The following is a 72089-nucleotide window of genomic DNA, read 5'->3' on the forward strand; positions in this document are numbered from 1 at the left end:
GCGACTTGTTTCGTCCGCACGCATTGTACCCACCGCAGAAAGTCCGCCGCAAGCGCATCCGCCGCCCACGACGACCGGGATTTGTTCCGCGCACCAATTGGTAGACCTCCGCTTCTCGCCTCCCCCGCCCCCTAATCGATTCGGTTCCCGTAATTTATTGGAGTTTGCAGGTACGAAATAGTCCTCAATGTCTCGTCGTAGCGGGTACACCGGCGAGGGTGGGGATTCGATCATGTCGTGGCCACGTTCTACTTCTCCTACCTCGTCGGAAGTGCAGTATATAGCTTCAGCTCTCCGTACTACCGTTGAATTTGAAGTTCCGCCATGGCCTCGTTGGGGTGATTTCAGCTTGTTCTTTTTTCCATTATTGTTACAGCTAGCTAGGCAAGCCGATGATCCATGGTACATTGCATACCAAGATGAATCAACCCATGGTGTAGCCGCAGGATGGATTTGGAGGAGAAGGTGGCCAATTTAGGTGATGAATTGGCCCGTAAAAACCTCGATGATATTCGAGCCGAAGCGTATTGTGGATGAAGAAAAGAAGAATTCGCAGCTTATTCGCAAGGAGAAGTTGAGAGTTGAGACAGATCTTGCCGTATTTGATCAAGTGGTAGAAAATCTAGAACATGAACTTAAAGTGATGGGAGAGGAGAAAAGTAGATTCATCTCGTGCGCTTTTATTAGGTGTCATCCCCGTCCTAGCGCTTATGTGGTTCTGGTAGACGATTTAGTATAGAATTGTTATTCAAGAGATGGCTCTAACCACCGTATTTTGTTGTGGCTCTAAGCACCGTATTTCGGTGTACAATTTCCTACTTGTGCTAAGTAATGTGCACGATAATTTTAGCAAGGGATCCCAAAAGTGAAAGCATGTACCAGCCTCCGGATCAAATACATATCAATATCTTCCCAATCAAGTTGGGATAGAATTCAAATCATACATACGGATGTACATGGACACATCAAGAACGTGAAGAAGCTTTTTTTGAGACGGAGGTAGTAGTTCGAACAATTTTATCCCATTTGGAAATTGAAAAATACAAATTTATAATAATTTATCCCAATTTGCGGCGTCGAACACGGCCGCGCAGCCGATGGGCAAGAAAGGCCGGGACGACGGGCGGCCGAGGGGTGGTCATCTCGCGCCATCAAACGTTGAAGCGATGTTATCGGCGATGGCTTCAATGTTCGTGGCATCGATGACCGAAGGTCGGAACCGCCGCCGTCTTGGTGTACTTCATCGCCGACGGATCCGCGGAGGGCTGGATCGGCGGCTTTGCAGCCGCGGTTGTAGACGATGGCTTCAATCGTCTTGGCATCGATTCGCACTCTCGGCACCGGAAGTGAGACATCAACAGTGCTCCGACATTGAAGGCCGGGTCCGCGCCGTCGAAGCGATGTTGTAGGCGATGGCTTCAATGTTCGTGGCATCGATGACCACCGCCGCGCACGGCCGCCGTCTTGGTGTTCTTCATCATTCAACAGATCTGAGAATAGAATCGAAAGTGAGACAGAGAGAGACATTTCAACTATTTCTCGACGGCTAGATCCTCACCGGCACTCTTAGATCCACGGCGCACGCACGGCTAGATGCACGCCGCCGCACGCACGGTTAGATCCGCGCCGCCGCACGCCGACGCACGCACGGTTAGATCCGCGCCGCCGCACGCCGCCGCACGCACGGTTAGATCCGCGCCGCCGCACGCCGCCGCACGCACGGCTAGATCTGCGCCGCCGCACGCCGCCGCACGCACGGTTAGATCCGCGCCGCCGCGACCGCCGTAGTAAGAGAGGAAATACGAGAGAGGAGGATGCGACCGGAATATGCGACCGCCGTGGTTGGTAGGTATGTGCTCTGCTCTTGTCTCCGTATGCGTCCATCGTGGTAGAGAGAGAGATACAGGCCGTCCGATCATAAATGATCGAACGGTGCAAGCGTTCGTTGAGCTTTCAACTAACCAAGATCCGTGTGACATACATCTCGACCAATCGCAGATCAGCCGTTGAGTACAAGTTAGGAAAACCGAGTAGAACTAAGAGGGGGAAAAGTGAGGAAATGTTTATCTGAAGGGCAAAACCGAGTATGACCGAGTAAAACAAGTGGGCCCGGAGGGGGAAAACCGAGTAACACTAAGTAAAACAAAGGCACCCAAATAATAAACGGACTAAGGGAAATTGAAGCTTTTGGCATAAAAATTGTAAAATTGTGTTATTTGAACAATATATTACATTTTGGCCGACTAGATATTGTTTGCAACTCAAAGATACACAAGTGTGACGAATTTGGACTCATTTGGACAAAGTTTGTAAGCATAGTGGGTATTTGGGAGGTGTATTGAGCAGTAAAAGCCCCGCATCTTCATATCTAGTAGCTCATGGACTAGGAAGTGGTTTTGAAGCTTTTGGCATAAAAACTTCATATCTCTATATTTCCTTTTCCATTATTATTTCTCTAGGTTGTAGGTAACATAACAAGGCTCCATGGGAAGGTTCCACCATGTTTTGAATTATTTTGAATTGAACCCTAAAACCCTAAAACCCTAAAACCCTAAAACCCTAAAACCCTAAAATGATAAATGTGGCTTAAATGTGGCATACAAATTGTTCATACAAATTCAAATTGTTCAACACAAAGGGATCCCCAATACAAAGGGAACCACAATACAAATTGTTCATACAAATTCAAATTGTTCAACACAAAGGCATCCCCAATACAAATTGTTCAACACAAAGGGATCGCCAATACAAAGGGAACCCCAATACAAATTGTTCATACAAATTCAAATTAGTTGTTCGTAATAAAATCTTTCTCTTGCTCCCGGTGTGACTCGCCGGGGCCACCACCTTACTCCGGTAACCCTAACAGTGGATATTACCGGTGTCTACCTTCCTTTTGCCCTCTTTCTTGTTCTTCTTCTTCTCGCAAAGCTTGTGCTTTTTCTTCTCGCCATGTACTCTTCGAAGTTAGCTTGTATCATGGCCTTACCACTTTCGTGGCATTCTCGACTATACCGTTCCCTCTCCTCTAGACTCATCGGTTGAAGCCATTCTATATCCATCTTTTCCCTCTCGCTCTCCATCCAATGGTTCAAGCAGCTCTACATCCATCTCGTTCCCCCGCTCTCGATCCATCGGCTCAATCTCCTCATGTTGAACTCGCCGCTTCAATCTCCTCTCGCATTTGCCGCTTCAATCTCCTCATGTTGAACCGCCGCTTCAATCTCCTCTCGCATTTGCCGCTTCAATCACATCATGTTGAACTCGCCGCTTCAATCTCAAGTTGAATTGCCGCTTCATTCTCCTCTCGCATTTTCTCGCTCCCGCCCGATCTTCCATTCCAAAAGCTGGGTCAACTCCATTTTTACAAAGCCTAGCAATGTGTCCAGGGATTCCACAACGTTTGCACTTACGTTTTCGAATCGGTGCACCACCCTCTCGCACTAGCTCGATCCTATTCTTCCTCGGCCTACCCGCCGGTCTAGTCAATACCGGAGAGTACAGCTTGAAGCCCGGATCGACTTTCATCCATTGGTCTTTTCCCAACAAGGTAGGAACATTCATAGCATATGCAGCCCTAAATTTGGCAACAAGAGAAGTACTCTGACACATACTGATCAACTTCACCATCTTCACCCCCTATAACACTCATGAAAAACAATGCGTGTATGCAGGGTATCCCACCGGATCCGCCATCCCCTACAATGGCATGTCCTATCAACCAAACTCACCGGATACCTCCACCGCCCGTTTTCTTTGTCGCTGTAGGTTACCTCAGCCTCCATTCCTTTTCTCGACGCACCGCATCCTCAATTGTTTTGCCCCGGCATGCAAAGACTTAATCAAAGACGGGAGCATGAGATGGCCAACATAATTTGTGGATGCAATTTTTTGACGCAGATCGATCTTTATCATGATCATCTCGCCTAATCTTATCAAATATTTGCCACAAGATAAGCCCTTTCAATGACTTGACCTTTGAATTGAAACTCTCCGCAAGGTTACTTGTTACATAGTCTACCTTGCAAATTTCATTGAATTGGCTTCTTGACCACACCCTACCATGATGTTCATCCAAGTACTCCTTCACCCCAGTGTTTTTGTTTATACAACACATCCAAATGAAACAGATGCTTCCTAGAGCTGCATGTGTATGAAGCTGGCCATAGGTTGTCAAGAAAACTTTACCCTTGAATTTCTTTGTAAAATTCTGTACCAAGTGTCGCATACATTCCCTATGCTCCACTCCGTGGAATACCGCTTCTACCGCAGCCTCCAAACCTTTGCAAGCGTCTCGTGTGGATAACAAGTCCCGTTGGATGACCTATAAGGTCGCGCAAATTCTGCAGAAACCAAGTCCAACTTTCCTGTGACTCAACCTCCAAAACCCCATAAGCAACAGGGAACATCCAATTATGTCCATCAACTCGCAGTAGCAGCAACTAGCTGTCCTTTAAACCTCGCCATGAAGAGCTGATGCATCCACGGCCAAATAAGGCCCGCAACCGTCCAAAAAGCCTTTCCAAGCAAGCTTTGAAACAAACAAAAGCCCTTCTGAAACATTCCTTGTGCATTACCTTCCCGCTTTTCAATTTGTAGGGAACCGTATGCTTGTCTATCGCTACAACACCGCTCGGACTAGCCATCTCCACTTCAGCTTTGAAAGTGTAAAGCAACTGAAAGCTTTCATTCCATGGACCATTGATCTTGTCAAGAGCCATTTCCTTTGCATAGAACATTCTCATGTAAGGTACTTTCATTTTATACTTCTCAACCACCTTTTTTACGAGTGCTGTTGGACCAAGTGAAGGATCTTCTCTCAGCCAATCTAGGATTACATCTGCCAACCACCTAGTCTTCGCTAGCTTTGTTTTCAGCTCTGGCTCTCCCCTAGAGGTGGACACCTATGGATCTCATTATTCTTCTTTATCTGAAACATAATGATAAGGGATGTCGTAATAGATAACAAATTTTACACCGTGATCTAAATACACAACCGGTTGGCGTAGTACCCGAACCAAGCCGCTTCGCGCATTGTGGATGCATGCAGCCTAAACCTACACCTTGGGTATGGGCATTTAATTGTGAACCTACCTCGGCTCACTTTTAATAACCTCGAAATTATTCTTAGTGAGAATGTGATATGTAGTAATTGCATTACGGCAGTCCATCATCGTTTGAAACACGGTGCCTTCTACAAGCCGGGGTTTCTCCCTCGTTCCACTCAATTGTTGGCAAGTCTTCACCTTCGTAATCGGCTAAAACGAGGCTCGTCATCATTCTCATTCTTCTCTTCATCATCGTTGTCATCAAATCCGGCACCAAAAGCCATATCTTCCATGTATTGATCCTCCATTGCCTCGCTATCGCATCGATCTACCAATTCAGAAACATCAACTCATCCTCATCATCTTGAGGAGGCTGATCCTCAATGTCCGCATCGTCCTCCACATCGACCGTACGAACGATCCGGCTACCACTAGCACCGGGGACAGATGGTGCCGCCGTGGACCTACAAGGAGCGCCACGGCGCACACTATTAGCAGAGGCAAGCAGCAGAGAGAGACATGATGCCCGACCACCCGATGATGCCCCAAACACCCGCATGATGCCTCGGCCCCCGTCCACATGGATACGAATTTTACCGAACCGGCAAGAAGCATTCAAAGCAAAAAGAAATCCCGCATCGTCTTCGGAAATTAGTGGAACAAATCTTCCCTCCGAGCCGTTGAAATATTCGAAATGAACCGCATCGAGAGAGCTCCAGTGTAGTTATCGTAGATGTTAGCTTTGAAATCCGTTAACGAGATGGTGGTTGCAACCACCGCAGTGGAAGTTAAACCCAGCCTTACAGTCGCTTAGAATCACGCGTAAAGCTAGAATCCAGCCTAACCACCAGCCGAAAAGCCGCCGCCGGATCCATCCTATTCGAAAAGCAACGCAGCTTAGTTGAGCAACAACGATTGGCGCTCAAAACTCGCCTACCGTTAATTCACATGGGATAGGCGTACGATGCTTACCCGTATGGAATCCATGCGTTAGATCCCTCCGATTCCCAATCTTCTCCACGGCTGGCGGGAATAGTCCGCACACCGTACGGAATTACAAAGAGGACAGGGGTAGATCCAGTATCCGGTGGAGGCGGAGCCCGGGGTGGTGGTGGGGGCGGGGCCGGCTCGGCGGCGACGACGCCATAAGGTAGGTGGGCAGGATGGCGTGGCGGCGGAGGGGCGGTGTGTGAGCTCCTCCGGGCCTCGGACGGAGGGGAAAGCTTTGGGTCAGCTCTTCCACTAATAGTCAACACATTTCGAAAGCAACGGTCAAGTCAAAACCACCGCGGCTCCCTAGCCGTCACCGGTAACGGAAGGCCTCTCGAACGTACGGCAACCCTCCCGTCCGAGCCTCCGGAAGGGGTTTCAAACTAGAGGGAGGGGAAAACTGAGGAAAAGTTAAGAGGCTGGGGAAAACTGAGTACAACTAACGAACCAGGGGCACGAAACTAGAAATCCCTTCTTTTAATACTGAAATACAAATCTGCTGCAATACTTGTTTTACTATTTTCTCTGCAAACAATCATCTTCCACACAATTCGGTTAATCCTTTGTTACAGCAAGCCGGTGAGATTGACAACCTCACTCGTTTCGTTGGGGCAAAGTACTTTGGTTGTGTTGTGCAGGTTCCACGTTGGCGCCTGCATCTTCCGGTGTTGCGCCGCACTACATCCCGCCGCCATCAACCTTCAACGTGCTTCTTGACTCCTACTGGTTCGATTAAACCTTGGTTTCTTACTGAGGGAAACTTGCCGCTGTGCGCATCACACCTTCCTCTTGGGGTTCCCAACGGACGTGTCAACTACACGCATCAGACACCACAAGGCGGCGCGGCCAAGGAGGGGCCCGCGCCGCCCAATGGTGTGGGCCCCTCGTGCGCCCCCCGACTCTGCCCTTCCGCCAATTATACTCTCCGTCGCGAAAACCCTATTACCGAGAGCCACGATACGGAAAAAGTTCCAGAGACGCCACCACCGCCAATCCCATCTCGGGGGATTCAGAGACTTCCGCACTCCCGGCACCGGAGAGGGAAATCATCTCCCGGAGGACTCTACATCACCATGATCGCCTCCGGACTGATGTGTGAGTAGTTCATCTTTGGACTATGGTTCCATAGCAGTAGCTAGATGGTTGTCTTCTCCTCATTGTGCTATCATGTTAGATCTTGTGAGCTGCCTATCATGATCAAGATCGTCTATTTGAATATGGAATACAATGTCAAGTTGATTATTGATCTATCATATATGTGTTGTTTATGTTCTTGCATGCTCTCCGTTGCTAGTAGAGGCTCTGGCCAAGTTGATACTTGTGACTCCAAGAGGGAGTATTTATGCTCGATAGTGGGTCTCATGCCTCCATTGAATCTGGGACAAAGGACGAAAGTTCTAAGGTTGTGGATGTGCCGTTGCCACTAGGGATAAAACATCAATGCTTTCTCTAAGGATATTTGTGTTGATTACATTACGCACCATACATAATGCAACTGTCCATAGGTTTGCAAATTAATACTCGAAGGGGTGCGATGCTAACCTGAAGGTGGACTTTTTAGGCATAGATGCATGCCGATAGCGGTCTATGTACTTTGTCGTAATGCCCCGATTAAATCTCATATTAGTCATCATGATATGTATGTGCATTGTTATGCCCTTCTATTTGTCATTGCCCAACGTATTTGTTCACCCAACATGCTATTTATCGGAGAGACGCAACTAGTGAATCTGGACCCCGGTCCATTCTTTTACATCTGAAATAGAATCTACCGCAAACTTCGTTCTCTCGTTGTTCTTCGCAAACAAACATCATTTTCCACACCATACGCTTAATCCTTCGTTTAGCAAGAGCCGGTGAGATTGACAACCTCATCGTTAGGTTGGGGCAAAGTATTTTGATTGTGCTGTGTAGACTCACGCTAGCGGAATCCTCGGTGTTGCGCTCGCACTACACTCCTCCGCCAACAACCTTCACGTGGCCTCATCTTCTACTCGGTTCGACAACCTTGGTTTTCATCGAGGGAAACTTGCTGCCGCGACGCATCACACCTTCCTCTTGGGGTTCCCAACAGACGTGTGTCTCACGCGCCATCAAGCAATTTTTCCGGCGCTCGTTGCCGGGGAGATCAATACACGCCGCAAGGGCCCATAAATGGTGAAGTGTCGTGTAGTCGACGTTCACACGACACTGATGCGTGTAGTTGACACGTCCGTTGGGAACCCCAAGAGGAAGGTGTGATGCGCACAGCGGCAAGTTTCCCTCAGTAAGAAACCAAGGTTTAATCGAACCAGGAGGAGTCAAGAAGCACGTTGAAGGTTGATGGCGGCGGGATGTAGTGCGGCGCAACACCGGAGATTCCGGCGCCAACGTGGAACCTGCACAACACAACCAAAGTACTTTGCCCCAACGAAACAAAGTGAGGTTGTCAATCTCACCGGCTTGCCGTAACAAAGGATTAACCGTATTGTGTGGAAGATGATTGTTTGCAGAGAAAACAAGAAAACAAGTATTGCAGACAGATTTGTATTTCAAGTATTAAAAGAATGGACCGGGGTCCACAGCTCACTAGAGGTGTCTCTCCCATAAGATAAAAGCATGTTGGGTGAACAAATTACAGTCGGGCAATTGACAAATAGAGAGGGCATAACAATGCACATACATGACATGATAAGTATAGTGAGATTTAATTGGGCATTACGACAAAGTACATAGACCGCCATCCAACCGCATCTATGCCTAAAAAGTCCACCTTCAGGTTATCGTCCGAACCCTTCCAAGCATTAAGTTGCTAAAGCAACAGACAATTGCATTAAGTATGGTGCGTAATGTAATCAACAACTACATCCTCGGACATAGCGCCAATGTTTTATCCCTAGTGGCAACAAGCACAACACAACCTTAGAACTTTCTCGTCATCGTCCCGGTGTCAATGCGTGCATGAACCCACTATCGAGCATAAATACTCCCTCTTGGAGTTAAGAGCAAAACTTGGCCAGAGCCTCTACTAGTAACGGAGAGCATGCAAGATCATAAACAACACATATGTAATAACTTGATAATTAACATAACATGGTATTCTCTATCCATCGGATCCCGACAAACACAACATAGAGTATTACGGATAGATGATCTTGATCATGTTAGGCAGCTCACAAGATCCAACAATGAAGCACAATGAGGAGAAGACAACCATCTAGCTACCGCTATGGACCCATAGTCCAGGGGTGAACTACTCACTCATCACTCCGGAGGCGACCATGGCGGTGTAGAGTCCTCCCGGAGATGAATCCCCTCTCCGGCAGGTGCCGGAGGAGATCTCCGGAATCCCCCGAGATGGGATCGGCGGCGGCGGCGTCTCAGTAAGGTTTTCCGTATCGTGGTTTTTTCGCATCAGGGGTTTCGCGACGGAGGCTTTAAGTAGGCGGAAGGGCAGAGTCGGGGGGCTAACGAGGGGCCCACACCACAGGGCGGCGCGGGCCCCTCCTTGGCTGCGCCGCCATGTGGTGTCGCCACCACGTGGCCCCACTTCGTATGCTCTTCGGTCTTCTGGAAGGTTCGTGGCAAAATAGGCCCCTGGGTCTTCGTTTCGTCCAATTCCGAGAATATTTCGTTACTAGGATTTCTAAACCAAAAACAGCAGAAAACAGTGAACCGGCACTTCGGCATCTTGTTAATAGGTTAGTTCCGTAAAATGCACGAATATGACATAAAGTGCGCATAAAACATGTAGGTATCATCAATAATATGGCATAGAACATAAGAAATTATCGATACGTCGGAGACGTATCAAGCATCCCCAAGCTTAGTTCTCGCTCGTCCCGAGCAGGTAAAACGATAACAAAGATAATTTCTGAAGTGACATGCCATCATAACCTTGATCATACTATTTGTAAACATATGTAGTGGATGCAGCGATCAAAACAATGGTAATGACATGAGTAAACAAGTGAATCATAAAGCAAAGACTTTTCATGAATAGTACTTCAAGACAAGTATTAATAAGTCTTGCATAAGAGTTAACTCATAAAGCAATAAATCAAAGTAAAGGTATTGAAGCAACACAAAGGAAGATTAAGTTTCAGCGGTTGCTTTCAACTTGTAACATGTATATCTCATGGATAATTGTCAACATAGAGTAATATAACAAGTACAATATGCAAGTATGTAGGAATCAATGCACAGTTCACACAAGTGTTTGCTTCTTGAGGTGGAGAGAGATAGGTGAACCGACTCAACATAAAAGTAAAGAGAATGGTCCTTCAAAGAGGAAAGCATCGATTGCTATATTTGTGCTAGAGCTTTTATTTTGAAAACATGAAACAATTTTGTCAACGGTAGTAATAAAGCATATGAGTTATGTAAATTATATCTTACAAGTTGCAAGCCTCATGCATAGTATACTAATAGTGCCCGCACCTTGTCCTAATTAACTTGGACTACCGGATCTTTGCAATGCACATGTTTTAACCAAGTGTCACAATGGGGTACCTCCATGCCGCCTCGTACAAAGGTCTAAGGAGAAAGCTCGCATTTTGGATTTCTCGCTTTTGATTATTCTCAACTTAGACATCCATACCGGGACAACATGGACAACGGATAATGGACTCCTCTTTAATGCATAAGCATGTGGCAACAATTATTATTCTCATATGAGATTGAGGATATGTGTCCAAAACTCGAAACTTCCACCATGAATCATGGCTTTAGTTAGCGGCCCAAAGTTCTTCTCTAACAATATGCATGCTCCAACCATAAAGGTGGTAGATCTCTCTTACTTCGGACAAGACGGACATGCATAGCAACTCACATGATATTCAACAAAGAATAGTTGATGGCGTCCCTGAAACATGGTTATCGCACAACAAGCAACTTAATAAGAGATAAAGTGCATAAGTACATATTCAATACCACAATAGTTTTTAAGCTATTTGTCCCATGAGCTATATATTGCAAAGGTGAATGATGGAATTTTAAAGGTAGCACTCAAGCAATTTACTTTGGAATGGCGGATAAATACCATGTAGTAGGTAGGTATGGTGGACACAAATGGCATAGTGGTTGGCTCAAGTATTTTGGATGCATGAGAAGTATTCCCTCTCGATACAAGGTTTAGGCTAGCAAGGTTATTTGAAACAAACACAAGGATGAACGGTACAGCAAAAACTCACATAAAATACATATTGTAAACATTATAAGACTCCATACCGTCTTCCTTGTTGTTCAAAACTCAATACTAGATGTTATCTAGACTCTAGAGAAACCAAATATGCAAACCAAATTAGCAAGCTCTAAGTGTTTCTTCATTAATGGGTGCAAAGTATATGATGCAAGAGCTTAAACATGAGCACAACAATTGCCAAGTATCAAATTATCCAAGACATTTTAGAGTTACTACATGTAGCATTTTCCAATTCCAACCATATAACAATTTAACGAAGAAGAAACTTCGCCATGAATACTATGAGTAGAGCCTAAGGACATATTTGTCCATATGCTACAGCGGAGCGTGTCTCTCTCCCATAAAGTGAATGCTAGGATCCATTTTATTCAAACAAAACAAAAAACAAAAACAAACCGACGCTCCAAGCAAAGTACATAAGATGTGACGGAATAAAAATATAGTTTCAGGGGAGGAACCCGATAATGTTGTCGATGAAGAAGGGGATGCCTTGGGCATCCCCAAGCTTAGACGCTTGAGTCTTCTTAGAATATGCAGGGGTGAACCACCGGGGCATCCCCAAGCTTAGAGCTTTCACTCTCCTTGATCATATTGCATCATACTCCTCTCTTGATCCTTGAAAACTTCCTCCACACCAAACTCGAAACAACTCATTAGAGGGTTAGTGCATAATAAAAATTAACATGTTCAGAGGTGACACAATCATTCTTAACACTTCTGGACATTGCATAAAGCTACTGGACATTAATGGATCAAAGAAATTCATCCAACATAGCGAAAGAGGCAATGCAAAATAAAAGGCAGAATCTGTCAACACAGAACAGTCCGTAAAGATGGATTTTATTAGGCCACCAGACTTGCTCAAAAGAAAATGCTCAAATTGTATGAAAGTTGCGTACATATCTGAGGATCATGCACGTAAATTGGCTTAATTTTCTGAGCTTCCTACAGGGAGGTAGACCCAGATTCGTGACAGCAAAGAAATCTGGAACTGCGCAGTAATCCAAATCTAGTACTTACTTTACTATCAAAGACTTTACTTGGCACAACAAAACTCACAACTAAGATAAGGAGAGGTTGCTACAGTAATAAACAACTTCCAAGACACAAATTTAAAACAAAAATACTGTAGTAAAAACAGGGGTTGTCTCCCATAAGCGCTTTTCTTTAACGCCTTTCAGCTAGGCGCAGAAAGTGTATCTCAAGTGACATCGAGAGATGAAGCATCAACATCATAATTTGTTCTAATAATAGAATCGTAAGGTACCTTCATTCTCTTTCTAGGGAAGTGTTCCATACCTTTCTTGAGAGGAAATTGATATTTAATATTACCTTCCTTCATATCAATAGTAGCACCAACGGTTCGAAGAAAAGGTCTTCCCAATATAATGGGGCAAGATGCATTGCATTCAATATCCAAGACAACAAAATCAACGGGGACAAGGTTATTGTTAACCATAATATGAACATTATCAACTTTCCCCAAAGGTTTCTTTTTAGCATTATCAGCGAGATTAACATCCAAATAACAATTCTTCAATGGTGGCAAGTCAAGCATATCATAGACTTTCTTAGGCATAACAGAAATACTTGCACCAAGATCACATAAAGCATTACAATCAAAATCTTTGACTCTCGTTTTAATGATGGGCTCCCAACCATCCTCTAGCTTTCTAGGAATAGAAGTTTCAAGTTTTATTTTCTCTTCTCTAGCTTTTATGAGAGCATTTGTAATATGTTTTGTGAAAGCCAAGTTTATAGCGCTAGCATTGGGACTCTTAGAAAGTTTTTGCAAGAACTTTATAACTTCAGAGATGTGGCAATCATCAAAATCTAAATCATTACAATCTAAAGCAATGGGATTATCATCCCCAAGGTTGAAAAAAATTTCAGCAGTTTTATCACAAGCAGTTTCAGCAGTTTTAGCAGTTTCAGTAATTTTGCGCGCTTTGCACTAGGAGTAGAAACATTGCCAACACCAATTATTTTACCATTGGTAGTAGGAGGTGCAGCAACATATGAATCATTAGCATTGCTAGTGGTGGTAATAGTCCAAACTTTAGCTACATTTTCCCTTTTAGCTAGTTTTTCATTTTCTTCTCTATCCCACCTAGCACGCAGTTCAGCCATTAATCTTATATTCTCATTAATTCTAACTTGGATGGCATTTGCTGTAGTAACAATTTTATTTTCAATATCCTCAGGTTTAGCAGCCATTTTATTAATTAAAGAAGATTGTGACGCAGACATGTATGAGATTCGGTCTTCAGCATTTGCAAGTTTAGTTTGCAACCCAGAAATCTCCATATTCAAATTTTCAAGTTGATTTCCTATTTAGTAAACAATTTATTTTTCTCATACTGTGATTGCATAAAGCTCTTGGTGGACCTTTCAATTTCTAACATCTTTTCCTCATTAGGTGAAACATATCTACCATAAGAATTACCATTAGCAGGATGTGGTCTAGAATTTTGAGCAACCAATGAAGCTAACGGAACATTATTAGGATCAACATTAGTCCTACCATTAACAAGCATAGACATAATAGCATCAATCTTATCACTCAAGGAAGAGGATTCTTCAACATGAATTTACCTTCTTACCTTGTGGAGCTCTTTCCGTGTGCCATTCGAGTAATTAATCATCATATTATCAAGAAGCTTTGTTGCTTCACCAAGAGTGATGGACATAAAGGTACCTCCAGCAGCTGAATCCAATAAATTCCGCGAAGAAAAATTTAGTCCCGCATAGAAGGTTTGGATGATCATCCAAGTAGTCAGTCCATGGGTTGGGCAATTTTTAACCAAAGATTTCATTCTTTCCCAAGCTTGAGCAACATGTTCATTATCCAATTGTTTAAAATTCATTATGCTACTCCTCAAAGATATAATTTTAGCAGGGGGATAATATCTACCAATAAAAGCATCCTTGCATTTAGTCCATGAATCAATACTATTCTTAGGCAGAGATAGCAACCAATCTTTAGCTCTTCCTCTTAATGAGAAAGGAAACAATTTTAATTTTATAATGTCACCATCTACATCTTTATACTTTTGCATTTCACATAGTTCAACAAAATTATTGAGATGGGCAGCAAGATCATCGTAACTAACACCGTAAAATTGCTCTCTCATGACAAGATTAAGTAAAGCGTGTTTAATTTCAAAGAATTCTGCTGTAGTAGCAGGTGGAGCAATAGGTGTGCATAGGAAATCATTATTATTTGTGCTAGTGAAGTCACACAACTTAGTATTTTCAGGGTTGGCCATTTTAGAAGTAGTAAATAAAACAAACTAGATAAAGTAAATGCAAGTAACTAATTTTTTTGTGTTTTTGATATAGAGTGCAAGACAGTAAATAAAGTAAAACTAGCAACCAATTTTTTTGTGTTTTGATATAATGCAGCAAACAAAGTAGTAAATAAAATAAAGCAAGACAAAAACAAAGTAAAGAGGTTGGGAAGTGGAGACTCCCCTTGCAGCGTGTCTTGATCTCCCCGCAACGGCGCCGTAAATTTGCTTGATGCGTGTAGTTGGCAGGTCCGTTGGGAACCCCAAGAGGAAGGTGTGATGCCCACAGCGGCAAGTTTCCCTCAGTAAGAAACCAAGGTTTAATCGAACCAGTAGGAGTCTAGAAGCACGTTGAAGGTTGATGGCGGCGGGATGTAGTGCGGCGCAACACCGTAGATTCCGGCGCCAACGTGGAACCCGCACAACACAACCAAAGTACTTTGCCCCAACGAAACAGATGAGGTTGTCAATCTCACCGGCTTGCTGTAACAAAGGGTTAACCGTATTGTGTGGAAGATGATTGTTTGCAGAGAAAACAAGTAAAACAAGTATTGCAGCAGATTTGTATTTCAAGTATTAAAAGAATGGACCGGGGTCCACAGCTCACTAGAGGTGTCTCTCCCATAAGATAAAAGCATGTTGGGTGAACAAATTACAGTCGGGCAATTGACAAATAGAGAGGGCATAACAATGCACATACATGACATGATAAGTATAGTGAGATTTAATTGGGCATTACGACAAAGTACATAGACCGCCATCCAACCGCATCTATGCCTAAAAAGTCCACCTTCAGAGTTATCGTCCGAACCCCTTCCAAGTATTAAGTTGCAAAGCAACAGACAATTGCATTAAGTATGGTGCGTAATGTAATCAACAACTACATCCTTGGACATAGCGCCAATGTTTTATCCCTAGTGGCAACAAGCACAACACAACCTTAGAACTTTCTGTCACTCTGTCCCGTGTGTCAATGCGGGCATGAACCCACTATCGAGCATAAATACTCCCTCTTGGAGTTAAAAGCAAAAAACTTGGCCGAGCCTCTACTAGTAACAGAGAGCATGCAAGATCATAAACAACACATATGTAATAACTTGATAATTAACATAACATGGTATTCTCTATCCATCGGATCCCGACAAACACAACATAGAGTATTACGGATAGATGATCTTGATCATGTTAGGCAGCTCACAAGATCCAACAATGAAGCACAATGAGGAGAAGACAACCATCTAGCTACTGCTATGGACTCATAGTCCAGGGGTGAACTACTCACTCATCACTCCGGAGGCGACCATGGCGGTGTAGAGTCCTCCGGGAGATGAATCCCTCTCCGGCAGGGTGCCGGAGGAGATCTCCGTAATCCCCCGAGATGGGATCGGCGGCGGCGGCGTCTCGCAAGGTTTTCCGTATCGTGGTTTTTTCGCATCGTGGGTTTCGCGACGGAGGCTTTAAGTAGGCGGAAGGGCAGAGTCGGGGCTAACGAGGGGCCCACACCACGAGGCGGCGCGGGCCCCTCCTTGGCCGCGCCGCCATGTGGTGTCGCCACCTCGTGGCCCCACTTCGTATGCTCTTCGGTCTTCCGGAAGGTTCGTGGCAAAATAGGCCCCCGGGTCTTCGTTTCGTCCAATTCCGAGAATATTTCGTTACTAGGATTTCGAAACCAAAAACAGCAGTAAAACATGAACTGGCACTTCGGCATCTTGTTAATAGGTTAGTTCCAGAAAATGCACGAATATGACATAAAGTGCGCATAAAACATGTAGGTATCATCAATAATATGGCATAGAACATAAGAAATTATCGATACGTCGGAGACGTATCAGACACCACTAGAAGAATAACACCACAACTTAAATATCATAACATTGAATATTACTCAACCATAGTTCACTACTAACAATTAGACTTCACCCATGTCCTCAAGAACTAAACGAACTACTCACGAGACATCATATGGAACATGATCAGAGGTGATATGATGATGAATAACAATCTGAACATAGACCTTGGTTCAATGGTTTCACTCAATAGCATAAACAACAAGTAGAAATCAGTATCGGGAGAGTTTCCCCTATCAAACAATCAAGATGAAACCCAAATTGCTACAGCGGTGACGATGTCCAGCGGTGGAGATGGCGGTGATGATGGTGGAGATGATGATGATGGTGATGGAGATGATGTCCAGCTCGATGGCGGTGACGATGGCGTCGATTTCCCCTCCGGGAGGGAATTTCCCCGGAGGATTCCTCGCCCGCCGGAGAGCTCTTTTCTCTCTCGGTGTTCTCCGCCCCGCAGAGGCGGCCGTAACCCTTCGTGAGGATTCCTCTCGTGGCTTAGGTCTTCGGGACGAAGGGTTTCGCGAAGAAAAGGAGGCGAAAGAGGCCGAGGGGGCCCCACACCACATGGTGGCGCGGCCGGTGCCATGGGCCGCGCCACCCTATGGTGTGGGCCCACCCCGGGTCCAGCTGGCTCCCCCTTCCGGCTTCCTCCGTCATATGGAAAAATAGGATTTTTGGTAAAACTTCCTTCCACAGCTTGATCTTCCGAAATATCGCATCCCGACGGTGCTTTTTCCAGCAGAATCCCGGCTCCGGTGCTCGATCTCCAAATAATCATGAAACATGCAAAATAGATGAAATAACATAAGTATTGTGTCCCAATATGAAATATATCAATGAATAACAGCAAATTATGATATAAAATAGTGATGCAAATTGGACGTATCATTCGCCTCCGCATACATGCCTGGAGTCCATCCGGTACAGCGGTTGGTATTCCGAACACCGTCCGGAACATAAGTCCTTCCAGGTGGGATGTAGCCTGAGTCGGACGAAGTACCGATACAGAGATCTGTCATGCCGAAATAGCTGGACAGTGACTCGTATGTATCCCCAGTAGGATACCCACCTTCCTCATTCGCCATCCATGAAGGGTTTCTATCAACTAGCCCCCTCATGTTCTTCTTCACCCAGAACTTTCACCTACCTCGTATTGAGATGTTTTTGAGATCCCCATCTCCAAATTAAGCGAAATGGAGTTGGTAGCTTTCTCTTCCTTCCCCTTGTCTTGGTTAATATCCTGGTTAACCTCGCCTCCTTCATCATCTGTATCACATGTGATGGGTTCCTCTTCATCTCCGAAGGGTGATACGTCTCAAACGTATCTATAATTTCTTATGTTCCATGCTAGTTTTATGACAATACTCACATGTTTTATACACACTTTACATCATTTATACGCATTTTCCGGCACTAACCTATTAACGAGATGCCGAAGCGCCAGCCTGTTTTGTGCTGTTTTTGGTTTCAGAAATCCTACACAGGAAATATCCTCGGAATTGGACGAAACGAACGCCCAGGGTCTTATTTTTCCACCGAGCTTCCAAAAGACCGAAGTGGGGCCACGAGGCGCCCTAACCATAGGGCGGCGCGGCCAGCATGGGGCCCATGCTGGCCTATGGTGCGGGGCCCCCGTGCCTCCTCCGACTCTGCCCTTCCGCCTACTTAAACTCTCCGTTGTGAAAACCCTATTACCGAGAGCCACAATAAGGAAAAAGTTCCAGAGACGCCGCCGCCGCCAATCCCATCTCGGGGGATTCAGGAGATCGCCTCCGGCACCCTGCCGGAGAGGGGAATCATCACCCGGAGGACTCTACATCACCATGATCGCCTCCGGACTGATGTGTGAGTAGTTCATCCTTGGACTATGGGTCCATAGCAGTAGCTAGATGGTTGTCTTCTCCTCATTGTGTTATCATGTTAGATCTTGTGAGCTGCCTATCATGATCAAGATCGTCTATTTGTAATGCTACATCTTGTGTTTGTTGGGATCCGATGAATATGGAATACTATGTCAAGTTGATTATTGATCTATCATATATGTGTTGTTTATGATCTTGCATGCTCTCCGTTGCTAGTAGGGGCTCTGGTGTGGTGACCCAGCATACCACTGCATGGTGTAGTACACAAGTCGTTGACATAACACAAGTGAAACACCGTTCCACTCATATTACATCTCTCAGAGTGATACAACAGAAACATATGCGAGTCCAAGGTATGTCTATAGAAGTACACACGAGCTGTTTACATAAGATCAACACAACCTCCTACTTTACAGTGAGGTAAAACTTCAAATAAAGCTCCAGAAGAACGACTCGTAGTATATCTTCTTCTATCACTATCTCTAAAGATACTAGGCTTGCTATAGAATTCTAGCTACTTAGGTGCTAGGATTAGGGAAAAGTTCCCTTCTATTACTAGTCTAAGCTTCCACTCTAGCTGAGTTGACTCCATTGACTTCTTTGACTGGATTCTTCATTGACTTCTTTGACTGGATTCTTCATCTTGTTGCAGTTGACTCCTTTGTCTTCGAGTTCCACGGTAGTTTCCCTTCGGTGCCTTGATCTAAGAAGGGGGTTCAAATGGGAGGGAATGAGTACGAGCGTACTCAACAAGTTCATATTAGGAAATAGGTGTATCATGCACTAACTATAGCCATAGACCAGAAAGTCATAGGCGAATGCAAGTTTTCATAAACATTTCTTCAAAAGGTTTATTTTATTCTGAAAACTATGCCCGTCAGTCTTCACAGGTTGACCAGAACTTCATGGAGTTCCTTTCCTGCCGCGTTCGCAGTTCCCTTCCCGGAACAAGGAGTGACAGCCACAATTTGATACACTCTGCAGAGGTGCGTTACTTTTCCCACAAGAGATCCCACCCTTTTTGCCATCCGCAGGGACTTGCCCCCGTTCACACTTCCTTTGGTGTGAGGCCAGGTATGAAAATCCAAGCCCACACCGCCTTCTCCGCGACCCTGCAAACCCACCCTTTTGTCCAACCGCACACCCCCGATAGACTTCTTCCGATAATACGGCTTTACTCACGGTGTACTTTGGACAATCCATCGAGACCGTAGAGCTCAACATCACACACGGATGGGGATTTAAAAGGATATCCCAACCTACGGCAGTGCCTCCAACACCCCGCAGCTCTACCAGTCCGTTGGCGTGCAGGAGGGAAAAGATACGGCTGGCTTCCCTAGAGCCATTATAGATCTCATGGTTAACGCGGTATGTACGGCGCTAGAATCACTGGACGGCATTGGTAATTAATCCTAGGTTAATATAACCCATGCAATGGAACCTCCACCATATCAACACATACCATGGTTCCATTGCCCACCACATAGTCATATTCATAATTGTAAAATAATACTTTGCTATTCAATGCATGAGTGATAAGTATAGTACTTTGCATATAGTTTGATAAAAATAATCAAATGACATGAGCAAGCGATGAACTTGCCTTTCTTGACTGCAAGATTATGCAGGCAAAAGCTTCGATACGTGAGAACTCCAAATGCTGAAATACCATCATCGTCCGATAAGGACAATGTTTAAAGAACTGACAAAGATGCTATAATGCATAATATGAGATGCAATCGTCCCGAGCGTAACCTAACCTCGATGATTTAGGATGTATGAGTTGTAAAGATTTCTTTAGGGTTGGTTGCACTTTTAGAATGATTCTCAAACAAGGTTCTTATTAGGGTTTGGTTATATTAGCATCATAACCAAATGATATAAGACATCATAACAATCATATACATAAAGAATAGTGGTGGAATAATATATAAAGAACAATTGTCAATTTTAAGTTCTACAGAACATGGTTGATGATTACTTATACTATACTTCAAAAGAATAACTTTTGAAGAACATGTTGATTGAGAAATAGTAAGTACTTCAAATAAGAAATAGGGCTTCTGTGGTTTGTTTAACATTTGTACTTTAAAAGAATAACTTTTGAAGAACATGTTAATAAGAATATGAACTACTATACATAGGAGCTATGGCTTTCTAGGGTTTACTATTGGATTCATTTAGTTCTTTAATAGGAACTAGTTGGGTTAAGTAGAATTGATCTATATGTAGCAAGTATTAGTAGGTTTATTACTATGGTTTCACATTTGCTTCACTAAGTACTAAATAATAGGTTCTATACTAGGTGGTTTATTATTTCCTAAATAGGGTTTAGTTGAATATGAGCATGTGTTGCGAATTGCTACACAAGGTTGGTATTAGGATTGATCACTAGGATTCTACTAGGGTTTAATGGTTGAGGTTGATTCTAATGGTGTGGTATATATGAGTGGTGATCAATGGCAGTACTCTAATTAACAAGCTAGGGTTTGTATCTAGGTGGCACTAGTGGATCATATAGTTTTTAATTAAGAATAGGGACATGAAATGATAATCTCATGTGACTTGTTTTAATGCTAGTAGATCATAAGCATGGATTCATTTGTTTCTTACTAGGGTTTTATATGTATAGGTGAAGCTTCTATGATCACATGGGCTAAACCCCTAGGGTTTTAGGATTGTAACTATTAAGGATGAACACATAAAATAATGGGATCAAGGTTTTACTTACATTAAAACTAGGGTTTCTAAATTATGGTATAACTCTTAAAATTATAATTTGCAATAGAGATGTGGTCACTAATTACTTTGAAACAAAATTACTAATGGTTTGATATTTTATTAATTTTCACAAGAATTAACAATTAGGGTAACTCCTATTTAGGTTTAATTAAAAACTAGGGTTTAACAATTGTTTTAGGTTTTAGAATAATTAACTTGTTAACTAAAGATGTTTAAGTAAACAAGTTTTGAATTACCAAAATAATATTAGCCTTTAGTATTTTCTTGATTTATTAACATTTAAAGAAAAATAGAAAATAGCAATTTGCAAATTATGGTTTATGAATTATCACTAATATTTAAGTGGATGCAATTATGATAAAGAAAACTAATCTTAAAATTTTATTTAGTTACTGAATAGCTATTGTTTGTTTTTGAAACTTAAATAATTATTGATTTCAAATTGTGTTTTAAATCAAATGGAATGGCATAATTAATAAGGTTAAAAATAAGTGAATTTTTATTTTGACACACATTTTTATTTTATATTTTATTTGAATAGAGTTTATTTTTGTGAGCATTTTGATATATTATTCATATTTTTCTGAGTTGAAATGAATTTTATATGATTTTACAAAGTTTCAGTGATTTTTTGGAATTTTTAAACCAGTGGAAATACTAAACCTACCGGTTCACTTTTACCCCTAGACACAGACAGGTGGGACCAAGTCCAGGTCACCTGCCTCGTTGGCAGCTGACCGAGTCAAAGCGACCAAAGGGTCCCTCTCCACGTCACCCTGCCGGTGGCTCAACGCCGGCGAGGCAGGGCACGACGGAGACGCCGATTTAAGGCCCCTCGGGATGGACTACTGGGTGTTCCCGACTCCCCTAGACTCACTGAACACTATGGTGTGGTCGCCCTACTCAGAGGATCACCGAAGCAACATCGGCGAGCATCTCTGCGGCGGCGGGTTTCGGCCAAAATGCGAGAATAGGCTACAGACGGCGAGAAGATGCAAAGTAGGGGTCTATGGATGCGCAATCTTACGCTGAAGCTCAAGGTGTGGTCGGCACCGGCGATTGTCGACGGAGACGACGGCGATTGCCGATTTCCCGGCGAACCCGAGTGAAAGGGAACGGCTTGATTCCAGCGATAGAGACCTCCCCTTGATGATGGGATCCTCCCAAATGCTCTCCTCGATGATGCGCTCCTCCTCGACCAGGCGACAGCCTCCGGGGTGACTCCAGTCGACGACACCGTGGTGGTCACCGGCGATAGCTCTCAGATGATTGGTGGATTTTAGGAAGCGAAAAGGAAATTGAAAAGGCCTCGGAGGATCAGGGTTCTTCGGCGGTCCTCCGCGTGCTTTTATAGGCTCGGAGATGGGCGGCAATGGCGACACGATGACGATGACCGGCGCAGATGGAAGATTGGTTACCGGCATGATTCGAGCGCGAATCTTAGCGCAAGTGGATAGGACGGACGCGAGAGAGGTTCGGCGAAGCTCTGGGTGTGCCTGCAGCGTCCGGGGCAAGCTTATCGTCGACGAGGTCGTGGCCTACTGGCTCTTCTCTGCGCTGTCGACGCCGTAGAAGAAGACGACGACGATGAATGACCACGCACGAGTTTTAAAGCAATCGAAGCGGTACGGTGGTTGTGGGTCGACTTAGTTCGTGGGCTGGGCTAGTTCTGGGCTGTGTTGGCCTGGCTAGGTAAGCTCCTCTCCTTTTCTTTTTTTTCTATTTTCTTTTCTATTTTTATTTCCTGGTTTCTATTTGTTATTTGGATTCAAATTTGAACTCTATTTTGCTTTACAGGTGCTAAAATATTTATTATCAATATCACTTGATTCTATTACTTACTGCCTAGTGTTGCTTTTAAAATAAATATTTAATTTATGATTAGATGGATATTGTGTGAGGTTTAATGAAAATAGACATGGTCCCATGTTTTTATTTTAGTTCCTTCTAATTTAGGGACCAAATGTATTTAGGTGATTTGAATTTTATAACCTATGCATGGAGAACATATTATATTTTGCTAGTGCTAAACAATAGTGATTATGCACATATAGATTAATTCTGGATAGGGTTTAACAAATGGTAAAGGTATGGAATTGGTTCATGATTTTATGTGTATGATTGTTTCTAAGGTTTGAGAAAATGGTTGATTAAACTCTATAATTACTAATCTTGCTTAGCAACTTCTAGCTTGGATTATACTTGTGATCCATGATACACAAGTTTGGACAATATTTTATGTGGAGTGGATCCTATGTGGAAGGGTTTAGGGTTTTGGTGATGCTTCATTATTTGAAGTAACAATAGGCATGAGGCATGGCAGGGTTCTACTTATAATCCAAAGTGATACTTGGATTGAAATGCAAAGGTGATCTAGGGTTTTAGTGGTGATCACCCATGTGATACTCAATTAGTATTTGGATAGGGGCATAAGCTAGGGTTATGCTAAATTGTCTAGGGTTACTCCTCACTTAATTAGGACTCATGCATAAAGGCAATGCTAGGTTTGTCTCTAATGTTTGGATAAACAAGGTTTAGGTTTAATGCCCTTACTCCTCCATACAAGGCATGAGGATTGGTTTGGGGTTAACTACTAGTGATATACTTATTATTTTATGTGATAGATGAGATCTAGTGATCATATGGTTTAACTTATGATATATGTCTACAAGGTATAATCATGCATTAGACAAGATCCACTCATTCCTCACTAATCCCAATTTAGTATTCCTCTCATCACACTCATCCTAGATTCTTAGGGTTTATAATTAATACTAAGTTGTGATGATTATGGAATTGGTTTTCTAAGGTATTGTTATTGGAATAGGGTTCTGATACGTACCAAACGTATCTATAATTTCTTATGTTCCATGCTACTTTTATGATGATACTCACATGTTTTATACACATTATATGCCATATTTATGCATTTTCCGGCACTAACCTACTGACGAGATGCCGAAGAGCCAGTTGCTGTTTTCTGCAGTTTTTGGTTTCAGAAATCCTAGTAAGGAAATATTCTCGGAATTGGACGAAATCAACGCCCAGGGTCCTATTTTTGCACGAAGCTTCCAGAAGTCCGAGGAGTAAACGAAGTGGGGCCACGAGGCGGCGACACGCCAGGGCGGCGCGGCCTGGCCCTTGGCCGCGCGGCCCTGTTGTGTGGGCCCCTCGTGACGCCTCCTGACCTGCCCTTCCGCCTACTTAAAGCCTTCGTCGCGAAACCCCCAGTACCGAGAGCCACGATACGGAAAACCTTCCAGAGACGCCGCCGCCGCCAATCCCATCTCGGGGGATTCAGGAGATCGCCTCCGGCACCCTGCCGGAGAAGGGAATCATCTCCCGGAGGTCTCTTCATCGCCATGATCGCCTCCGGATTGATGTGTGAGTAGTTCACCCCTGGACTATGGGTCCATAGCAGTAGCTAGATGGTCGTCTTCTCCTCATTGTGCTATCATGTTAGATCTTGTGAGCTGCCTATCATGATCAAGATCATCTATTTGTAATCCTTCATGTTGTGTTTGTTGGGATCCGATGAATATTGAATACTATGTCAAGTTGATTATCAATCTATCATATATGTTATTTATGTTCTTGCATGCTCTCCGTTGCTAGTAGAGGCTCGGCCAAGTTGATACTTGTGACTCCAAGAGGGGGTACTTATGCTCGATAGTGGGTTCATGCCTCCATTAAATCCGGGACGATGATGAGAAAGTTCTAAGGTTGTGGATGTGATGTTGCCACTAGGGATAAAACATCGATGCTTAGTCTAAGGATATTTGTGTTGATTACATTACGCACCATACTTAATGCAATTGTATGTTGTTTACAACTTAATACTGGAAGGGGTTCGGATGATAACCTGAAGGTGGACTTTTTAGGCATAGATGCATGCTGGATAGCGGTCTATGTACTTTGTCGTAATGCCCTGATTAAATCTCATAGTACTCATCATGATATATGTATGTGCATTGTTATGCCTTATTTATTTGTCAATTGCCCAACTGTAATTTGTTCACCCAACATCTCCTATCTTATGGGAGAGACACCACTAGTGAACTGTGGACCCCGGTCCTATTCTTTACATCTGAAATACAATCTACTGCAATTGTTCTTTACTCTTCTTTGCAAACAACCATCATCATCCACACTATACATCTAATCCTTTGTTTACAGCAAGCCGGTGAGATTGACAACCTCACTGTTATGTTGGGGCAAAGTTCTGTGATTGTGTTGTGCAGGTTCCACGTTGGTGCCGGAATCCCTGGTGTTGCGCCGCACTACACTCCGCCACCAACAACCTTCAACGTGGTTCTTGGCTCCTACTGGTTCGATAACATTGGTTTCTTACTGAGGGAAAACTTGCTGCTGTGCGCATCACACCTTCCTCTTGGGGTTCCCAACGGACGTGTCATCTACGCGCATCAAGACTGTTTTCTGGCGCCGTTGCCGGGGAGCTGAAGAAAAGTTACACCACAAAGATGTCTAACTCCCACGTCAACTACATGCCAGCAGGTTCTCACCTCCAAGATTAAGTATTGACTTGAACAACTAGGATTAGTTCTACTCTAGTATTCTTGTATGGGCATGGCTATGATTAGTATTATAACTTCTCTCACTTCTCAATGTATTGGAATATCCTAAGGTCATACTTAAGAGATGATGATATGATCCTCTAAATAGATGGTTTGCCTAGGAATTCTACCTTGGTCTCTTCTGTAGCTTGTTCTTCAGGAAATCTAATAAACCTGCATCTTGTGGTATGCCTCCACCTCCTAGCTTCTTCATCTTGATCCTAGATAATTCATATGGAGTGGCTCTATGTATTTGTGCCCATGTATCATGGTACTTGATGAGCAAATGGATGAAGGGTGTGGCTCTATTTATAGGCTTGGGCAAGCTCTAGTATCATGACACATAGGTGGTGACTCTTGATTTGGTTTGATGAGTAAGGTGCTTGGTTGTCATGCCCTCATCCATAGCAATCCTTTGAGCATGAGGTGGCATAGCTTGGAAAGCAAGTCATGTAGATATTTTCATCCTATGTGGCAAGATCATTATCCTCTCATATGATTTATTTTTGGATAGCCAAGTGGCATTTGCTACTAAATATCTTGTGGATGGTTTTATTATTGTTGATGAGTCATCATACCATCTTTGATTGGATTTACATTATAATATTGGTCAAAAGGTTAATGTTGAGGGTTATTTCTCAAGTTTGGATAGTTGGTTTTTGAATTCACCAAGGCATGATCATATGAGTTTCAAAATACTCATAGTTAGTTTTATTCAAATAGTTTGAACTATAATTCGTAATGTAAATGGATTTAGTTTTCTGATATTCCATATACTTAATAAGTTATGGTTTAATAGAATGTGTGGATTTTATGCACTTTATACCCTGTGGTTAACCTTATTTGGTAATGAGTTTAAAATTGAATTAAATTACACACAAAGGTAGTTGCTAATTTTTAAGTGTTAATAAGTTAGTGTTTGATTATTAAAGAATGTGTTGTTGTAAATCTAATTCCATTTGATCTAATTCATAGATCAAATCATCTCTACCCAAAATAAGGTTTTAGCAAAGATCACAGTGAAGTTTATAGCGCTTGACTTGATGATCTACTTCAATTCCAGACAAGTCAAGTGAAACTTCGGTTCATCGTGGTAAGTTTTATTTGAAAGCGCGAAAATTCCCCGGATTTTCTATGCATGAATGCAATGCACACTTTGGTGTTCTCTCATTTTGTTGCCTCTAAACCTGGGATATTACACTCCGGCCAAGTTGATACTTTTGTGACTCCAAGAGGGAGTATTTATGCTCGATAGTGGGTTCATGCCTCCATTGAATCTGGGACAGTGACAGAAAGTTCTAAGGTTGTGGATGTGCTGTTGCCACTAGGGATAAAACATCAATGCTTTGTCTAAGGATATTTGTGTTGATTACATTACGCACCATACTTAATGCAATTGTCTGTTGTTTGCAACTTAATACTGGAAGGGGTGCGGATGCTAACCCGAAGGTGGACTTTTTAGGCATAGATGCATGCTGGATAGCGGTCTATGTACTTTGCTGTAATGCCCTAAGTAAATCTCATATTAGTCACCATGATATGTATGTGCATTGGTATGCCCTCTCTATTTGTCAATTGCCCAACTGTAATTTGTTCACCCAACATGCTATTTCTTATTGGAGAGACACCACTAGTGAACTGTGGACCCCGGTCCATTCTTTTACATCTGAAATACAATCAACTGAAATCTCTGTTCTCTGTTGTTCTTCACAAGCAAACATCATTCTCCACACCATACGTTTAATCCTTTGTTTTCAGCAAGCCGGTGAGATTGACAACCTCACTGTTAAGTTGGGGCAAAGTATTTTGATTGTGTTGTGCAGGTTCCACGTTGGCGCCGGAATCCCCGGTGTTGCGCCGCACTACACTCCTTCACCAACAACCTTCATGTGGCCTTCATCTCCTACTGGTTCGATAACCTTGGTTTCTTACTGAGGGAAAACTTGCTGCTGTACGCATCACACCTTCCTCTTGGGGTTCCCAACGGACGTGTGCTTCACGCGTTATCAAGCTCTTTTTCTGGCGCCGTTGCCGGGGAGATCAAGACACGCTGCAAGGGGAGTCTCCCACATCCAATCTCTTTACTTTGTTTTTGTCTTTCTTTACTTTGCTTTATTTACTGCTTTGTTTGCTTTCTCTATATCAAAAATACAAAAAAATTAGTTACTTGATTTACTTTATTTACTGTATTGTTTGCGTTCTTTATATCAAAAACACAAAAAAAATAGTTACTTGCATTTACTCTACTTTATTTAGTTTGCTTTATTTACTATTGCTAAAAATGAGTAATCCTGAAGTTGAAGTTCGTTCGTTTAAGCAACAAGGGGGAGAATGTTTTAAAGATGCTTTTTATAGAATTAGTGATGCTCATCATAGGTGCACTAAGAAACACTCCACTATTATCCTACTTAGGAACTTTTATGTTGGTATCTCTAGCTGGAATAGGTATGTTCTTGATACTCTTAAGGGAGGTAATTTCCTAGGCACTCCTGCTTTAGAAGCTAGTTGCATTATTGAGAGTCTAGTTGGAATACCACCTGTTAATGAAGCTAAAATTGAAATCTCTCTTGAAGATGTCATGAAAAAGTTGGAGGCCATAGAGAAAAATCTTCCAAGTGTTGAGACTAAATTGGGAATATTACTTGATAACACTGATAAACTTGATAAATCTCTAAGTGGAATTAATGAGAGAATTGCCGTTTTAGAAACTTGTGCTACTCATGATAATCAAACCCAGAGGATTAGTGAACTTGAAGAAGCTATGGGAACCTTGGGTTCAACTTTTTCTTCTCTTAAGTTTAAGGAGAAAGCTTATGTGGGTAAGGAGCAAAAGTTCATGTATGTCTCTAAGGTGCCTAAGACAAAAAAAACTATTATAGGCCTAAAATTGACAAAGCCCTTAGTACCACTATGGATGATGGAGCATCTAAGATACCTATTGTGACAAATTGTGAAAATTATGATGTTGATGCTTCATCTCTTGATAATACTTGAGTTACACTTTCTGCGCCTAGCTGAAAGGCGTTAAAGAAAAGCGCTTATGGGAGACAACCCATTATTTTACTTCTGCACTTTTGTTTTATATTTGAGTCTTGGAAGTTGTTACTACTGTAGCAACCTCTCCTTATATTTATTTTATTGCATTGTTGTGCCAAGTAAAGTCTTTGATAGTAAGGTTGATACTAGATTTGGATTTCTGCGCAGAAACAGATTTCTTGCTTCACGAATTTGAGTAGGCCTCTCTGTAGGTAACTCAGAAAAATCTGCCAATTTTCGTGTGTGATCCTCAGATATGTACGCAACTTTCATTCAATTTGAGATTTTTCATCTGAGCAAGTTAAGTGCCTCTAAAAAATTCGTCTTTACGGACTGTTCTGTTTTGACAGATTCTGCCTTTTTATTTCGCATTGCCTCTTTTGCTATGATGAATGGATTTCTTTGTTCCATTAACTTTCAGTAGCTTTGTGCAATGTCCGGAAGTGTTAAGAATGATTATGTCACCTCTGAATATGTTAATTTTTGATTATGCACTAACCCTCTAATGAGTTTGTTTTGAGTTTGGTGTGGAGGAAGTTTTCAAGGATCAAGAGAGGAGGATGATACAATATGATCAAGAAGAGTGAAAAGTCTAAGCTTGGGGATGCCCCCGTGGTTCATCCCTGCATATTTCAAGAAACTCAAGCATCTAAGCTTGGGGATGTCCAAGGCATCCCCTTCTTCATCGACAACTTATCAGGTCACCTCTAGTGAAACTATATTTTTATTCCGTCACATCTTATGTGCTTTACTTGGAGCGTCTGTATGTTTTTATTTTTGTTTTTGTTTGAATAAAATCGGATCCTAGCATTCCTTGTGTGGGAGAGAGACACGCTCCGCTCGTTCATATGAACACTGGTGTTCTTAGCGTTACTTTTAATGTTCATGGCGAAGGTTGAAACTGCTTCGTTCATTGTTATTTGGTTGGAAACAGAAAATGCTTCATGTGGTAATTGGTATATTGTCTTGAATAATTTGATACTTGGCAATTGTTTTGCTCAAATAGATCATGTTTAAGCTCTTGCATCATGTACTTTGCACCTATTAATGAAGAACTACCATAGAGCTTGTTGAAATTTGGTTTGCATGATTGGTCTCTCTAAAGTCTAGATATTTTCTGGTGAAGTGTTTGAACAACAAGGAAGACAGTGTAGAGTCTTATAATGCTTGCAATATGTTCTTATGTAAGTTTTGCTGTACCGGTTCATACTTGTGTCTGCTTCAAACAACCTTGCTAGCCAAAGCCTTGTACTGAGAGGGAATTTTTCTCATGCATCCAAATCCTTGAGCCAAAACCTATGTCATTTGTGTCCACCATACCTACCTACCTACTATGTGGTATTTCTCTGCCATTCCAAAGTAAATTACTTGAGTGCTACCTTTAAATTTTCATTCTTTGTCTTTGCAATATATAGCTCATGGGAAAATAGCCTTAAAAACTATTGTGGTAAAGAATATGTAGCTTATGTATCTTATTTCTTATAAGTTGCTGGTTGAGCGGTAACCATGTTTCTGGGGACGCTATCAACTATTACACCTTTGTTGAATATCATGTGAGTTGCTATGCATGTTCGTCTTGTCTGAAGTAAGGGTGATTTATCATGATCAAATGGTTTGAGTATGCATATTGTTAGAGAAGAACATTGGGCCGCTAACTAAAGCCATGAATCATGGTGGAAGTTTCAGTTTGGACATTAATCCTCAATCTCTTATGAGAATATTATCTGTTGTTGAATGCTTATGCATTAAAGAGGAGTCCATTATCTGTTTTCTATGTTGTCCCGGTATGGATGTCCTTAGTTGAGATCTATCAAAACGAGAAATCAAATGTGATCTATCTCCTTGGACCTTTGTACAGGCGGCATAGAGGTACCCCTTTGTGACACTTGGTTGAAACATATGTAATGCAATGATAATCCATGTAAATCCAAGCTAATTAGGACAAGGTGCGAGCACTATTGGTATTCTATGCATGAGGCTTGCAACTTATAGGATGTCTTATGCATAACACATATGAATTATTACTACCGTTGACAAAATTGTTTCTATGATTCCAAAATAAAAGCTCTAGCACAAAAATAGTAATCCATGCTTCCCTCTGCGAAGGGCCTTTCTTTTACTTTATGTTGAGTCAGTTTACCTACTTCTTTCTATCTTAGAAGCAAACACTTGTGTCAACTGTGTGCATTGATTCCTACATACTTGCTTATTTGCATTCATCATATTACTTTGTGTTGACAATTATCCATGAGATATACATGTTTAAGTTGAAAGCAACTGCTGAAACTTATATCTTCCTTTGTGTTGCTTCAAAACTTTCTACTAAGAATTTATTGCTTTATGAGTTAACTCCTATGCAAGTCTTATTGATGCTTGTCTTAAAAGTACTATTCATGAAAAGTCTTTGCTATATGATTCAGTTGTTTAATCATTGTCTTTACCATTGCTTCGAATCACTTCATTCATCGCATATGCTTTACAATAGTATTGATCAAGATTATGATAGCATGTCACTTTAGAAATTATCCTTGTTATCGTTTACCTACTCGAGGGCGAGTAGGAACTAAGCTTGGGGATGTTTGATACGTCTCAAACGTATCTATAATTTCTTATGTTCCATGCTAGTTTTATGACAATACTCACATGTTTTGTACACACTTTACATCATTTATACGCATTTTCCGGCACTAACCTATTAACGAGATGCCGAAGCGCCGGTTCTCTGTTTTGTGCTTGTTTTTGGTTTCAGAAATCCTACACGAAAATATTCTCGGAATTGGACGAAACGAACGCCCAGGGTCTTATTTTTCCACGTAGCTTCCAGAAGACCGAAGAGGATACGAAGTGGGGCCACGAGGCGCCCTAACCATAGGGCGGCGCGGCCAGCATGGGGCCCGCGCCGGCCTATGGTGTGGGGCCCCTGTGCCTCCTCCGACTCTGCCCTTCCGCCTACTTAAACTCTCCGTCGCGAAAACCCTATTACCGAGAGCCACGATACGGAAAAAGTTCCGGAGACGCTGCCGCCGCCAATCCCATCTCGGGGGATTCGGGAGATCGCCTCAGGCACCCTGCCGGAGAGGGGAATCATCACCCGGAGGACTCTACATCACCATGATCGCCTCCGGACTGATGTGTGAGTAGTTAATCCTTGGACTATGGGTCCATAGCAGTAGCTATATGGTTGTCTTCTCCTCATTGTGCTATCATGTTAGATCTTGTGAGCCGCCTATCATGATCAAGATCGTCTATTTGTAATGCTACATGTTGTGTTTGTTGGGATCCGATGAATATGGAATACTATGTCAAGTTGATTATTGATCTATCATATATGTGTTGTTTATGATCTTGCATGCTCTCCGTTGCTAGTAGAGGCTCCGGCCAAGTTGATACTTGTGACTCAAAGAGGGAGTATTTATGCTCGATAGTGGGTTCATGCCTCCATTGAATGCGGGACGGTGACGAGAAAGTTCTAAGGTTGTGGATGTCTTGTTGCCACTAGGGATAAAACATCAATGCTTTGTCTAAGGATATTTGTGTTGATTACATTACGCACCATACTTAATGCAATTGTCTATTGTTTGCAACTTAATACTGGAAGGGGTGCGGATGCTAACCCGAAGGTGGACTTTTTAGGCATAGATGCATGCTGGATAGCGGTCTATGTACTTTGTCGAAATTCCCTAAGTAAATCTCATATTAGTCATCATGATATGTATGTGCATTGTTATGCCCTCTCTACTTGTCAATTGCCCAACTGTAATTTGTTCACCCAACATGCTATTTCTTATTGGAGAGAAACCACTAGTGAACTGTGGACCCCGGTCCATTCTTTTATATCTGAAATACAATCAACTGAAATCTTTGTTCTTTGTTGTTCTTCACAAGCAAACATCATTCTCCACACCATACGTTTAATCCTTTGTTTTCAGCAAGCCGGTGAGATTGACAACTTCACTGTTAAGTTGGGGCAAAGTATTTTGATTGTGTTGTGCAGGTTCCACGTTGGCGCCGGAATCCCTGGTGTTGCGCCGCACTACACTCCTTCACCAACAACCTTCACGTGGCCTTCATCTCCTACTGGTTCGATAACCTTGGTTTCTTACCGAGGGAAAACTTGCTGCTGTACGCATCACACCTTCCTCTTGGGGTTCCCAACGGACGTGTGCTTCACGAGTTATCAAAGGGTTCTCCGAAACGCCAACCAGTCGAGTTCGCGATTGGTGATTCTGAGCAAGCTAGGTTTCCCGAAGCATCTCCCCCTATATCCTGCATCATATGACATTGACACATGTGGATAATGTGGAACGAAGTTGGGTGTGAGTGGTTCTGACTTCGGCAACTGGTCACTCAAATCTACATAGTTGTGTAGGCTGAAGTAAGGTGTTGTGTGTTGAGGTTGTCTCCTAAGATCATGCATTCGAGCCTGGAATTTGTCAGGGTCCGTGAACTCAGCTAGCATATGGGTGACTTCCTCCACCATCTTCATGTGAAGTAGATACGTCGAAGTCAATAAAGACTTACAACTGTCCATGTGTTGGGCTGCTACTTCAGGATGTTTGTGTTCCATAAGTAGATGATTCAAAGAAGGATCCTCATCTTCCTCGGCATGAGGCACATGCGAATATGGTGAACACAAAAGCTCTACGGATTTGTGTTGCCTGATTTCAAGAATTGTCTTGAAAATACCCATGTGGTACGCCGTGGTGAGTGTGTTGGCTTCTCCATACGGCATAATACGACTCATCAACAGTGTCTCAGGAAGTTGTACGGAGACTCTGCACTTGGCAATGATCTCACCATCATAGTAGATGTACTTTAGAATAGGAATCCTAGTCTCACAGTGGAGTTCCTTCAGCATCCCACGCAGGAGATCTGTAAGACTACCATCATAATCGCCAAGCCAGCCTTCAACCTTCCTTAAAGTCCACTTCGGAAAAGTGTATGCCATTTTGGTTGTATACAAGAGTAGAATATTAATGGTGATGATGTAACAATAATGCATCAAATAGTTATAATAAAGAATCATCGCACTAAAAGATACGATTTTGCTATTCTCAAGTGAATAAACACCATATTTTTAGAGAATTCTTTACTATTCCTACTTGACTCCTACAGGTTTTTCCCTTTACTAGGTTTTTCCAACCTAAGGTTGCAACATTTGCTCTGATACCAGTTGCGGTGACCCAGCATACCACTGCATGTTGTAGTATACAAGTCGTTGATATGATCTTCATGAAGGGACTTCTTCACAAATATCACATCCCTTAGAGTGGTACAACAGAAACATTGCAGGTCATAACACTCGAGATTATATTACAATCACAGTCTTAACAAGTTGGTATTCTCACATGTCCGATGAGAACACCCTAAGATACTACTTAAGTTTCATTAAAACCAACATAAATAGTAAATTGAGCTCAGCAACTTATTTAGGTAAGCTTCTACGCTGCTCGGCTCTATGACACTAGGGTATGACTCTACTCTTCCGCCTCATTGTTGTCGTGCCCGTAGACTATCCTATAGTCCACTCCTTCCACTCCTCCGGACAGATCAGGTTCCTCGTAGACCAACTCGTAGTCTCCTTCCGGGTGCTCCGTCGGTGGCCACCACTTCATTGTCACAGTCTAGCAAGGGTGTCGAAAGAAAGTGAGTACAGAGGTACTCAGCAAGCTCAAAAGGGAAAATGTGTTTTATGCACTAGCTACGACCATTGATCAGAAAATCTCAGGTCAATGCATGTTTCGAAAATATTTCTTCAAAAGGTTGATTTTATTCTGGAAACTATGCCTGCCAGTCTTCACAGGTTGAACAGAACTTCACGGAGTTCCTTTCCTTCCGCGTTCGTAGTTTCCTTCCCGGAACAGGGAGTGACAGCCATAAATTTGATACACTCTGCAAAGGTGCGTTACTTTTCCCATAAGAGAACTTATCCTTGATACCAACCGAGACGTGGTTCTCGTCCACACTTCCTTGGTGTGAGGCTGATACGTCTCCGACGTATCGATAATTTCTTATGTTCCATGCCACATTATTGATGATATCTACATATTTTATACACATCATATGTCGTATTTATGCATTTTCTGGCACTAACCTATTAACAAGATGCCGAAGAGCCGATTCTTGTTTTCTGCTGTTTTTGGTTTCGAAATCCTAGTAAAGAAATATTCTCGGAATTGGACGAAATCAACGCCCGGGGTCCTATTTTGCCACGAAGCTTCCGGAAGACCGAGGGGAAAGGAAGTGGGGCCACGAGGCGCCGACACGCCAGGGCGGCGCGGCCCGGCCCCGGCCGCGCCGGCCTGGCGTGTGGGGCCCTCGTGTGGCCCCCGCGTTGCCCTTCCGCCTACTTAAAGCCTCCGTCGCGAAACCCCCGATGCGAGAGCCACGATACGGAAAACCTTGCGAGACGCCGCCGCCGCCAATCCCATCTCGGGGGATTCGGAGATCTCCTCCGGCACCCTGCCGGAGAGGGGATTCATCTCCCGGAGGACTCTTCACCGCCATGGTCGCCTCCGGAGTGATGAGTGAGTAGTTCACCCCTGGACTATGGGTCCATAGCAGTAGCTAGATGGTTGTCTTCTCCTCATTGTGCTTCATTGTTGGATCTTGTGAGCTGCCTAACATGATCAAGATCATCTATCCGTAATACTATATGTTGTGTTTGTCGGGATCCGATGGATAGAGAATACTATGTTATGTTAATTATCAAGTTATTACCTATGTGTTGTTTATGATCTTGCATGCTCTCCGTTATTAGTAGAGGCTCGGCCAAGTTTTTGCTCATAACTCCAAGAGGGAGTATTTATGCTCGATAGTGGGTTCATGCCTCCATTAAATGTGGGACGATGACGAGAAAGTTCTAAGGTTGTGGATGTGCTTGTTGCCACTAGGGATAAAACATTGATGCTATGTCCGAGGATGTAGTTATTGATTACATTACGCACCATACTTAATGCAATTGTCCGTTGTTTTGCAACTTAATACTGGAAGGGGTTCGGATGATAACCTGAAGGTGGACTTTTTAGGCATAGATGCATGCTTGGATAGCGGTCTATGTACTTTGTCGTAATGCCCAATTAAATCTCACTATATTTATCATGTCATGTATGTGCATTGTTATGCCCTCTCTATTTGTCAATTGCCCGACTGTAATTTGTTCACCCAACATGCTTTTATCTTATGGGAGAGACACCTCTAGTGAACTGTGGACCCCGGTCCTATTCTTTACATCGCATACAATCTACTTGCAATACTTGTTTACTTGTTTTCTGCAAACAATCATCTTCCACACAATACGGTTAATCCTTTGTTACAGCAAGCCGGTGAGATTGACAACCTCACTTGTTTCGTTGGGGCAAAGTACTTTGGTTGTGTTGTGCGGGTTCCACGTTGGCGCCGGAATCCCTGGTGTTGCGCCGCATTACATTCCGCCACCATCAACCTTCAACGTGCTTCTTGGCTCCTCCTGGTTCGATAAACCTTGGTTTCTTTATGAGGGAAAACTTACTACTGTGCGCATCACACCTTCCTCTTGGGGTTCCCAACGGACGTGTGTCAACTGCACGCATCAAGACTATTTTACGGCGCCGTTGCCGGGGAGATCAAGACACGCTGCAAGGGGAGTCTCCACTTCCCAATCTCTTTACTTTGTTTTTGTCTTGCTTTATTTTATTTACTACTTTGTTTGCTGCATTATATCAAAACACAAAAAAAGTAGTTGCTAGCTTTACTTTATTTACTGTCTTGCACTCTATATCAAAAACACAAAAAAATTAGTTACTTGCATTTACTTTATCTAGTTTGCTTTATTTACTACTGCTAAAATGGCCACCCCTGAAAATACTAAGTTGTGTGACTTCACAACCACAAATAATAATGATTTCTTATGCACACCTATTGCTCCACCTGCTACTACGAGCAGAATTCTTTGAAATTAAACCTGCTTTACTGAATCTTGTCATGAGAGAGCAATTTTCTGGTATTAGTTCTGATGATGATGCTGCCCATCTTAATAATTTTGTTGAACTATGTGAAATGCAAAAGTATAAGGATGTAGATGGTGATATTATTAAATTAAAATTGTTTCCTTTCTCATTAAGAGGAAGAGCTAAAGATTGGTTGCTATCTTTGCCTAAGAATAGTATTGATTCATGGACTAAATGTAAGGATGCTTTTATTGGTAGATATTATCCTCCTGCTAAAATTATATCTTTGAGAAGTAGCATAATGAATTTCAAGCAATTAGGTAATGAACATGTTGCTCAAGCTGGAAAGAATGAAATTGCCCAACCCATGGAGTGACTACTTGGATGATCATCCAAACCTTCTATGCAGGACTAATTTTTTCTTCGCGGAATTTATTGGATTCAGCTGCTGGAGGTACCTTTATGTCCATCACTTTGGGAGCGGCTACAAAGCTTCTTGATGATATGATGATAAATTACTCTGAATGGCACACGGAGAGAGCTCCACAAGGTAAGAAGGTAAATTCTGTTGAAGAATCCTCTTCCTTGAATGATAAGATTGATGCTATTATGTCTATGCTTGTGAATGATAGGACTAATGTTGATCCTAATAATGTTCCGTTAGCTTCATTGGTTGCCCAAGAAGAACATGTTGATGTAAACTTCATTAAAAATAATAATTTCAACAACAATGCTTATCGGAACAATTCTAGTAATAACTATAGGCCATATCCTTATAATAATGGTAACGGTTATGCTAATTCTTATGGGAATTCTTACAATAATAATAGGAACACACCCCCTGGACTTGAAGCTATGCTTAAAGAATTTATTAGTACACAAAGCTGCCTTTAACAAATCTGTTGAGGAAAAGCTCAATAAAATTGATATTCTCACTTCTAAGGTTGATAGTCTTGCCTCTGATGTTGATCTTTTGAAATCGAAAGTTATGCCTAATAGGGATATAGAAAATAAAATTGTTACTACAGCAAATGCCATCCAAGTTAGAATTAATGAGAATATAAGATTAATGGCTGAATTGCGTGCTAGGTGGGATAGAGAAGAAAATGAAAAACTAGCTAAAGAGAAAAATGTAGCTAAAGTTTGGACTATTACCACCACAAGTAATGTTGATTCCTCACATGTTGCTGCACCTCCTACTATCAATGGTAAAATAATTGGTGTTGGCAATGTTTCTGCTCCTAGTGCCAAGCGTACAAAACTACCTGAAATTGCTAAAGCTGCTTGAAATTGCTTGTGATAAAGCTGCTGAAATTTTTTCCAACCTTGGGGACAATGATCCCATTGCTGTAGCTCATAATGATTTAGATTTTGATGATTGCCACATCTCTGAAGTTATAAAGTTCTTACAAAAACTTGCTAAGAGTCCCAATGCTAGCGCTGTAAACTTGGCTTTCACAAAACATATTACAAATGCTCTCATAAAAGCTAGAGAAGAGAAACTAAAACTTGAAACTTCTATTCCTAGAAAGCTAGAAGATGGTTGGGAGCCCATCATTAAAATGAGGGTCAATGATTTTGATTGTAATGCTTTATGTGATCTTGGTGCAAGTATTTACGTTATGCCTAAGAAAGTCTATGATATGCTTGACTTGCCACCATTGAAAAATTGTTATTTGGATGTTAATCTCACTGATAATGCTAAAAAGAAACCTTTGGGGAGAGTTGATAATGTTCATATTATGGTTAACAATAACCTTGTCCCCGTTGATTTTGTTGTCTTGGATATTGAATGCAATGCATCTTGCCCCATTATATTGGGAAGACCTTTTCTTCGAACCGTTGGTGCTACTATTGATATGAAGGAAGGTAATATTAAATATCAATTTCCTCTCAAGAAAGGTATGGAACACTTCCCTAGAAAAAGAATGAAGTTACCTTATGATTCTATTATTAGAACAAATTATGATGTCGATGCTTCATCTCTCGATAATACTTGATATACACTTTACGCGCCTAGGCTGAAAGGCGTTAAAGAAAAGCGCTTATGGAAGACAACCCATGTTTTTACTACAGTATTTTTGTTTTATATTTGAGTCTTGGAAGTTGTTTACTACTGTAGCAACCTCTCCTTATCTTAGTTTTGTGTTTTGTTGTGCCAAGTAAAGTCTTTGATAGTAAAGTTCATACTAGATTTGGATTACTGTGCAGTTTCAGATTTCTTTGCTGTCACGAATTTCGACCTGCCTCCCTGTAGGTAGCTCATAAAAGTAAGCCAATTTACGAGCGTGATCCTCAGATTTGTACGCAACTTTCATTCAATTTGGGCATTTTCATTTGAGCAAGTCTGGTGCCTCAATAAAATCCATCTTTACGGACTGTTCTGTTTTGACAGATTCTGCCTTTTATTTCGCATTGCCTCTTTTGCTATGTTGGATGAATTTCTTTGATCCATTAATGTCCAGTAGCTTTATGCAATGTCCAGAAGTGTTAAGAATGATTGTGTCACCTCTGAACATGTTAATTTTTATTGTCCACTAACCCTCTAATGAGTTGTTTCGAGTTTGGTGTGGAGGAAGTTTTCAAGGATCAAGAGAGGAGTATGATACAATATGATCAAGGAGAGTGAAAGCTCTAAGCTTGGAGATGCCCCGGTGGTTCACCCCTGCATATTCTAAGAAGACTCAAGCGTCTAAGCTTGGGGATGCCCAAGGCATCCCCTTCTTCATCGACAACATTATCAGGTTCCTCCCCTGAAACTATATTTTTATTCCGTCACATCTTATGTACTTTGCTTGGAGCGGCGGTTTGTTTTTGTTTTTATTTGAATAAAATGGATCCTAGCATTCACTATGTGGGAGAGAGACACGCTCCGCTGTTGCATATGGACAAATATGTCCTTAGGCTTTACTCATAGTATTCATGGCGAAGGTTGAATCTTCTTCGTTAAATTGTTATATGGTTGGAATCGGGAAATGCTACATGTAGTAATTCTAAAATGTCTTGAATAATTTGATACTTGGCAATTGTTGTGCTCATGTTTAAGCTCTTGCATCATATACTTTGCACCCATTAATGAAGAAACACCTAGAGCTTGCTAATTTGGTTTGCATATTTGGTCTCTCTAAAGTCTAGATAATATCTAGTATTGAGCTTTGAACAACAAGGAAGACGGTGTAGAGTCTTATAATGTTTACAATATGTCTTTTATGTGAGTTTTGTTGCACCGGTTCATCCTTGTGTTTGTTTCAAATAAACCTTGCTAGCCTAAACCTTGTATCGAGAGGGAATACTTCTCATGCATCCAAAATCCTTGAGCCAATCACTATGCCATTTGTGTCCACCATACCTACCTACTACATGGTATTTCTCTGCCATTCCAAAGTAAATTGCTTGAGTGCTACCTTTAAAATTTCCATCATTCACCTTTGCAATATATAGCTCATGGGACAAATAGCTTAAAAACTATTGTGGTATTGAATATGTACTTATGCACTTTATCTCTTATTAAGTTGCTTGTTGTGCGATAACCATGTTTCCGGGGACGCCATCAACTATTCTTTGTTGAATATCATGTGAGTTGCTATGCATGTCCGTCTTGTCCGAAGTAAGAGAGATCTACCACCTTAATGGTTGGAGCATGCATATTGTTAGAGAAGAACATTGGGCCGCTAACTAAAGCCATGATTCATGGTGGAAGTTTCAGTTTTGGACATATATCCTCAATCTCATATGAGAACACTAATTGTTGCCACATGCTTATGCATTAAAGAGGAGTCCATTATCTGTTGTCCATGTTGTCCCGGTATGGATGTCTAAGTTGAGAATAATCAAAAGCGAGAAATCCAAAATGCGAGCTTTCTCCTTAGACCTTTGTACGGGCGGCATGGAGGTACCCCATTGTGACACTTGGTTAAAACATGTGTATTGCGATGATCCGGTAGTCCAAGCTAATTAGGACAAGGTGCGGGCACTATTAGTATACTATGCATGAGGCTTGCAACTTGTAAGATATAATTTACATAACTCATATGCTTTATTACTACCGTTGACAAAATTGTTTCATGTTTTCAAAATAAAAGCTCTAGCACAAATATAGCAATCGATGCTTTCCTCTTTGAAGGACCTTTCTTTTACTTTTTATGTTGAGTCAGTTCACCTATCTCTCTCCACCTCAAGAAGCAAACACTTGTGTGAACTGTGCATTGATTCCTACATACTTGCATATTGCACTTATTATATTACTCTATGTTGACAATTATCCATGAGATATACATGTTACAAGTTGAAAGCAACCGCTGAAACTTAATCTTCCTTTGTGTTGCTTCAATACCTTTACTTTGATTTATTGCTTTATGAGTTAACTCTTATGCAAGACTTATTGATGCTTGTCTTTAAGTACTATTCATGAAAAGTCTTTGCTTTATGATTCACTTGTTTACTCATGTCATTATCATTGTTTTGATCGCTGCATTCATTACATATGTTTACAAATAGTATGATCAAGGTTATGATGGCATGTCACTCCGGAAATTATCTTTGTTATCGTTTACACTGCTCGGGACGAGCGAGAACTAAGCTTGGGGATGCTGATACGTCTCCGACGTATCGATAATTTCTTATGTTCCATGCCACATTATTGATGATATCTACATGTTTTATACACATTATATGTCGTATTTATGCATTTTCCGGCACTAACCTATTAACAAGATGCCGAAGAGCCGATTCTTTGTTTTCTGCTATTTTTGGTTTCAGAAATCCTAGTAAAGAAATATTCTCGGAATTGGACGAAATCAACGCCCATGGTCCTATTTTGCCACGAAGCTTCCAGAAGACCGAGGGGGAAAGGAAGTGGGGCCACGAGGTGGCCGACACGCTAGGGCGGCGCGGCCCGGCCACGGCCGCGCCGGCCTGGCGTGTGGGGCCCTCGTGTGGCCCCCGCGTTGCCCTTCCGCCTACTTAAAGCCTCCGTCGCGAAACCCCCGGTGCGAGAGCCACGATACGGAAAACCTTGCGAGACGCCGCCGCCGCCAATCCCATCTCGGGGGATTCCGGAGATCTCCTCCGGCACCACTGCCGGAGAGGGATTCATCTCCCGGAGGACTCTTCACCGCCATGGTCGCCTCCGGAGTGATGAGTGAGTAGTTCACCCCTGGACTATGGGTCCATAGCGGTAGCTAGATGGTTGTCTTCTCCTCATTGTGCTTCATTGTTGGATCTTGTGAGCTGCCTAACATGATCAAGATCATCTATCCGTAATACTATATGTTGTGTTTGTCGGGATCCGATGGATAGAGAATACTATGTTATGTTAATTATCAAGTTATTACCTATGTGTTGTTTATGATCTTGCATGCTCTCCGTTATTAGTAGAGGCTCTGGCCAAGTTTTTGCTCTTAACTCCAAGAGGGAGTATTTATGCTCGATAGTGGGTTCATGCCTCCATTAAATGCGGGACGGTGACGAGAAAGTTCTAAGGTTGTGGATGTGTTGTTGCCACTAGGGATAAAACATTGATGCTATGTCCGAGGATGTAGTTATTGATTACATTACGCACCATACTTAATGCAATTGTCCGTTGTTTTGCAACTTAATACTGGAAGGGGTTCGGATGATAACTCTGAAGGTGGACTTTCTAGGCATAGATGCATGCTTGGATAGCGGTCTATGTACTTTGTCGTAATGCCCAATTAAATCTCACTATATTTATCATGTCATGTATGTGCATTGTTATGCCCTCTCTATTTGTCAATTGCCCGACTGTAATTTGTTCACCCAACATGCTTTTATCTTATGGGAGAGACACCTCTAGTGAGCTGTGGACCCCGGTCCTATTCTTTACATCGCATACAATCTCTTGCAATACTTGTTTACTATTTTCTCGCAAACAATCATCTTCCACACAATACGGTTAATCCTTTGTTACGGCAAGCCGGTGAGATTGACAACCTCATCTGTTTCGTTGGGGCAAAGTACTTTGGTTGTGTTGTGCGGGTTCCACGTTGGCGCCGGAATCCCCGGTGTTGCGCCGCATTACATTCCGCCACCATCAACCTTCAACGTGCTTCTTGGCTCCTCCTGGTTCGATAAACCTTGGTTTCTTTCTGAGGGAAAACTTGCTACTGTCTGCATCACACCTTCCTCTTGGGGTTCCCAACGGACGTGTGTCAACTGCACGCATCAGAGGCCATGTGTAAGAGCCAAGCCAATCACTGCCTTCTCCGCGACCTTGTATACCCACCCTTTTGTCCATCCGTATACCCCCCATAGACATCTCCCGATCATACGGCCTTACCCCCGGTGTACTATGGACAATCCTCATAGACGATAGAGCCTCTCATCCACACAGATGGGGATTTTAAAGGATTTCCCAACCTACTGCAGTGTTATCCCCAACACCCAGCCAGGATCCATCAAGTCCGTTGATATGCAAGAGGAAAAAGACACAGCTGGCTTCCCCAGAGCCATTATAGATCTTATGGTTAACGCGAATTGTACGGCGCTAGAATCACTAGACAGCATTGGTGATTAGTCCTAGATTTATAGAACCCTTGCAATGGAACCTCCACCATATCAACACATACCATGGTTCCATTTCCCACCACATAGTCATATCCATAATTGGAAAAGTAACATTTGCTTTTCAATGCAGGAACGATAAGTATAGTACTTTTGCGGCTAAATTCATATAAAAGAATCAGGATGACATGAGCAAGGGTGAACTTGCCTGGTGACTGCGAGATAATGCAGTTCGATGTGTTGGATTGAACCTGAACCTCGGGTTCTGTAAAGAAGCATCATTGTCCGGTAAAGACAATGTTATAAGATCCAAATAATGCATGCATGGATGTATTATTTCATGTTGAATCCCTTACCCCGACATGATTATCACGATTTAGGTTGAGTTAAGTATTTGTGCCTTTGGCGATAATTTATAACTCTTTTAAGTACTTTAACATTGCTTCTCCTTTCTAATAAGAAAAGAATTGAGAAATAGATGATATTTTCCTTTGGAAAATATTTATTTCAAATAAGGAATTTAAAAATAGGGGTTTCCTCATTTTGGAATTATTAACGAATTTTGAATTATTAAGATATTTCCCTTTTTGGAAAATCTTGATCTTCAAAAGAAATGACTTGGAATAATAGAATTCCTTTTTAAATTATTTGAATAACAATTATTTGAATTCATTAAGAATTTTCCTTGATTTTTAAATCCAAGGAAAATTGCAATTTAAAATTTAAAGTTTAAATTTGAATTCAAAAATTTTGAAATTTTGTAGCAAATTCCATTTCTTATTTTATTTTTTGTTAAGAATAATTTCTTATTCATTAAACCTATTTTCTTGGATTTTGAGAGGTATTTTTCATTCATTTTTATTTGGTAGAACTCACATGTTATTTACAAAAATGAAAAGACAAAAATACCCCTAGCCCAATTGGGCCAGCCCACCAACTTGGCCCATTTTGACAGCCCAGCAGGGCATATCCAAAAACGGTTCGGTGGAACTGAACCCCTCGGCCCACCTCACTCTTTCTCTCGCTCCCCTCTCACTCGCGAAACCCTAACTCTCTGGCAATTTGGTGGCGACATCGCTGCTACCGTGGCCACCGCCTGCTCCGGCCAACTCCGGCCGAGCTAGGGCTCGCCATGGTGCTCAGACAACTCCACGAATGACGGCGCGTCGATTCGTCCGCATAGTTTTTTCGATTGCGTCCTCGGCAGCTCCAGCGTGTGCGTGACGCCCGCGGTCGCCGACGGATTAGTGGCGATCTCCGTCGATCTGGGGTTTCTCGCCAACCCTGGATGCTCGCGACCCTCTCTGGTGCTGCGTGTGGCCTGGCACGGCTTGGCCGCGGTCTGGCGCCGCCGTGGTTTGGCCATGCCACCGTGTTGCCATGGCTGCCGCTTCGCCCTTCTCCCTTCACCAGGTAACCCCTTCTCCTATGGCTACCTCCTCTTCTCCTCCTACTTCTTCTCGATATGTGCCTGATGCACCTCTGTGTATGCTGCTGCCTTGCTATCGTTGCTGCTATGCTGCTGTTCTTGATGTTCTTGTTATGCTGATGTGCGGCTGCGCATGCTATGCTCTACCCTAAGCCTCCATATTATAGTTGCGCATTTCTCGGGCCGGGCCGGGCCTCGGGCCGGGCCGACCAAGGCCCGATGCGAAAAATCTCGGCCCAGGCCCAACCGTCGGGCCGGATAAATAGGCCCAGGCCCGGCCCATCACACTAAAAGCCCGTCGGGACTCGGTCCGGGCCGCTTCACTAAATCGCACAAACTGAGGGCCCAGGCCCGGCCCATCCTAACCATCGGGCCAAAAAATCAGGCCCAGGCCCAGCCCAGAGGCATGGTCGGGTCGGGCTTGGCCCGGGAATTTCGGGCTGGGCCGGGCCGGGCTGCCCATGGGTAGGTATACTCCAGATGTTGTTCCTATACCAATTGGCATACTGTGTTGGGCTAAATCTATGTGTGCATGTCTATGTGTTGTGCAATTGCTTACTGACCCTTGTTCATGTATCTATTGGACTTGTTCATATGCCTACTGGCTTGTTCCTATGCTTACTGGTTGATTCATATGCTCATTGGCTTGTTTATATGCTCATTGAACTTATTTTTGGCCTAGGTTAGCTTTACTGACACTTGTGGTGTCAGTGGTGCTCACCCATGTCCTGTGTAGGCTTCAGTTGATCCAATCCTTGGATCAGTGCTTGTCTATGATGCTCTGCTATGCCTTGTGCTTAATCTATTTGAGCAATTATATGCTAGTGGCTTTACTGGTCAATTCCTTACTATATGAATGGATTACTAGCTATTGTTGTCACTCATGTATGCTTATGATGCTTATGCATCAGTGTGTGCTGCTGTTGCTCTCTATAGCTCACTGGACTTGATCCAGTGGCTAGGATGCAATGGTGCATGCTGCTGTTGCCTCACAGTGATGCTATTATCTGTTTCATGCATGGATTTGTTATGTATTCATGCCTGGATGAATTGATTATTGATGAACTGCTTATGCAGTGTTGATTACTTGCCTTGCTGTGCATGATTTGATATTTCTATGATCCATTTGGAAATAATCCAAGTCTGAATCCATTACTGGATGATGATGACTTATACTCTTGGTTAAATTGATGGTTTGTGTTTGATGTGATCTCAGTAGCCTTGCTATTGCTTGGTTGCTCACACAGTTGGCTAAATCTTGCTGGCTACTCATCTTTGCTTGCATAATAGGGAATCATAGTTAATATGAAAGCCATTATGCTTGCCTGTGAAGAATTCTAGGGTTTTCTGATGGTTTAATGGCTAGGATTTTCACTATGTGGTTCTTGGTAGCTGCTATGACTTGTAAACCTTCTACTGGTGCTATCTGTGCATGTGTGCTTGCTTGTGTGCACATCTGTGCATGTGTTCTTGCTTATGTGCACAGAAATGGTGTCTGGATGGTTTCTAGCTCTAGTAGCTCTTTTTACTGCCAGTGATCCTTGGTCAATCACCAAGTGATGATCACCCTTGAGCATCTGCTCAACCCATGACTTGTGTCATGCATAAATAATGGATTGGATCCACTGGATCCTCTCCAGGTATCAAGTATACCTTGCTCCAGCTCCTAGATGGTTAAGATAAACTGTTGTTGAGCAGTTGCTTGATGATCTGTGACTTGTCCTTCTCCTCCTAGCTCCTGATGATATTGTTTATGTTCCCATGACTTCTGTTGAGTTTTGGGTTGGTGAATTTGAAGGGATAAGTGGGTTCAGTGGTGGTTGGTGCTGTTCTTTAGCAAGAACTGATATGAACTCTTGCTGTTCTTGGCTGGTTGCTTGATGACTGGTGACCTGGTCGACTGATGTCTTGTTTCTAGGGTTTCTACCCTATTTATCTCTAATGTGCTTCTCCTCTGGCTGTGACACAAAAGTCTATCTTGGCTTGTGAGTCAGTTGTGCTTGATGTGCTGTTGGTGGCACAGCAGCTCCATGAGCTGTGTGTCCACTTTGGTGAAACTTGAGCCCCTGTGGTGCGGCTCAGGTTTGGTCTGCTGTGACTTATCCTATGTTGTCCAGGTTTTGGACAAGCACAAGTGTCATTGACACTTGGTTTCACCCCTGGCTTGTTACTATCTTGCTTTTTAACCCCTTGTATAGTGTTTTCTCTCTAGTTTTCAGGTTTCATGGCTGAAAATGATCTAGGACAACTTCTTCCAAGACATTAGTTTAGGATTTTTAGTATAGATACAAATTCATGTAATCTTCTTTTTATTCTGTTTATAATTCATCCAATTCTTGTATCAAAAATAATGTAAAGACAATGTATGTGTGTATATCAATAAAGCTCAAATTTTCCTTTTGAGCTCATTTATCTTTGTATCATTTACTTATAAATGATTTGTGTATTTATATTGCAATTGAAATTCAAAATGATTTGAATTATGAAATGCATTTGAATTATGAATTCATATTTCATTTGTGTTTATCTTTTACTCTTTGAGTTTTAAATATAATATGACTTGTCCAATCAAAATCAACTCCCAAATACACAAGTTGCAAAAGAGATCATGTCGAAATTCATAACTCACATTGCCTAACCCTAATTGCAATTGAGATAGAACCTCGATCCTTCTTAGGTTTAGTTGCAATAAGGCGTGTAAATTTCCCTCGTTTTGCGATGAAATGCACATCCCAATTCTAAATCTACCCTTCAATGATCCTATGTTCTGGGTTATTACAAGGACCCGCGGGTATCCGTACCCGTAGGTAAAGTTGCCATCCTTAGCAACAAACATCATTAATATCTAGAGCGTTGAAGTCCACAACAAACACGAAAAAAGAACAAATTGTTGCCCTCGTCATTACATTTCTAAGGATTGAAGACGAAATAGTTGAAACTATTCATGCATAGAAGGTAAAGGCATATGTAGTTAGGTCTAAGATGAAAATGAAAATATATGCTTGGATCATGAAGATGTATGTAAATTTGTTATGATTTTCTAGTATTTATTATATTTTTCTAGGATTTATTATGCTTTTTTTGGATTCACTCGATTAAATATGCTTTTCTAGAATTTATTATTGTATTTAAACTCATGGATATAAAAATGTTACCAAAAAAGTATGCTCCAAAATAGATGATATGAGGCACTAAATTATGCCGTGCACCGTGGGCACACCACAACACTTAATATGTGCCGCCCTTTCATCTAATGTGGCGGAAAAGGTAACTGTCGAGACCCAGGTTGCACGGTGGATCTTATCCGCTGAGCCTATTAAAGCGCCGTGTGTATGCTTTGTTCGACGCAGTTATCTTTTGTCACTTATAAGTGTACCGTACCTCGGTCTTTAGGCGTGTGGCCTGGAGTTTAAAAGGTCCCTATAACACCTTCGTTGTTGTGGTGTGTCCGTAGTGTCGTCTTGTACTAGTGTGACAAACGGTATCCAAGGGTTAGGTGCAAAGGATGTTGGACAACCACTTCATTGTGAAGAAACTGGTCATTGCACTCGATGAAATATACTGCATGCTGTACACACTCATTGCCGAGAAGCCAGACTTCAAGAGAATTACTCCATACCAAGTCCTTGAAACAATCCACGCTCATGAGATCGTCCTCAACGAGGAAGTGTTACATGTGTATGAGATGAAATCGATGATAAGAATCATATATGTGTACTTAGTCTGTCTACACTATACAAAACTATTATATGTGGATGGGACGAAACTATGTATCATGTGATATGTATTCTAAGTTGCTTTATGTGTATTATGATAGTTTGCAGCATATATTTTTCTTATGCTTTTCTCTGATTTATGTTATATACATGGTGCTAGAACAGAAAATTTATATGCACAAGAGCATGTGCCGACACATACCATAGGGGCACTAATTTAGTGAATGTGTATCCACAATAACTAATTAGCGCAGCCGTTTTATATGTGTCAGTGTAAGTTATAAATGTTGGGAAACATATTACACAGTAGATGGAGCTAAAAAGCATCGTGGATGTGATTTCCTGATGGTTTTTTCGTGGTGGCCCATAAATAATGCCTAAACTCTTTCTGCGGACTGCGGCGCATAGGCATGTTGCTTGCCAGATATAAGTGTGGGATAATACTTATTGTTGTATTGTCTCTTTCTGATCTGGATCGCTATACTTGTTTTGTTGGTAGTCTTGTCTATCTAATTATAACTCATTCGGATATCTTCAGTCCACAGCTCACATATTGAGTCAATTTGTTCCAATATCAATTAGGTTGAACCTCCTTTGAGTTCTACAATATCTCAATTCGACTATCTGTTGCCATATTTTCCTTACATGCCTTAGTTTATTGCGGATACATGCTTATTTGGATGATATTTGGGCTAGTGATACTTTGGATCAGCGTTCGCTGTCTTCTTATTGTGTTATTCTTGACGATCATCTCTTTACCGAAAGATGAAGAAACAAACTGCAGTTTCTCATTCGAGTGCAGACATTGAGTTGCAAGCTATTGGTAGGTGACTTTTCCACACTGGTTGCTTGAGAATTTTGATGTTTTGTCATTAAAGGTGCTACCAGTATTGCACGTGAACCGATGAAGCTTGACTTCACCAAGCATATTGGTTTCGATGCTTCTTTCATGCGCTCTCACCTGCATGATCATGTGATTGCTCTTTTATGTCTTCTAAGACCCAATTGGTGGATTTCTTCATCCATATAATAGAAGCACAACACAACTTTTATCTCTTTTAACTCAGTGTTGTTGATCCACCATAAGTCAAAAGTGGAGAGGCTGATTATTGATAGAGGGTGATGTTAGAGTTGTTTATACTTTCCACATCTTAGATGTGTAATGTCCACATTAAAAGTTTAAGGAGGAGAGGGTGATCTTAGAGTTGTATACACTTTATATAAGGGGTTTTCTGCATATTTATTTACCATGCACATATGTTCATACATATATCGGCCTATGGCCTGATTGAAAGATAAGTTGCATTTTTTCGTACAACGTTGACCGATGACTCCTAAAGTTATGATGATACTCAAGTGGCTCTACAGTTTCCAACCCAAAGTTCAGATAGAGAGCTTACTTATACATTGAAATAAACTTTTCCGTCACCTCACTACAGGAATGGCACGAGGTGCCGACGGCCGTCGGCCCTCGGCGTAGCCTGGAGAGGTCGTCGGCGTAAGCTACGCCGAGGGTTGCCGAGGGGTGCTGTGAGGGGCTGGGCTGGCCGGCCCGTATGCCGACAGCCCCGATATTTGACCCTTGGTGTATGGCACGGCCGTCGGCACCTCTCGCCATTCCTGTAGTGCCTTTGAGTTGGTCGCACCAGATTCTGGAGAGAAAAAAAATATATTTTTTAAAGAGATGAAAAACATTTGAGAAGAAAGAGTTTGAAGGTTTAGGTTACAAGACACCATCACAAAACAAGACCTACTCTCCCAACATTAAGGGACCCAAATGTTTTGCCCCGGCAAGAACCCAAGATCTAGCATCCACTTTGATTTTAGAGAAAACAATGGTTGGCAAGGTGCTTTTGCCTTTGAAGATACTGGGACAGAAAAATACTTGCTAGAAATGCAACACTTAATGCAAAAAAGAATTTGGTAATGGCCATTTTACGAAAAGTTTCAGTGTTCAGCTGTATCATATGTTGCGCTCATACATTACGAGTGTCTGCTGGGTTGGTGTTTCACACAATTTAGGAGGCATGCGTTCCGGGTGCCACGCGTAGCGCCGTCGGCGATCTCCCTCAAATCCGTCAGTCATAGCGCCGCCCGTAGCCCCTCTCTGTTTGCACGCTAATAAATTTGCCAGTCCCAACTACACGTACTCCGTTTCCATTTGGTTGCCTCCAAGCTGGAAAGTAGCCACCTTCTCGTGGTTGCTGCAGGCAGCAAAAAAACCACAATCCTCCCATGTCATGTCTGCTGCTCCACTAACACTTCTCCGCCCTCTCGCTTTCCTCTGTTCTTTGTTTCTCTCTAGTCTGTTAGTAGTTCCAAACGAACAAGGTCCGCGACGCCACCATCCCTACTAAGCTCAGTCGCTCGCTCACAGTCTTTCTCTCCCTCCGTATTTCAAGCCTCCGTCTCCTCCAATTTCAAGTGTGAACCCAGAAGCCAAGATTATATCTTCAGGGTCCGAGCCGGAGCAGAGTCATCGATCACCAGGTAAACACAAGCCAACCCATGCTCCGTGACTCCGTCGATGAGCTTCTTGTTTGTCTCGCGGTTGCTCGAGCTTTCTCTCCAGTTCTTGGCACCAAGATTCAGCCGTTACGGCCATCCGTTGCGCCTACCTGTCTGCTGCTGTTGTTGCTGTTGCTGCTGCTGCTGTTGTTGCTGCTATTTTTGTTGTCCTGATGAGCTGCTTGTACTTGGACATGATGTTCCTGCTTAGGTTGCTCGTTGTGCAATCAGGCATGAACTGATTATTATTTATCCATATATATCCAGATCCTTTACGGTCCATTAGTGGTACAGCGTCACTCACGATTGTCTTGGTGTACTTTGGCTTTTCAGTCCTGAATCATATAGGCTTCTTCCTGAATGTTTTGAGCACAAACATGTTTTCTGAAGATGTACCAAATAGGGCCAATACAAATTAAATATTGCACTAGTTTATTTTTTACTTAGCATTTTCTAGAAACGAAAAAAAGAACTTTTGAATCTGAAATATCTGTATATCTGGCTGAAGACCTACCTTACTAATTCTATAAACGAACTGCAATGCAGCGGGGTTAGCAGTGAGGACCAAGATGGTGCCTTTTTCATACCACACATGTGGAAACCGGTTAACACGAGTTTGATGCAGCATAACTTCTATGATGTAAATGGTAGCAATTTAATGGGGAGCCAATTTCGTTTCTCTGTTCTACCTGTTCAATTTTACAGTTTGGTCACTGCATTTCATACGTGCATGCAGATCATGTACTCATTGAAAAGCTCAAAGGGGACAGTGTTTCCTCTACGATCAATGCTCGTCTTCTTCATTGCGCTATTTGGTTTCTACGTCTGCTACTTCTCCCTCACTCAGATAGCCTTAGAAAATGAAGAGGAAGAAATGGACGATGCAGAAGAACGAACAAAAGTTCTGTGCTCAAGACCTGCTTCAGTCACTCCATATCGGCAGATGCGATATGTGCATTTTCCAAGACCTATGAGCTATGACAGGTAAATTCCTCTATGTCTAGATAGATAGCATCTCGTCTGTATCTCACCCTTCTTTAAAAACGAGAGGTTGTGTCCCCTGCCTCTGCATGAGTTCATGCACACAGCCATACATTTGTTGCAATGCATATCATGTGTTCATTTTTTCTGATCCATTCATGTTGCTGAACTCTTGTATTATTCGTAGGGGAGAATGCGCATGCACTCCGGTTCGTTTCTTTGTCATTGTATCCATGCAAAGATCGGGCAGCGGATGGTTCGAGACTTTGCTGAACAGCCATCCCAATGTCAGCTCAAATGGTGAAATCTTTGCTGTGAGAGAGCGAAGAGAAGATATTGTGTCAATCTTGAGGACGCTTGACAGGCTGTATGATTTGGATTGGCGCACCAGTGCGGCAAAAAATGAATGCACTGCTGCGTTCGGATTGAAGTGGATGCTAAATCAGGTAAGTTATCATTGCATTCACATATATTGGGAATCTTCTTTTTCCGAAATATAGGAGCTCACGCCCCCAACTTCGTTTTCATGAAGCCTGATAACACAGTCTACATAAGTCTCAACACGACACCTGGCCATATCCCACCACCAGACCAAGCACGCAAAAGATAAAGCTCCTTGCAACTGAAACAACTAGTAGGCCAGAGTCACCAATACCTGAGCCAACCAGTTACTGACAAGTTATATCACAACTACAGCTAGTGCAAAAGGATGCCAAATTAAGCCAAAAGCACTTCAACCATTTCCAGTCCCGAGTCCTCAGAAACAGCCGTGCCCATCAACTTGATCTGCAAAACACCTAAGACACCACCAACAGCAACGCGTTGGCCCCTCCGCATTGATGGCTTAGTAGCTTTTTGTGAAGTTCGCACTTTTTAGCTGCTTCTGAAGTTCAAATTGCTTTTGTTGCTCTAGGCTTCATAAAGCAAGCTAAGTATCCTTGCTAATTAACTACCAACGCATGATATCTCAATGCATGAGAAAATATCACTAAATCATAACTATTGGGGTTACAGTTTCACAAATTCATATCTCAAGGGAATTTTATTCTAATACCACAACTTCTGAGGTAAGTTGTTTCTCAGAACTGAAATCTCATGGTTTAGGCTGTTTGACGCATCTCACACGCCAGGCCCACACTAGTTAGAAAACTCATGGCGTAGTGGCTAGTTCACCTTGTTTTCTCCTCCGCGGACTAGGACTTAAGCAAGTTTTCCAGATTTTTACAAAATTTGAAGTTTTCAATAAAAAAACTTATAACAATGCAAACTATCTCACCTAAATAACTTGGAAATTTTGAGCTCATTTTAACTATCCATTTGGAAGTTTTTGCAAGTTTTGGCCAAAATTTGGAGAAGTTCTCAAAAATCTGTAACAACTGCAGTAATTCCAAATACCTTACCTAAGTAAACCAGGAAATTTTGAGGTACGTTTGCCGAGCCGTTTTGAAGTTTTTGCATTTTTCGTACCTTTTGGAAGTTCATACAAATCTGAAAATATACAGTAGTCAATCCAAGTTCATTTACTAATCTGGCAAAGTTTTAGCACATTTAGGCCAGCCAAGCCTCCTCAGGTCGAGTCCGGTTTTGGCCTGACTTGCCAGGGAAAATTAGGCGAACCACACAATACAACTTGTGGGCCTGGCATGCCGGAAACACTGAAATGACATATGCCGCGAGATTTGGGTTCTATAAAATAGCTTAACCCAAAATTTGTGGTTTTGTGATAATATTCCCCTGTCATTCTGTGAAATCCTAACCCAATAGTTGGGGTTTTATGATATTTGGGGTCTTATTTGCACGAATCGACCCATTTAGCTAACCCAAACCAAAAACTGTGTATTTTGTTCTTGCAGAAAATAAGAAATATATAGTTTAAATTACATTTGTTGCAAGGAAGAAATGGTAGGCGATAATATCAAGGCAGCAACCATGCAACAATCAAAGCTACATATGTTCAGATTGCTAACGAGTTAAATTTATGTAATTCAGATCCATACTCAAGTCATTGTATACCCAACTCACACATGTAGTATACATGTGGCAGACAGATAATGGAATTTGATGAGTTGAAACAGCTATACTATTCTTTCTATTAAACTAACAAAGTACAGGTGGAAACATATGAAGATAGCCTTATTAAGTTGGCACATTCCATGTTTTGCAGGGTATTCTGGACTATCCTCATGACATTGTCAACTATCTGAACAAAAAGGGTGTCATGGTGATATTTCTCTTCAGGAGAAATACATTAAGGAGGCATGTTTCAGTGTTGGCCAACGACTATGACCGAAGAACAAAGCAGCTGAATGGCACCCACAAAGCTCATGTTCACTCGCTAGAGGAGGTAATATCTCTCAGTCTCACTCAAATTTCAGATAAAGTTTCCGACACAATTTGCTCCTCAGTTTGTACTGTAATTTTATGTTACATGCTATTGGTTCTTTGCAGGCTGAGATACTAGCGAGGTTCAGACCGGAGCTGGACGTGTCATCTCTGATCCCAAGCATCAGAGAGGCCGAGCAGTCCATGGAAGCCTGCCTGCGTCAATTCCGTGCCACACGCCACATGATCCTCTACTACGAGGACCTCATCCGCGACGACAATGTAACTGAAGAATCTGCCCACTGTCACTCCCAGCTGACCAAGACGCTCGATCGGGGGTTAACGCGTGCGGTGTTTTGGTTGCAGGCACTATCTCGTGTGCAGAAGTTCCTGGGAGTCCCGGTGAGGCCGCTGTCGAGCAGGCACGTGAAGATCCATACCAGCCCGCTCCCGGACCTGGTGGACAACTGGGAGGAGGTGAGGGAGACGCTCAGGGGCACAGAGTTTCATCGCTTCCTTGACGGGTGAAGACGCCCTTCCATTCTTTGTTGGGATAATAATAGCACAGAAGGAATCAGGAGTTGTAGTAGGAGATTCTTCTGCAGCCAGCCAGAAGTTCTATAGAGGATGAGAGAAAACGAGACTTCTGTCCTCATTGATATCTTTCAGTGTGTCTTTTCCTTCCAAGCTCAGTAGGACATATTACAGCTTAGCAAAATCAAATTAGGCCTAACTAGTCTTTCCTACCAGCTATAATCATTGGTACTATCAGTCATAACTTTTATCAAATACTCGTAACACACTCACAAGCCAGCAGTCACTTAAACCTCTCCAGAGTGAATACATTTGCAGCAGAGAAAAGAAAATTACTGCAGTTAAATTCTCGATTCCCGTGAAAAACATATATGTTGAAAGGAAAACAACCCAGGCAAGGCGAGACCAAGATATATGGTGCCCGGATAAGGTATCTGAAAGTCAAAACTATTGTTTCAGGAAGGGTACAATCAAAGAACGACTTCAGAGAATCTGATCTACAGTATCCTAACAACATGTCATTCTCTAGTACACTATGATGGGAAAATGTTTCCAAAAGTCTACAACGGCATGGATATACAACATCACAGTCATACAACAGTCGCGACAGCATGTCAATTCAATCAGACTTCCTACGCGAGAACGACCTCCGCTCTGATAAAGGGACAATCACCTCCCACAGGTTCCTCATCCATCCCACGTCATATATGTTGTTCTTCACGACTGGCTCCTCGGCCGGTGTTTGGGACCTTGAGAAGAACGTCTTCCATTTGCTTGGTGCCGGTTCCTGCGCTTCGCTGCTAGCTCCGCTGATGCTCGCCTTCAGGACGGCTGCGCTAGCTCTCGCTGCGTTCTCCTTCTTCATCCAGAAGATGTAGTCTTGCCATTTGAATGACTGCAGGATTTTTTTCACAAGATAAGGTTTGCGAGAAGAAAGGAAATCCACAAGGGTCATCTTCTTATTATTTTATTCTAACATGCTTCAAACTTGGTTCATCCTCATTAGGATTACTGGTTTCATTACTCAACACACTTAGGTCTCCGTTGGAGAGATGCATAGTAATATCAACATGAAGCAGTCATTTGTATAGCCCCGCATATTCTACGTCTCCTTCTGCGCTTTCCCCCTCCATGTATATTTTCCTTTTCTTGAAAATACTCTTTTTATTAATAAAACATTACTGTCAGAAGCCTCCCCTACAGTTTTCCAATAAAAAAACATCAACATGGTTAAGATGATTTATCTAAAGAAAATCTATTTTTTTCTCCTATCTACAAGTAATCCCTATGCAGATGCTAACAGGAGATGGTTCTTTGATAATTACATTTGGCGAGAGATGAAACTTTCAACTCACGGGATTGCTGTATTAAATTGAATATATATTCTCAGTAAAGAGAAATACTTATTTGAAGGGCCACAAGTGTGTGGTAAAGTCTTACCTCATTTGTTGTTGTATTTGATAAGCACAGGTGTACATGGTAAGCACAAAACCCTCCAAGAAGCAAAGCTATTATGCCCAAAAATACAGCCAAAAGTATCTGTGTGTTATGCACAGCAAGCAACCACTGCAAAAAAATGTGAGTTAATTAGATAATGAATGGGGTGCTGAATGCTGATGGACTTGAAAACTTCAATTTCCTTCCTCTATCATACCTGTGCGACATGGGGAAATAGGCCAGAGAATGAATTATCAACACCGTAATAAACTGTAAAATTCAAAGGACACTTCATTAGAAAACTGAAAATGTCCAATTCCTGAAGAAAGGAATATATAATGCTTAAATGAAATTTACAAAAAAAATGATGTTCTATAATTTATGTGGCATGATTTGTGTAATTCCTCAAGGTGCATTCAAGTCATTCAACATCATCAAAGCCTTTTTCCCAAGCAAGTTGGGGTAGGCTAGATATGAAACCCAACAGAAAAAAGAGACCAAAACAAGGAGTTTATCATCTCACGTAACAATGGAACAAAAAGATTACATTCCTGCATACGCGGTTAAGGCTAAGCGTAGCATATGAAGAGATTCCTGTTGGACAAGAGTGTGAGCTCTTAAAACAGACAGAACAACAACCTGTCAGTATGTAGATAACTTTCTTGACTTTTAATTCACCAGCAATAATGAAGGCAAGGATAACTGCTCCGTACATACATAAAAGAAAGTGCCTGCAATGAACAAGGAAGAGAATAATAAATAACGTAAAGTCGCCAGAAAAGATCAAGGATCTGTGAGCTACCCAGCAGCTAACTTTACTTGTGATTCCAAACACATTGATGTACTATGAAAATATGCTAGCATTAGAGTAGGTTTCAAAATCAAAAGTGGCATAATAATGAACTACATCTCTAAAACTGCGGTTGGCTAGAAATAACTGGCACCACTGCTCAAGCATAATCCTTTAAACAACTGCACTTGGACAGTAAATGGTCTATGAAATTATTGCTGAATAGTTTAGAGGGAAAGCCACATCCTCAGTCATGATGTTTTCTCATTTGATGTTTTAGCTCCCAATAATTTCCCAGCTATACATATCTACTTTGAAATGCCAAGTGGCACGTCAAGTTTATTAATGTCTCCATGGCACTGATAGTTGAGACAATACTGATGGAGAGAATGAAAAGTAAAGAGTCTGTTCTGTTATGAGGATTGAGGATGAAGCTAAGAAAGAAAAGTAAACTTCGACTAGCACAGAGATAAGAAAATGGAAACACGGAGTCATCAACTCTAGGGACTACCTATGTAGCCAAAATAAATGGAAACATGGAACAAAGCGAAGAAAATAAGAACTCACCAAACTAAAAAGGCCACAAAATAACGAGTATTCTTCTCCCCAATGCAATTATTCTGTATCAACACAGAAAATTCAGGAGTCAGGACACAAACAAGGTAAAATCAATACCATCAGGCATCAAGTAGCAAACACAAGTACCATCCATCCACAATGGTGATCAAATCGAGCCACACATCTGTCGCATATTCTACAGTGCTTTGCCCTGGCTGGTCTGCATATCATTGAACCATTCTTAGGATATGAAATAAAAAGGTGTTTGATATAAAGAACACTCGATAAAGAGAACAAAATAACAATTTATCTGTTCAGTTATGCTGGATTCCTCATAGTTAACTAGTCTACAAAATTGCAAGGTATACTTGCATAGATACCAGATTAGCATCAAATATATCTACAAGTTCTACTAAAACCATGTACAAAAAACTCTGTGTCAACTTAAATTGTAGGGCACGATTTTCCCACTCGAAACCATATGACCCCGCCACAACAGGCTACCATTTTATGAAGCTCGCATCCTTTAGAAAAATAATACAATTTCAAAGTTCCATGCAAGTATGATTGCAAAATTATATAGTAAACTTGATTTCTACAAAATTATATAGTAAACTTGATTTCTACCTAGTGACACCAAGTTAATCGCCTCTCCAACTCCCAAAATTACTTCTGAAGTACTATGACAAAACCATTCTCTTCAATCATTTGAAAAATTTAAAGCACCAAAACACCTCTAATTATTTAGCCATGGTATGACTAATCTCTAGAGAGAGAAAACGTACCTGATAATTTTGCATGTTGAACATTCTTTCTCTACAAAAATAATGTTGTCAAAAGGATAGGCAGATACATATTGAGAAACATTCTCAGACGTAACAGTCCCAGGATCAGAAAAGCTAGTGAGGGCAAAGAGTATAGCACCAATAGAAACAACCACAATACTCAGGTACCTGCAAGAGCAAGATCTCTCACTGCCCAAAATGAACAAGGGAATGTCTCACAAATTGGTTGAAATTAACAAGATACCTGTGCCATACACTCACATAATACCCAGGAATATACTTGAAAGATGTCTGCACTATTATAATATACGATCCCCCAATTATGGCAACATAAAAAAGCTGCAGTTGAGCAAAAAAGAAAAATCACAAATAAGAATTGGTGCTGAATAAATAAGAAAAATTAGGACACCTAATGGTTATGCTGCTATCATAGACCAAATCAAGTAAACAGAGCAACCGGCATAAATAACAAAAGGAGAGTAAATAAGGTGCGGAGTTGATAAAGAGCATGGCAGGTTCCTGTTCCAAAATAGGCAAAAATAAAATGGCAGATCTGGCATTTTGAAGCAGTAAATTTGCATGATTAGCGGGAGAGGCCCAGAGCTTATTGCTGCCATTGGAATATCCAAAACAACAGTAAGCCCCATATTTGAACTGTTATTTATTGATTTGCCATGTCAAGTGGTGATTGTTTTATACAGGCATATGCGTCGATTACAAATAGGAAAAATAGTGATTTACTTAAGCGTTTCATTGTTAAACACAGGGATATAAATGCAAAAGGCACCACTAGGATAGACGCATTATATGTGTGTATCATAATTTCATAGTAGTAGATCTAATATGCACCATTGAGTCGATGTGAAGATCTAAAGTCATCTCAATTACTAAACTAGGAGATTTATCAATTTTATCTTCCCCACACTTTACACACTCATCCAATTACAAGACAAAAGCACCGTCAATTCACTGAAATGCACCAACCATGACTCATGCGGCTTCACGCCAACTATGCACCAATTCAGCGGAGCTTCCATACAGTGGATGATAAAACCGAACAAGTATGGCCCCATAACACTCTTCAATTACTTATACTTTACCCCAAACCAACCCCGAGATGAAAATAATACACCAAACATGTAGAAGTAGCTAGCACACAGCCCCTTAAAATTTCACACAATTGACACAACTTTTCTTTTTGAATAAAGGGCCAAAAGCCCCCAGCTGTTTACTAAAGGAAAGCTATAGAGGAGGAAGGTGGGCTTGTCCTCAATCGCCTCACACCCACGCAATTGACACAACTTAGTACTCCCTTCTCAATTGGCAACATTTAGGTGCACGTCCAATTCGCAGATAATGCAGTACATTTACACAATGCAGCATAACCTATCACTGTCTGTAGCCAACCAACCACCGAAATCACTCATCATTCAATCATCACAACCAACCCCAGAAGCCCCGACAAACTCAATCAACCACACACTGATTCACCAAGCTCTCTACCTTTTCCGAATCAATTAATCATCAGATAGCAATCCCCTGTCGGCCGATCCCAAGAAACAATTCGCAGCATCAAAAGTAAGAATCTCCTCAGGATATCAGCTACCGTTACAGACGCCCGTAGATTGTGAGCAAGATGCGTACCTGCAGGATCGGGTTAGGGCGGTCGCAGCAGTACTGCTCGACGCCGAGCACGAGATCCCTGGCTCCATTACCGCACGACGCCTGCACGAGCCGCCTGCGCGAAGCGATTCCTCAGTAAGTAAGAGCAAGGGAGGCGGAAGAAGGCTTGAGAAGGGGAGGAAGGAGGCGTGGAGCGCGCACAGGAAGTGGCGGTAGGCGCCGGAGGTGAGGAAGTGGTTGATGCTCTGGACGAAGGTGCCCTCGAAGATCGGCCACTGCCCGCAGAGGAACGACACCACCACCAGCGCCGTCAGCGACCCGTGCGCCACCAGCAGCCACGGCACGTCCATCCCGGCTCCGGCGACAACCCCTCCGCGTCGGCTCCCCACTCCGACTCCGACCCCTCCCTGAACTGGCTTGGATTGATCGAGTCAAAGGAACCGCTTCCCGTCCGTCCGTCCCAACGAAACAGAGCCAAAGCCCAAGCAAATCAGCTCCTCAATCCCGAGAGTGTGAGACCCGAAACTATAGCGACTGACCTTTAGCCCAAATTATTTCACTCATCTAACCCTCGTGTTGCGTCTTTTTCATGCATGCCACACCTGATCGAGTGGCACCCGTGCGGTCGGCGCCACACTCCCATCCAACGTGGCGCCCTCGACGCTGAGGTGTGCTCGAAACTGACGTGGCAGGATGTGTGGCGCCGCCCACATCGGCGCCACACTCGCCCGTGGCAAGGACGCCACACATCCACTTATGATTGTACAAAGAGAGAATAGCCACAATACCACTAGTTAAAACCGAAAGTTCCAAAATACCACTAGTGAAAACCAAAGTGCTAAAATAACACTCTGCTTTGGTTTTTTCATGCCAAAATACCACTCCCGTTAAATGTCAAACAGATCCCGTGAGTCAACAAACGTCAGTTTATCAGTTCTTTTGAAATACCAGACATACCCTTTAATTCTGCTACGTATTAAAAACTGTACCCAGCCAAATTCCCGTACCTCACCATCTGAGAGCCCATGCGCCGCCGCCGCTTCGCCGTGCCCGGCGGCCTCCTCTTCCCATTCATCTCCTACTTCCCTCTGGCCACCGCGTTGCCTCCTCTGCTTGCCCCCCACTTCAGTTGCCGTCACCACTCCCCACTGCCCCAAGTGCAGCAGAAACCCCACCAGTTTTTCCTCTCTTTTGTTGCATAGGTGTGTGTGCAAGACGTTAGATCGTGCTGTCTACTTTCTTTGATAGTTGATCGAATAGGCAAGAGCATTATCTTTGTGCTGGTTCGTGATTTATCTTTGTTTGAAAAGGGAAGGGCACTTCTGTCTTTCTTTGAGAATGTTAGTCACAGTTTGAGAATAGTGGTATTTTGGCAAGAAAAACCAAAGCTGAGTGCTATTTTGACACATTGGTTTTCACTAGTGGTATTTTGGAACTTTTGGGTTTCACTAGTGGTATTGTGGCTATTCTCTCTTGTACAAAACATATTGTAAGACAATTCTCTAGGAACTTAGCCGTTTTGGCGACCCTGTTTATGTGGCGTCGACGCCAAGGGCGCCACACTTCACTATGTGTGCCGATGCCACGGCGCCACACAAAGAGGGTCGCCAAAACGGCGTCTGGAGCTCCTGGATGCTTTCGACATGTAAGTTGACATAAGTTGGCATGTGTGGCGTCGAAGCCAGTGTGGCGCCTGTGCCATGGGCGCCACATATTGACTTGTGCTAAACCATGAAAAATTCTACCATATTCCAACAGTTTTGAACACAACATTGCACAGAACATGTAGGACACAGCATAGTGGTTCAAATAACACATAAGGTTCGACGACATCAAGGTTCCAATTACAATAAGGTTCAACAACATGAAGGTTCAAGAAGATCAAGGTTCACACAACATCATGGTTCGACAACATAAAGGTTCGACAACAAGAACATAGCCAAAGGGACATCACTGCGCGGCAAAGGCTCCCTTCCCCCTCGCCTTCTTCTTCTTAGATTCTTCAGTCAATTCTCCATTCTCCCTTATGTCACGAGCCAACTGAACCACCGAGTCGAAAAAATGGTGGCGCTCCTCCGTCTTTGCAGCTTCCGCTTGAGCTCTTTCCTCCTTGATGCGTTCAGCCTCCCTAGCCACCTCCTCTAGGTGCATCCTATTGGCCCTCTCCCTCGCTATTTGAGCAAGTTGCCAGTTCTTCTGGAATTTTTTCCTTCATAGACGGCCCCGTTCGGCCTTGATCTTCTCATTCCTCTTCTTCTCGCGCCATATGTATTCCCGATACTCCCTTTGCATACGGGCACGCTCGGCCATCTTATTGTCTTCCTCCTCCTTCTTCTTCCTCTCAAGTTCTTCCTTGTCCCTCTTCCGCACCGTCCTCACAGCCTCCTCCCAAACGGACTCGCCCTTCTCATTTCCCTCCCACGCCCCCTTCCCCTTGGTGGGTTGAGTTGCCATACCTGAAAACAAAATTGAAAAACCAAAGTTAGTCATGGAATAGGAAAATAGAAAGTACAATACAATTAATATATTGGAGTCACATACGGATAAGGCTCCGCTAGGTATCCTAGCATACTAGTACCCCGACGTCCACCATGGCGACCTCTACTAAGCCCTACATGAATCCTTGGTTACCTTGGAGCTTGTCGCCATTGTGATTGATGGCTTGGGGCTTGTTGCCTTGGAGCTTGTTGCGAACGAGCTTGTTGCCTTGGAGCTTCTTGCCTTGGAGCTTGTTGGCTTGGACCTTGTTGCGAAGGAGTTTGTTGGCTTGGAGCTTGTTGGCTTGGACCTTGTTGGCTTGGAGCTTGTTTCCTTGGAGCTTGTTGTCGTGGGGTTTGTTGGCTTGGAGCTTGCTGGCTTGGAGTTTGTTGGCTTGGGGTTTGTTGGCTTGGGGTTTGATGACTTGGAGGTTGGTTTGAAGCTTGTTGGCTACTTGACGCTTGGCTTGTGCTAGCATCATTGCCCTTTGATTTTTTGCCGGATGTACATTTCCTTTTATTGTGCCCCTTACTATTGCATGATCCACAATTAGTTGGCTCGCGAGCCTCTTGGAATAACTTGTTTCCCGAATGACCCCATCTATCCATATCTCCGTGATACCTCTTTGTCTTTCTTCTTCCACGTTTCACAACCTTCCATTCCGGATCTGGCCAAACTTGCACTCCATGATACTCCGGCCATTGTGATTGGTCCATGTAGGGAGAAAACCTTGGAGCCCATGTCCTCTTTGTTGCTTCGATGGAGAACTCGGCCTCCCGAACGGTGAGCGGGTTATTGTAGTCGACACGTCTAGTGCGTGCCGTTGTTAGCAAGTGGGAGCAAGCCAAATGAAGCAAAGAGGGTCTCCTACATGTGCATTCACATGTCTTTAGGGACACACGGCAAGCCCGGCCTCCGTGTTGGACACCACCTTGTGTGGTGCCTCCCGGCTCATTCACTTGGTAAACCCAGTCAACATTGTCATAACATGTAGCCGTTTGGGAGTCCGCCTTCCTCGCCTGAAATTCCATGAACTCTTCAACCTTCGTTGGGAACTCGCAGTTCCTAGCAATTTCCTTCTCCGTTTCATCGGTGTAGTTCTGGAAATAGACATTCAACTTCTCGAATGTGTATTGAATGATTGCCGTCACGGGCAATGCACGAACACCCTTCAACACATTGTTGAAGCACTCAGCCATGTTGCTTGTCATTTGGCCATATCTCCTCCCATCCTCATCATAAGCTCTTGTCCACTTTGAGTTAAATATAAGGTGTCTATGAATAAACTCTTGACCACCCGCGTTGAGGTCTTTGTGCTTCAGCAAGCCGTTGTATAGGTTTGCGAAGCGGCGCTCAGAGTAAGCGAGGCAACAATCTTGAAGAAGGTCAGACAACTCTTTGCTCTTGCATGCCCGGTAGAAGTTTGCACAAAAATGCCTCATGCACCATCGGTGGTGCAAGGGAGCATGCCCGGGAATGTCAAGCTCCACCGCATTGAGAATTCCTTGATGACGATCCGAGATGACACACACTTCCTTTGAGGGTGGTATGACCCTCGTCCTCAATATATGGAAAAACCATTGCCAGTTATCATTATTCTCAATCTCAACCAATGCAAAAGCCAGTGGTAGTAAACGGTTGCTCGCATCATTTGCTATTGCCACCAATAGTGTGCCCTTGTACTGCCCGGTAAAAAAGGTACCATCCACGGCTATGACCGGCCTACAATGTTCGAATGCCCTCGTGCATTGCTGGAATGACCAAAATGCATGGTGAAATACCCTCACTCTTTTACCTTCATGCAATGTCATTTTGGTTGCGGAAGGCTCCACCACATGCAACATGCCCGGGTTAGTTGCGGCCATCGCTAACAACAACCTAGGGACTCGGTTGTATGCTTCCTCCCAATCACCGTACAACATCTTGAATGCGGCTTGTTTGGCCTTCCATGCCTTCCCGTACTTGACGTCGTAGGCAAACCGGGATTTCACCGTATCTTGCACGGACCTAATGCTCATGGTAGGAAGTGATGATATCTCCACCGAGAGCTTGTATGCAATGAACTCGGATGTGAGTTGACGGTGGTCCGGCTGCGCATCCTTGCCATCAAGTTTCGGGCCCCGGCACATGTGAGTGGCTACACAACTTGTTATGTGCCAAGAGGGCCCTTTTTTGAAAGGTCTTGCACGGACAACCCATGGACACCTTTTATCCACACATTTTAGCATGTACCGCTTCTTCAAGTCCGAGTGAACAACGATGTAAGGGCGATGATGCTTAATGGAGAACTCCTTCAACCATATCTTCAATTCCAAGAAGGTATCAAACGTGAGCCCTTTAGAGATCATAGCCATCCGACCATCCACATCTCTCTTGGAAATTGGCCTAGCTCCAAGAAGTAAACTTTTGCCACCATCAACCACGGCTCCATCCTCAAGACTAACATCACGGAACAATGGTACCCGAATATCCCGTCCGGTTACCTTCTTGAAGATCTCGGCTCTTTCGGCTTCCTTAGCCGTCAAGCCATCCTCGTCAACTTCCTCTTCGGGTCCATCATCATCCAAGTCCGACGCATAGCATCGGGAATAAGGAATGGAGTGGTCCATCTCCTCTTGCGTCCAATATTTATCCAAATCACCGACATTGTTGTCATTCATCTCGAAAACCATCATCACCATCGTCATGCTCGTCATACTCATTCTCCAACGGAGGTTGTTGGGCAATGGGAGATTGGACAATAGGAGATTGGGTGGCTTCTTCTTGGCTCATGGGTGGTGGACTCCTCTCTTGAACGGGGGAGGAGGGCCGGTTAAGGTCAAGCTCGATACGAGTATCAACCGTCTTGGTTGCAAACAACTCCAAAGCCTTGTCTTGTGACCCGGCCACCGTCTCCTTGTAAACGGACCAACATTACTCGGAGTTGATACGCATTGTCTTCCAACGGGTTTGCATTCCAAACCCCACATTATGTCTTCCCTCTAGCTCAACACCATCATTTGGCTCATTCCAATTCAACTCAACCCTCATTTGTGCTACCACCTCCGCAAAGCTAGGGCTAAGGTCAAACACCAAGTCAACCTCTTCCGGGTCCGGCTCTATGTTTCCCTTCAAGAAAGCATGCTTGTCCACGTGATGAATATGAACAATTCTTTCCATCCCCCTAGCATAATGGGAACAACACATACACACATGTGTTCATTAGTTACCATAATCATCGTAATCTACCCATACAAACTAGCACACTACCATTTCTCCTATTTCAACAACCCTAACATCCAACCAAATCCACATCCACCCTCAAATCAACCAAATCCACATCTAGGGTTTCACATGTAGATTCAACCAAATACATAAAATCAATGGATGAAAAGAAGGGGAACGGAGGATATTACCTAAAGGAACGGGTTGGGAACGATCTCCACAGACAGATCTGACGAAATTCAATGTATTTGAGTAGGGATTTGAGGGGGAGAGAGAGAGAGAGCCGGCCGCCTTGGAGTTGAGGGAGGAAGAAACAGAGAATGGAATGGTTGGGTCGGGCTGGGGCGGGCTCGCGCGGCCACACATAAGTGGATGTGTGGCGCCCTTGCCACGGGCGCCACACTTTCAAAGTGTGGCGCCGATGTGGGCGGCGCCACACATCCTGCCACGTCAGTTTCGAGCACACCTCAGTGTCGAGGGCGCCACGTCGGATGGGAGTGTGGCGCCGGCCGCACGGGTGCCACTCGGTCAGGTGTGGCACCCATGGGAGGGGCGCCACACAAAAGGGTTATATGAGTGAAATAGTTTGCCCGAGAGGTCAGTCTGTGCTATAATTTCAGAAAAGGGTTATTTTTGTGTAAAGAGGAAAAACTTTATTTTGGGATAAATAAAGTTTACATATGTGACACTTCGGATAACTATAAAGTGCGTTGCACATGAAATGTTAGCCAAACGCTTTTACCACCCATATATTTGTTTTCTCTTACCTAAATCATTGACATACATTGATTAAGTCAATTATAAAAAAAACTAGATTTGTTTGTTGTCATATTTGTAGTTCTAATTTACTGTTTTTTCTATGAAAAAAAATCAATGAAGCAACCTGGCCAACTACTATTTGCAAAGCAATCCCTAGTTCATGTTTGTCGGGAATTGTGCATTTACACCCTAACTTACCCGCATTTAACCTTATCTCTATCCTCATGCATGCAATTTCTCGGGTTGACTGAAGTGGCGAGCTCCCTGTCGCCGCAAGGAGACAAAGAGCGTGTTGAAGGCCTCGTCGGGGAAGGAATCCTCGTGTGCGCTTCCTCTTGGCTGCCCCGACCACCTCCCAACTACATCCAGGAGATGTCCACATTATCCACCATTGGCACGTCGCCTCCTAGGCCCTGACAGGATGTCAATGGTGGCCACCTCCTTCCCTTCCCCATGGGCATCATCGCGTATTCGCATGGCTGGATCAAGGTACAAGTAGAACCGTCGTCTACTCTACTGGAGGAGAGGAGGCTGCTATAGGTGGGGACTCACAAATTTTACCTAACACATTATGCACCTAGCCTCTATCTACACCATTTTTGTGCTTCAAGATTGGTGCAACATTTTGTGAAGAACACCCTCAACTTGATGCGAGGTGGTGGAGAATCTGCTAGGGTCGAGGAGGCCACAAGTATGTGTTGTGGTTATCCACGAGGGGTATTGTGTTTTAGTTAACAAGTTAGGTGCACAATGTGTTAGAGTAGTCACAACACTTGTTACGGATTGAAGAAAGTAGTAGATAAAAAGTCTAATAAGCAAAAAACCAAAAACAATTGATAGAGCCCTGCTGTTGGGGGATGAACCTCGGTATGCCAAAGGCATGCCAAACCGGATGGTTTGAGCCATCAAGATACCGGTTTAATATTATTCCGGACTATGGAAATGAGCTTTTAGCTGAGTGAATCTATACCGGTATCCCAGGAGGGGTATACCGGAATGGGCTAAGAAGGTACCGGATTACCGGTACAGGCAACACTGTAGCACGTCGGCAAGACTGGTCAAAGATTCTCTCCAGAGCAAAAAGACAAAGATGAGCGAAGCACCCCAGCTTTAATCGAAGCTCTGGAGCTAAAGCAGATGATGACGTAAAAGGTACCGGAGGACGTCAGCCTCCCTGATTAAAGAGATACCGGTGACACCGGTAGCTAAAGAAGCTTTGTAAAGTAGTTTGTCTAGTCAAAGATCCCATTAGGGTTTCTTCCCCTGTAAGCCACCCTCTCCCCTATATAAGGAGAGGGGGCACAACCCTTCGCGGGCACGGACGAAGTGTTACGCAGTACACAAAAACCTGTAAGCTCATATGATCAGGAAATAGAGAGATCTAGAGGTGACATTGTGCTTGAGTTCATCTTCTTCAACCTCTGGCTAAAAGCTAAGTTCTTGAGGAATCCATCCGGAAACCTCTCCATCTATACCAAAACCCTCCCCCGTATCCTCTAGCGCGCATTCGGCCCCGAGATAAGCCATCCCATGGCATCTGTCTGTTCACCACGACGACAGTTGGCGCCCACCGTGGGGCCAGCAACTGCGCTTGCTGGAGTTCATATTCGGGCGGGCCTCCTCACCGTCGGCGGTGAGCGTGTCGTCACCGCACTCGTCGAACGCGTCCTCGACATGGACTTCATTAACGACAACGTTGGCTGCTTCGCCAAGGGAGGTAAGTTCCCCAAGAACGGCCGCGTCATCGAGTTCGGGAGCCTCCGCATCTACTACAGCACCGTCCCCGAGCGCCAATGCCTCTCGCCGGTGCTGGTGGCTCCGGACCCGCCAAGGTCTGCGCTTCGCAGCGGCCACGCCGCCGGCAGCGTCGAGGTGCTGGTCGTTGGCGCGGGCAACGCCGGCAAAGAACCTGCGGCGGAGGGCGCAGGACCGGCGAAGTCCATGCGCACGGCCAAGCCGCCGATCGAGCGCGACCAGGTGGTTGCGGGTGCATCAGCAACGCCACTGGAGACTCCTCTCCAAGCGGCCATGAGCGTGCTGGCTACACCCATCGCGCAGAACATCGACCCGGCAGCGGCTCAGGCGGAGCTGGAGGCGCAACGGCAGAAGCTGCTCGCGAACGGCGCCGACATCATCCGGGCGCAGCGCGAGCTAAACCTAACCCTACGTGAGTATAACGCTGCCCATGGCTTTGCTTCTGTTAGCGCTCAGGCTGCCAGGCTACCGGAAAACCGACTTAGAGCTCGCAACCTAGATCATGATTTGCGTAAGGAGGTTCATGCCGGAAAGAGTACCTCTGTGTCTTTGAGCATGGTAGAGAAACCTAAATACAACAATCCGGATAAAACTATAAGAGCTGCTAAGGCCGCAGTAGAGCTGTGTGAGTCGCTTTCCGGCGATGATTTAGCAAAACATCAAGAGCGTGTTAGAGAGTTGCTCGATACGATTGAGCAGCAGAATGCTGAGCAGCTTGCTAAGATAAACAAGGTTGCGGCTTCAAAATCCGCGCGTTCTACAAAGAATGCCGGAAGCAAGTCTCATGGGCAGGCATCGCCCCCCATCCGGACAAGAGAAAAGAAAAAAAGGTGAATGCGCATCAGATGACTGTGTATGATCCAGTACTTGCCGGAAAACAACAAGCCGGGCGACACGAGGCCGGTAGAAAAAGCCAAGGGGCAGCTCGCGGCTATGCCGGAAAGGGCTATGCCGGAAATGACTACGCCGCTAGAGAAGAAAGCGGGCAAAATTATCGTGCGCCAAGAGGAGCGTATGAGGAAATGCCACCGCAAAGGTACCGGCAGGCAAGGGCCGCGGTACCGGAACGTTACGATGAAGCTGATTCAGGAGTTGAAAGAGTTGCAGCCTACCGGAACCCTTTAGGGACGCGGTTAGGAGAAAGATGCCTACCAGACCAGGATGCGAGGCACATGCTGGATAGGATGTACTTATATGAAATGGTCGAGGCAGAAGGTCCTCCGGGTCCCAAGTGCTTTGGACTGCGGATCATGAAAGAGGAACCACCGGTTCGCAACTTCACGTTGCCCCGTGACACAAAAACATATGATGGCTCAACTAAGCCGGAAGACTGGCTTGCGGATTACGTGACCGCAGTTTATGTTGCTGGTGGCGGAGGAACCGTTACCGGTGGAGGAAACCGGCAATGGGTCGTGAGAATTGTACCATCTTTCTTGGTAGGGCCGGCACGTATCTGGCTAAACAACTTGTCGGCAGGAAGCATAAACGGCTGGCTGGACTTTGAGGAAGCTTTTGTGAGCAACTTCAGCAGTACCTACCGGAGGCCAAACCAACCTCAGCAGCTCGCCTTGTGCGTTCAGCGTCAGCATGAAACAGACCGGGATTCTCTGACCCGGTGGAACTCCATAAGGAACTCTTGCGAAGGAGTAATCGAGGCACAAGCCATCGCTTGGTTTTGCAATGGGTGCAAAAGAGGATCACCGCTGTGGCAAAAGCTACAGAGAAACATGCCAACAACTTTGGCAGAAATGATACGAGTGGCAGATAACTATGCGTTGGGAGATCCAATGCAACCGGCAGTACAACCGGCAGTACCATCTACTGCGTCCTTTCTATTCCTGAAGTTGTGCGGTAAGGAGTCTTTTTTGTACCTTATATGTTATGAATAAAAGATGCCGGCACCTCGAATGAATATCGGGGACTGCCTCTACCGAAAATTGCATGTAATGTGTCTATTTTTTCAGTTTACCGGTTTCTTGGTGAACATTTTTTCTTTTCGGTTTAGTAACGTGCTAAACCTACCGGAGTCTTCGACTTTGCTATTGTCCGCAGACCGGCTTCATGGCAAGCAAGATAAACCGGTAGGAACTAAGCACGTGAAACACTAAGAGGAGGAATGGGAACAATCAATCCGGAAAAAGTTTAACTAACCCCGGTCACACCGGTTTTTTGTGAAAAAATTTGAATTCTTTCTAAGTTCAAGAAAATGCTTGCTTGGCAAAAGAACTTTGTAACTCGTACGCCAAAAAACCCAGAGAGGTAGGCAGAGGCAAAGCAAAAGAACCAAGTGTGCATCGGATTGGATGCCGAAATAATTCTGGAATCTTCACAGTGCAGGATAAAAAGTAAACAATATACAAAATGCTAAGATAGCATATAAGCTTAACTTAACAAGTAACCGGTTAAAAAGACACCGGCACAGAAGTTGTAGCACAACCAAAAGAAATGCTATGTTTTGTCTTACATCTTAAACCCCGGCATTCCGGGGTAGAATTTAACAAGCATTGTTTTTAAGACAACCAGGTGAAGCAAAGGCATAACAGGAAGTTCAGGCAATAGGAGGTTGCGCGCCGGCCTCAGGAGCTTCCGGAGGAGCATCGCCTTCTTCCGGAACGTCAGCGCCTTCTTCGGCTTCTTCATCCTCCTCATCCTCGATGTCTTCTTCGTCATCGGAAATTGCATCCTTGACGTCGGGAGGAGGAGGGATGAAGGAGCGCACATTGGCGAACTCGGCGATCCGGTAGGCGCGGTCCTGGCGCTTGGCGGTGCGGACTGGATCCAGGTCGGTAGGCGACTCGCCACGGAGGCTGTGAAAAGCATCCAGATCCAGGTCGTCATACCAGGAGCAGGCGGTGCGCAGAGCCGCGTCCGCTCCGACACGAGCCGCCGAACACTTCCATAACTCACGGATCCTCCGGCCTGCGTTCCTCAAGCGGTCGGCGGTGAGCGTGACGTTACCAGGTACCGGTTCCTCAGGCCACAGCACTTTGCAGATTTGGATAGCCACTTCCAGAAGATCAGCAAGATGCCGATCCACGGAGCGCATGTGCTGGACCCGGGCAGAGAGCGCGATGATACGTCCAAAACGTATCTACTTTCCCGAACACTTTTGCTATTGTTTTGCCTCTAATTTGTGTATTTCGGATACAACTAACACGGACTAACGCTGTTTTCAGCATAATTGCTCTGGTGTCTCGTTTTTGTGCAGAAATTCAACTTTCAGGAAAATCCCCGGAATTAATGCCAGAGGGCTTATTTTTCCAGAAGATTCACGGAGCCAGAAGGGCAGGCCAGGGGGGCCCATGGCCCCCACACCATGGGCCGGCGCGCCTAGGAGGGGGGCGCGCTGCCCTATGGTGAGGCCCCCTCGGCTGGTCTCCGACGCCCTCCTCTGGACTACTTAACGCCTTCGACCTAAAAACGCACGGGGGTTAGATGAAATCGCCAGAAGACATCCAGAACGCCGCCACCATCGCGAAACTCCGTCTCGGGACCAGAAACTCCGTTCTGGCACTCCGCTGGGACGGGGAATTGGAGGAGATCATCGCCATCATCACCACCGACGCCTCTCCATCGACCAGCCATGTTTCCCCCATCCATGTGTGAGTAATTCCCCGCTGTAGGCTGAAGGGGATGGTAGGGATTGGATGAGATTGGTCATGTAATAGCATAAGATTGTTAGGGCATAGTGCCTAGTGTCCGTAATTGGTACTTTTATGATATTGTTGCAACTTGTTATGCTTAATGCTTGTCACTAGGGCCCGAGTGCCATGATCTCAGATCTGAACATGTTATCAATTCATGATGATATTCATTGCTTTATGATCTTACCTGCAAGTTGTATACATGTATTGCTGTCCGGAACCCGAGGCATCAAAGTGACCGAAATTGGGACAACCGAAGGGGAAGGCGGTGATATGAGGATCACATGTGTTCATGGAGTGTTAATGCTTTGCTCCGGTGCTATATTAAAAGGAGTACCTTAATTTCCAGTAGATTCCCTAGAGGCCCGGCTGCCACCGGCTGGTAGGACAAAAGATGTTGTGCAAGTTTCTCATTGCGAGCACGTAGGACTAAATATGGAACACATGCATATTGATTGATTAGTACTTGGATACCGTTTTATTATTATCTACAAATGCGCTACCTTGATTGTTACATGAGTTTCTCTCATCCATGCAACGCCCGT

General features: G+C 43.4%; 2 protein-coding genes across 2 annotated transcripts; one reads left to right on the forward strand and one right to left on the reverse strand.

Annotated features, from left to right (window-relative positions):
* Positions 1-51404: 51404 nt before the first annotated feature.
* LOC124682071 (nodulation protein H-like) lies at positions 51405-54505 on the forward strand. Its single transcript, XM_047216823.1, has 5 exons — positions 51405-51658; positions 51843-52101; positions 53820-53999; positions 54104-54259; positions 54344-54505. The coding sequence occupies exons 1-5, from the start codon at positions 51405-51407 to the stop codon at positions 54503-54505; spliced, it is 1011 nt and encodes a 336-aa protein (XP_047072779.1).
* Positions 54506-54852: 347 nt separating this feature from the next.
* Positions 54853-60092, reverse strand: LOC124682072 (probable protein S-acyltransferase 17). Its single transcript, XM_047216824.1, has 10 exons — positions 59906-60092; positions 59726-59819; positions 58326-58420; positions 58082-58249; positions 57444-57516; positions 57306-57358; positions 56588-56679; positions 56166-56218; positions 55952-56077; positions 54853-55406 (listed from the first exon to the last, which is right to left on the reverse strand). The coding sequence occupies exons 1-10, from the start codon at positions 60052-60054 to the stop codon at positions 55131-55133; spliced, it is 1179 nt and encodes a 392-aa protein (XP_047072780.1). The 5' UTR covers positions 60055-60092; the 3' UTR covers positions 54853-55130.
* Between the last annotated feature and the right edge of the window lie 11997 nt (positions 60093-72089).

The sequence above is a fragment of the Lolium rigidum genome, unplaced genomic scaffold (genome assembly GCF_022539505.1).
Source record: "Lolium rigidum isolate FL_2022 unplaced genomic scaffold, APGP_CSIRO_Lrig_0.1 contig_67230_1, whole genome shotgun sequence".
Classification (NCBI taxonomy): Eukaryota; Viridiplantae; Streptophyta; class Magnoliopsida; order Poales; family Poaceae; genus Lolium; species Lolium rigidum.

What these genes read in the sequence shown, in the direction of transcription:
- LOC124682071 (XM_047216823.1), top strand. Translation starts at nt 51,405, where the DNA reads ATGCAGATCATGTACTCATTGAAAAGCTCAAAGGGGACAGTGTTTCCT. An exon ending in TGAAGTGGATGCTAAATCAG is followed by an intron (nt 52,102 to 53,819) that starts GTAAGTTATCAT and finishes CATGTTTTGCAG; the next exon opens with GGTATTCTGGACTATCCTCA. An exon ending in ATGTTCACTCGCTAGAGGAG is followed by an intron (nt 54,000 to 54,103) that starts GTAATATCTCTC and finishes GGTTCTTTGCAG; the next exon opens with GCTGAGATACTAGCGAGGTT.
- LOC124682072 (XM_047216824.1), bottom strand. Translation starts at nt 60,054, where the DNA reads ATGGACGTGCCGTGGCTGCTGGTGGCGCACGGGTCGCTGACGGCGCTG. An exon ending in GCCCTAACCCGATCCTGCAG is followed by an intron (nt 58,421 to 59,725) that starts GTACGCATCTTG and finishes GCTCAACTGCAG; the next exon opens with CTTTTTTATGTTGCCATAAT. An exon ending in AGTTATCTACATACTGACAG is followed by an intron (nt 56,219 to 56,587) that starts GTTGTTGTTCTG and finishes TGAATTTTACAG; the next exon opens with TTTATTACGGTGTTGATAAT.